Source organism: Podarcis raffonei, chromosome 1 (genome assembly GCF_027172205.1).
Source record: "Podarcis raffonei isolate rPodRaf1 chromosome 1, rPodRaf1.pri, whole genome shotgun sequence".
Taxonomy (NCBI): domain Eukaryota; kingdom Metazoa; phylum Chordata; class Lepidosauria; order Squamata; family Lacertidae; genus Podarcis; species Podarcis raffonei.
In genome coordinates this window covers 46,713,748-46,774,832 of record NC_070602.1, presented here as the reverse complement: position 1 = coordinate 46,774,832, position 61,085 = coordinate 46,713,748, and the positions used below count along the sequence as shown (strand labels likewise).

General features: G+C 43.7%; 7 protein-coding genes and 1 pseudogene across 8 annotated transcripts in view; all 8 read right to left on the bottom strand.

Moving 5' to 3' along the window:
• Positions 1-3,984: 3,984 nt before the first annotated feature.
• Positions 3,985-13,134, bottom strand: SYNJ2BP (synaptojanin 2 binding protein). Its single transcript, XM_053384792.1, has 4 exons — positions 12,929-13,134; positions 9,544-9,680; positions 7,761-7,856; positions 3,985-6,514 (listed from the first exon to the last, which is right to left on the bottom strand). Exons 1-4 carry the CDS (start codon positions 12,990-12,992, stop codon positions 6,374-6,376), a joined length of 438 nt encoding a protein of 145 aa, XP_053240767.1. The 5' UTR covers positions 12,993-13,134; the 3' UTR covers positions 3,985-6,373.
• Positions 13,135-16,992: 3,858 nt separating this feature from the next.
• Positions 16,993-21,448, bottom strand: LOC128412015 (disintegrin and metalloproteinase domain-containing protein 21-like). 2 transcript variants are annotated; one of them, XR_008330015.1, is made up of 3 exons: positions 18,576-21,448; positions 17,917-18,000; positions 16,993-17,081 (listed from the first exon to the last, which is right to left on the bottom strand). XR_008330015.1 is itself a non-coding variant. In XM_053384747.1 (2 exons), the coding sequence occupies exons 1-2, from the start codon at positions 19,169-19,171 to the stop codon at positions 18,156-18,158; spliced, it is 603 nt and encodes a 200-aa protein (XP_053240722.1). In that variant the 5' UTR covers positions 19,172-21,448; the 3' UTR covers positions 18,071-18,155. The 2 variants fall into 2 exon arrangements, 1 of the variants encoding a protein (XP_053240722.1); XM_053384747.1 differs by lacking the exons at positions 16,993-17,081; positions 17,917-18,000 and adding an exon at positions 18,071-18,162.
• On the bottom strand, positions 17,000-17,959 carry LOC128402992 (disintegrin and metalloproteinase domain-containing protein 21-like; the record flags this gene model as incomplete). Its single annotated transcript, XM_053367528.1, has 1 exon — positions 17,000-17,959. A coding segment is annotated over one exon (960 nt), but the record flags the coding sequence as incomplete, so codon positions are not given.
• Positions 21,449-22,231: 783 nt separating the features above from the next.
• LOC128412000 (disintegrin and metalloproteinase domain-containing protein 20-like) lies at positions 22,232-26,488 on the bottom strand. The gene has a single exon (XM_053384705.1). It carries the CDS (start codon positions 25,546-25,548, stop codon positions 23,209-23,211), a length of 2,340 nt encoding a protein of 779 aa, XP_053240680.1. The 5' UTR covers positions 25,549-26,488; the 3' UTR covers positions 22,232-23,208.
• A 551-nt stretch (positions 26,489-27,039) lies between these two features.
• LOC128412010 (disintegrin and metalloproteinase domain-containing protein 20-like) lies at positions 27,040-33,196 on the bottom strand. The gene has a single exon (XM_053384727.1). The coding sequence runs from the start codon at positions 32,083-32,085 to the stop codon at positions 30,001-30,003; it is 2,085 nt and encodes a 694-aa protein (XP_053240702.1). The 5' UTR covers positions 32,086-33,196; the 3' UTR covers positions 27,040-30,000.
• Positions 33,197-39,692: 6,496 nt separating this feature from the next.
• LOC128402984 (disintegrin and metalloproteinase domain-containing protein 20-like) lies at positions 39,693-40,833 on the bottom strand (annotated as a pseudogene).
• A 2,495-nt stretch (positions 40,834-43,328) lies between these two features.
• Positions 43,329-47,410, bottom strand: LOC128412005 (disintegrin and metalloproteinase domain-containing protein 20-like). The gene has a single exon (XM_053384715.1). The coding sequence runs from the start codon at positions 47,201-47,203 to the stop codon at positions 45,086-45,088; it is 2,118 nt and encodes a 705-aa protein (XP_053240690.1). The 5' UTR covers positions 47,204-47,410; the 3' UTR covers positions 43,329-45,085.
• Positions 47,411-59,059: 11,649 nt separating this feature from the next.
• Positions 59,060-61,085, bottom strand: part of LOC128411996 (disintegrin and metalloproteinase domain-containing protein 20-like) — a 3,446-nt gene continuing 1,420 nt past the window's right edge. The window contains exon 1 of the mRNA XM_053384694.1: positions 59,060-61,085. This exon is cut by the window's right edge and continues 1,420 nt beyond it. Within this exon, the coding sequence (XP_053240669.1) occupies positions 59,230-61,085 (1,856 nt within the window). The 3' untranslated portion in view covers positions 59,060-59,229.

Sequence of the window (61,085 nt, the reverse complement as noted above, 5' to 3'; positions counted from 1 at the left end):
GCTGAATACATGGCATATGAGGGAAAGATGGTCCTTATGTAGCCCTGTGGTAATAGTTGGGGGGGTGGAGAAGAGACCCCCTCAACTGGAATATGAGATGCTGGACAGCGAGGGCAGCTCTCCAGGCTGTCCTATTTCTTCCTGTCTGGGAAAAAATGGTCATTTGGTAGCCTTGTTGCGGAAGAGCCATGTTCATGGTAGAGCTGGGATGAGGAACCTTTTCCAGAGCACTCTGAAGAAAACATTCCATAACTGGGGTACCACCACTGAGAAGGTCCTGTCCTCTCACCTTCACCTTGTCAGGGCACCTGCAGGAGGTCTTCAAAAGAAGCTCTTTTGAGTACAAGTAGGCACATACAGAAAGGGACGCGGGTGGTGCTGTGGGTTAAACCACAGAGCCTAGTACTTGCCGATCAGAAGGTCGGCGGTTCAAATCCCAGCGACGGGGTGAGCTCCCATTGTTCGGTCCCTGCTCCTGCCAACCTAGCAGTTCGAAAGCACATCAAAGTGCAAGTAGATAAATAGGTACCACTCCGGCGGGAAGGTAAATGGTGTTTCTGTGCACTGCTCTGGTTCGCCAGAAGCGGCTTAGTCATGCTGGCTACATGACCTGGAAGCTGGCTCCCTCGGCCAATAAAGCGAGATGAGTGTCGCAACCCCAGAGTCGGTCACGACTGGACCTAATGGTCAGGGGTCCCTTTACCTTTACTTTTAGGCACATACAGAAGCAGCCAATTCTTCAAGGATTCAGGTCCTAAACTATATTGGGCTTTAAAGGTGAAAACCAGGACTTTCAGTTTGACAGAAATAAGAGCTGAAGAAAGCACAACTGGCATAACATCATCATACCTGCCCAGTCCCTGCAAGTCTAGCCCCCCACCCATATTCTCAACTAAATGCAGTTTCCAAGCCTTTTTCAAAGGCAGCCCCATATAGAGCGCATTACAGTAGTCTAACCCCCAAGTTACCAGAATGACCTGGTTACTGGGGCCAGGTCATAGCTAGAACAGCAGTGATCCACTGGGTGTATAAGGGATAATAAATCAGTCTCTTCTCAACCAACCTGGTCCTGAGCTGTATAGGTCTTTAGATGTGAATAAGTAAAGTTCATTTTAAGTGTGAGCCTGCTGGGAGTGTGACTTGGTTGAAAAGCTTTGGGTGGAACTTGTTGCACTAAGATTGTCAGCACAAGCATGTGTTTTCCAGATGGAACAATCTCCCTCTGCTTCTCCCTAGGCCCTGTTCTGGAGATCTGCCCAACCCTCCAGAGATTTGGAGAAAGGGGGAAAGCCCTATTGAGCTAGCAGGAGACCTTCTGCTGGCTTCCGCTAGTGCGCCAGGTTAGTTGAACCTGGTCCTTTTAAACCAAAATCAATTATTTATTTGCACAACTGAGATCTTTCTTGTGTGTGAATGCAGTTTTCCAACTGGCTTTCCTCTGCAATGTGGTTTATAAAGCCCCACGTAACTTCCTAAATGCAATCTGGAGGGAAGGACAGAGTGTCTCTAGATGCCAAGTGAGGAAACTGAACCTCACAAGGCATTCAAGGTAATCTTTCCACAGCTTTTCTCTTTGCAAGATGCTTGTGAATTTCCATTAGAAAAACAGCACGGCTGTCACTTGGTGTTGCCATAGTGCTGCTGAATACAGAACATAATAAACTAAGCTGCGGTGCCTCTGCCCCACTCCAGCTACTGTGACCTGCAGTTTGTGTGGCAATTCAGAAAGGTTTCTCTTTAAAAGCTGTTGCTTGATGTATACTACCACTTAACAGATGCTGATTGCTGCCTTTCTCCTGCTGTGTTAAGGGTACACCAAGCAGATTTTGGGGGTGGGGAGGGGGACACAGTTGCACAATAGGAGCACTTAGCAACAGTGGCATTTGTAATTGCTGCCACTTTGAAGTGGAGCAGGCGAGCCCATTTCTTTTGCCTGAATCGATAAGCAAAATAGCCCATTCAGTCATGTCCTGGGTGTGCCAGTCTCCAGTGTCTCAAGCACAAAACAGTTTTAACTCCAATAGCTGATTGATTTTTATTTTTTTGTATGAAAAGTCATCCTTTCAGGGTCATCTTCGACAAACCAATTTGTTCTTCTGAGCTTCCCTTTCAGGCTTTCCAGCAAGGACCCTCCTGACATTCCCTCAATATGCCACACTAGCAAAGAAAAGCAAACAATGGTGTGTTGGCAAATGGTAAGAAAGGGATTGAACGCTGCTGTAATGTGCTTCTCGCTTAGAACATGCTGGGTGTATTTGGTTGGCCACTTCCAAAGGGATCAGGCAAAAATACAGAAAAGAACAGGAAATGTTCCCTTCCAAATGAGGAAAGGGCAAAACACTTGGGAGCGTCTCTTCACACCTGGGACCCAAAGCGGGCACTTTACAGTTTGCCTTGGACTAAGGGTGCAGTCTAAATTAAAGAGAGAGAGGTTATAAATTTCAATTTTAGGGTGTTGTCTGCTTGCCCCTCCAAAACATTACCAATCTAAAAACCTAATATAAAAATAAATTCCATTTCTTTATTATGAATCACCCATGAATTGTCACTATTAGCAGAGAAGAAGAGTTTGGATTCGATATCCCATCTTTCACTCCCCTTAAGGAGTCTCAAAGCGGCTAACTTCCTTCTTGAGGCTGAGAGACTTCAGAGAAGTGCGACTAGCCCAAGGTCACCCAGCAGCTGCATGTGGAGGAGCGGGGAAGCGAACCCGGTTCACCAGATTACGAGTCCCCTGCTCTTAACCACTACACCACGCTGGTGTAGAGGGAGGGGCCAAGCTACCAACAAGTCTCCATTTGCCCTGCTGCTTGCAGAGGTCAGTGGCTGTTGCAGCAGAGAATGTGGCCAAGGACTCCCCTTTCCATCCTGCCGTTCCTTCCATGGGAATCACTTGACGCCACCTATTGCTAGTGGAGGTGCCAGCTGTCCACTTTCTATTTTGCACTGATTTTTAGCCAACCATTTATGTGACTTTGATTTCTGACAGTCATCTTGAGCTGGATGGTGAGATTCGAATTTAATTAGTGTTTGATTATTAAACAGTGCCCTGCTGGATCAGACCAAAGGCCCATCCAGCCCACCAATATTGTTATCTCAGCAGCCAAGAAGATGCCTCTGGGGAAGCCCACAAACAGGACACCACTCTCTTCCCATGCGATTCCCTTGCTGAATCACATTTCCCTGTGGTTCACTATATATTTTGTTGTGTTCACATGATGTTTGCTGGTTTGGAGACCTTTGGACTGAAAAGTGGTATGTAAATACATAATAGTAAAGGTAAAGGGACCCCTGACCATTAGGTCCAGTCGTGGCCGACTCTGGGGTTGCGGCGCTCATCTCGCTTTATTGGCCGAGGGAGCCGGCGTACAGCTTCCGGGTCATGTAGCCAGCATGACTAAGCTGCTTCTGGCGAACCAGAGCAGCGCACGGAAATGCTGTTTACATTCCCGCCGGAGTGGTACCTATTTATCTACTTGCACTTTCGACGTGCTTTCGAACTGCTAGGTTGGCAGGAGCTGGGACTGAACAACGGGAGCTCACCCCGTTGCGGGGATTTGAACCGCCGACCTTCTGATCAGCAAGTACTAGGCTCTGTGGTTTAACCCACAGCGCCACCCGCATCCCCGTTAAATACATAATAATAATGGCACTAAGTTCTGGTTGCTGGAACCAGTTTCCCTAGGAAGTCAGACCACTGGTTCATAAGGCTCAGCATTGTCAACACTGACTGGCAGCAGCTCTCCAGGATTTTCAGAAGAGTCTCTTCCAGCTCTACCTGGAGATGCCAGGGGAACATGGGACCTTCTCCATGCAAAGTAGATTGTCTACCACCAAACTACAGCCCTTCTTTCAAGTTCAGAAAAGGGGTGGGGGGCTCTACAGTAGCCAAGCACCAGTCATGACAAATACCTCAAGAATTTCCTCAAAATCCTGTAAAGAAAAGCTAAGAGATTAGGAAAGCAAGGCACTGTTAGACTACAATTTATAGTCTCAATATATATATTGCATATGTGATTTTTTTTTTGGCATCATACAGATCTCTCACATCAACGTTCTTTTGCAAAGTACAGGAAACACATTCGCTCAAAGAAACGTGAAACGGATGCTGCTCAAGCCATCGAACAGTAAAATACAATCCACGTGGGAAGGTGAATTGTCTTGAAAGTGAAGTTGTCGCTGCCTTTCCTTTGTGTCCCATCTCAACATCATTTAACACCTCTATTAAAAAAAATGGTTCGTCGCAGCAAGGCCCACAGATTATGGCTCAAAAACTGTACTGGGCATTTATAGGAATCTATTCAGGCTCTTCAATTAGATGATGTATGGCATGAACATGCAATGTTCATTACTTGAAAGAGACACTCAGTACTCCAAGACCGGGGGAAGTAATTTGATCTCTCAACCCAAAACATGATTTCTTAGAAGGAATCTCCAGAGTTCCATTGGATTGACTTCCTAGTAACTGTGCTTAGGATTACAGCTTTTGTCCTTCTGAAATGAACACTGAATTTACCCCAGATCATTGCAAGGTTAGCTGTCAGTTGACTATAACACTCATACTATCACTGCTTAAGCAAAGGCAAGGGAATGCAATGGGGCCATGCGTAATATTTTCCTACTTCCTAAAGGTGTCAAGAACCATGATAGATGAACTGGGTTAATAAGGATGCAGTATGACACACACTGTCCTCTGGGGTTTGCAGTCGCTGATCTTCAGCTCAAGCATTGATCTTCCTGCCCAAACTGTTCAAGGCAGCAAGGTGAGTTTAGTTCAACACACCTAGTTGTACCATGACAGCCCAGTGACAGTTAGCTGAACTTTCTCCTCCCCTGCCCCAAGGCTGACTTGGCCGGAAGCATGAAATTGGTAGCACAGGCATCTCCTGGGCAGATGTACAATCAGAGTGGGCAAGGCTAGCTTTGTTTCTCCAAAGTAAACGTGTCACCAAATTAATTTTCCCAAGTAAATATTAGCTATCGCTACGCTTCCTAGAAGCCACATCACTCAGTTCTTCTCCATAAAGAGTAGTGTTGGGTAGACAAACACCCCTCATGAAGATGCATCCACTTTGGCAGAGAAGTATCACAGGGAAAATGAATATTCTACCCCAATATAGCTTTCCATAAACGGAAAGCTGCACTCTTTGATTAGACCCCCCCCCCCAAGTTTTGCTTTGCCTTAATGCACTTCCCCAACTTGATGCCCTCCAGATGTTGCTGGACTCCAACTCCCATTACCCTGAGACGGCATGGTCAAGGATGATGGGAGTTGTAGTCCTACTAGCATCTGGAGTGCCCCAGTTTGGGGAAGGCTTACTTAATATTTCATGCTTTTTTTCACCCCAATGGATTCATGCTTCTTCTCAAGAAGCTGAGCACGATCCCTCATTGTAACTAGGGCTTCCTGTTACATCTCATTTGAACCTTTTCCTTGTATTCTAATCCTATGCATGTACTTACTTGGGAATCAACCCCACCAATTTCAATGGAACGTATTTCCAAGTCCATGAACAAAACCTAAGCAGCCTCTGTGGCTGGCACCTCATTCCCTTCCCCACATGGCCCTGTTAAGCAAGGCCACCTCCTGCCCTTTCAGGGCAATCCCAACACTTATGGCTTATTTTGTACCAGCAATCCACCTGAAGTGGGAACTTTAGTCTAAAAAGCCTTAGACTAAACTCAGTATCCTTCTCTAAGGCATACCTTTAAAAGAATAGTCTGCCCACCACAACCATTATATACATTCCTCTCCCAGTACAAGGGGCATGTGTATGGGTTGTGAGAAAACTTGAAAGAAAAAAGGGGAAATTCTAAAAATAAAATTTCATTTACCAAAAAAACAAAAGCAACCCACTTAGATGCTGCATCTGTAATCCAGAGAGGCTCTTTGAACAGGCAAGCAGAAGCTGCTGCCTGCTCCCAGGCATTTTGACTCCCCACAGCACCACCAAACCACAGCTGGGCTCGCAACTTCTCCAGAAGTTTTGCCCAAGTTACAGAAGCAGCTTGTCAAGAGGCAGTAGAAGGATGACAAAAGCCCTCTCTGGTCATGAGACGCTCACTGTATAGATCTTGTGCATCCCAGCCCACATTTCAAAAACATTCAGGGGACAAAAAAAAAGAAAAAGAAATATCAGAAGGCGATTATGCCATCTTCAGCAGAACCTGTGAAGTGGGACATCCCAAGTCCAGAAACAATCACTGTACCTCCATATACATGAAATACGCAACATCACAAGCAGCAGCAACTTTACATCAGGCAATGATTCTCTCCTTCCCTCCCCCATGCCAGTCCAGAATAAGATTGTTGATTTGCTCTCTTTAAATTATTTTGTAGATCTGTGGGTCTTCCAGAAGAAGTGGTGTCAAGTCACACCCGTTGCCGATATCTCACGAAGGCCCACACGGCAGCCGCCACTATGGCCAGCCCCGGCACTAAGATAACCGCCAAAGGAAGGCCTCCCGGGTCTCCGTCCCCTCGGTGGCTTGAGGGACCGTTCTGGGGCAGCAGCTGAAACAGGAAGGAGAGCAGCATTGAGGACAGCCAAGCCAGAGCAAGAAACCTCATGCAATTTCTAAGGATCACGTACTTCTCAAGCCAAGCAGAAGCAAGACCCTCAAGTCGGGAAACCAGAGGGTGATTCTGCTCCAAGTTAGTATTCAACAAAGCTGAACATTCATTAACCCTAGACGGCTTGTGCTCTTTGCACAATAATGAGACTACCCGAACTTTCTTTTTTTATTTTCAATTTCCTACCTTCGCCAAATCTAGCCTCCACATTATGCTTGAGATAAGTCATAAAGTCTCCCACCTCTAGAGAATGGCTTCTTGTCATTGTTGAAGGCAGACTGCAGACGCCTTCCTCAACAGCCACTTTTCCCACAAAGCCCACCAACAACCTTCAACCTCAAACTTTGGATCATAACCTGCTTGGGACAAGAGAGACTCTTTTTTTATATAATTATGATGCTGATGTTGGAAAATCTTTTTCCATGCTACAGTAATCAAGAAGAGGATTTTACCTCGGCATACCACATGTTGAGTGAGATTTATTCTGAAGGTGACCACATGTGTGTGGCAACAGCAATCATTTACAGTGTTAGGAAACAAGGGAACTGAGAGACACTCTTGAAGACACATCACACTGCAGCACAGGGCTTTGTAGGTGCTGCCTAACAGGTGCCTGCAAACCCTTTTTAGACCCAGCTATATCTTTACCTTCCCCTCATGTTATATATGAAGTCAGGTGTGGGGCAGGAGGATGTGGCTTGGCCAATATGGCTTGGCAGGTCAAATGAGGCCACCTGGTGGGACGGATTAGCCCTGCAGGCTCCCCAACACTGCCATGGGGGCATACCAACAACAAATATTTGTTTAGCTTATTACATTTATAGACAGACTTCCTTCCATCATTAAACTCAGGGTGGCAGCCACTGGCTTCTCAGGTTCCCATCCAGATACTGACTAAACCCAGACCTGCTTAGCTTCAGCAAAGTAGTGACCTCATTTGCCTTGAGACTACACAATCCAAAATCTTTCCAGTGGGTGGAAGAACACCAGAAAAAAGGGCACCCCGAGTAACACAGGGATTGAAAAGTTTCATGTTTAAAATATATGTACAGCCAGATAGAAACTCTTTCTGCCCCCCATCTTCTTAAGGCTCCTCACCTTCATGGATTACCTCAGAAGCAGCAGTTGGCAGGGCATAACCTTTCAAGCTATAGCGGTAAGTTCCAAGAAACAAAATAATACACACCCTATGTTGAACCTTTAGTGTTACTTTATCACCCGCAGTCCTGAACAGATCCACAACGTGCTGGTGCAGCATGTTCTTCAGCTCCTTGCCATTAACCTGAGAAAAAACCATTTTAAAACAACAAATCATGCATACACGGGCAAGCCAGGCTAGATGCTGGATTGTACATAGCATTGACACAGTATGTAAGTGTTCAAAGGGCTTCACAGCCTTTTACATTTTGGGAACAGGTAGTGAAATGGCCAGGATTCCCCATATATTCTTGAAACAGAAAATCCATAACTTCTTAACTATCGGCAAGCACCCAAGCTTGTGAAATCACGCTGGTTTTGGAAAGCTTTACGTGTTCAGCAGTAAATGCATGTTACTTGGGATAAATCTCATTGAGAACAATTAAGAATTCCTATCTGTTTTAAGTACTGCACTGTAAAATAAGCAGCACAATGTGATAGTATTCCGACAAGGACCTCTAAACAAATCCAATTTGAATCAATTACTATCCCAGCCTAAGTGTACCTTCTTTTTGTTAGATGCTGTGGATTTGTCATAGGTCACCTATTTTCCAGGTGAGAACAGAAGGGTTGGATGGGGCAGACACAAACACATAAACTGAGGAGCAGGAAAGCCTTAGTATTCAACCACATGGGCTCAGACAAAAACAAATCAAAGCAGTAGGGATGTCCACATAGCCACATCACTGCCTCCAGAAGAAAGTTGCTTATAAATGAGTATTTCTACTTAAAATCAAGAGTAATGTTTAGAAAGAGGGCTCAATAAAAATACTACCAATGTAAATATTAATAGTTAGCACGTTTCCAGAGTTATGAGAAACGTGGTTACATATCTCCCCACCCTCACAACTGCATGCACAGTGTGATGCCATGAAGACAATTTGCATGTGAAGCAAAAATAATAGTAAGTTGACAAACAGAACTAGAGATTTGGGGCAGCGAAATTCCACCCTCAACCAGTGAAGCTTGGTTCTCACACTGCATTTTTGCATCCCTGGTCACCTTGCCTCTCCTTCTGTTTCCCAGCATGCACCAATGTGAAGAATTAGATTTGTGAGCTTCTTAGAGCAGGGACTCTTGTCTTATTTGCTTGTCTTACTCTTGAAAACACCACATACATGAGTGGAGATGCGTAAGTTAAACAGTGGCTTCAAACCAAGAGCAATGCATACTCTAGAAACACACTAGGGAAATCTGTGGCTCTTTACAGCGCATTTTTATATGGCTCACATAATGAAAAATGATGTGTGATGACCTAAGGGCATCAGTGAGTACATATTACATTTTCAGTGTGCAACAGAGCCTTTACTGTGAGGCAATATTTGCTACTTTAAATTTCAGCTGGGCAGGTGGGAGAAAACTTGGAAGATATCAGTAAGGTTTCTTTTCCCGCAGAGGCAAACAGTCCAAGCTTCTAGAAAGGTGGAGGAACAGCCTCAGTATCTTACCTAGAAGCTCCCTTCCTTTCACTGCAGATACAAACAGCTCTCAGGCAGGAGGAATTAGCTCCCAGCTTTGGATCACCTGCCTCTGGAAAGGCGGAGAAATGCCTCCATGCATTTGTTGTAAAATAAAGTCACACTGAGGAGGAGAACCAAGCCAGAGCGGATGCTCAGAAGGAGAGCAAACCCGTAAAGAAACCAAAAACTCAGCTGGGCTTGAGTTCCACTCACAAAAAACCCTTACAAAGGTCAGTTTCCTTAAGCCAGTTTTGAGGAAACTGTTATTATTGAACCTGAAACCATTTCTGTGGAGGGGTCTAAACTACTTACTGCTAAAATTTTGTCCCCCTCCTGCAGGCGTCCATCGAGGGCGGCGGCTCCATCTTCTTTGATTCGACTAACGTAGATGCCCGTGTCATTGGAGATGTACTGCTGGTCTGTTCCACCGACTATATTAAACCCCAAACCTAAGAACAAGAACAAGGTAAACAGAAATGAGAACCAAGACTAGCAAAAGGCCAGGCACCCAAAATACCCAACTGAGGCCATCCTTCTATGCCAGTAGAAATCTACGCCAAAAGCTGGGATCGAGGCCAATGCTATCTTTTTTAAAAAAACCAATTCTAGTAAAAGCATATTTTTCACTTTAATGTTAAGTAACACGGTTTGGAAAGAAGCCTGAAATTACAATAGTTTTAGGGCCTTCTTTCTGGATACACGATCTTCACGTAAGAGTGAGGTCAGGCAAATGTCTCCTTGTGTAAAATTGAATTCGTGCATTCCACATACCTTAATTAGACAAAGCCAGTGTTAGAAACTCAAATATACAGTGGTACCTCGGGTTACATATGCTTCAGGTTACAGACCCCGCTAACCCAGAAATATTACCTTGGGTTAAGAACTTTGCTTCAGGATGAGAACAGAAATCGTGCAGTGGCAGCGCAGCGGCAGCAGGAGGCACCATTAGCTAAAGTGGTGCTTCAGGTTAAGAATAATTTCAGGTTAAGAACAGACCTCCAGAACGAATTAAGTTCTTAACCTGAGGTACCACTGTATTAGCTATTCACCTAATGCCCCCTTAAAGCTAGGTTATGGGCGTAATGACAGAATATCTAGTTGCAATTTTTTTTGCAAGCCAAAAAATTGAATTGTGCATTTATCAACATATATACACAAAATCAAGAGTAATGTTTAAATTACTTTTCTGCCCCTCGTTTACTGTTTTTATATCCTGAGGCTCATCCAAGAAGAAAAGCACACTACATGGTCCCAGAACTTCATGGTCTGTATTCTCAAGTGGTAGATTCCATGTGTGACTGCTCCCTCGGCTCAAACGTCTTCTGAGCATGGGATTAAATCTTCTCTGCTCATGTGCAGATAATGATGATGATGATGACACAAGGTGGTCAAACATGTGATCCTTCATCTGTACTAGAAAATGGCATAATCCTATGAGGATTGTGCAAGATCAAATAGTTCTGATGCAGGTTGCCTTGTCAGTTGCTAAGAATTTTAGCAGGCTAGGCCAGCCTTCCCCAAGCAGATGCCTTGGACTACAACTTCCATCATCCCCAACTATCAGAGATGCTGGCTGTGGCTAACAGCACTTGTAGCCAAAAAATATTGGAGGGCACCCAGTTGGGGAAGGTTTGGCTAGACCAAATTTGGACTGTTAGTGAGAAATTGCTTGTGAGCAACAAGCAGCATTTCAGAGACAGAGAGTAAAGTGAGTGGATTGGGGCCCAGTCTATGGTCGGTCACATCAGTGGCTCCACTTTGTTAATTTTAAAGGGGAATGATGGTGGTGGTGAGAAATAGTGACCAGATACAGGTGACAGATTTCCTTCACCTATTATATATGTGTCAAAGAAAATATTTTGGTATCTTCACTCTTGCATGTCAAGCTGTGCCCACACACAAAAAATCCCCTCTTTTATACAGCTGTCAAAAATACAGCAGCCCTGCTGCCTTTGCTTCTGGTCACTCTAAAGAGCGAAGGATATATATGGAAGGAAGGAGGAAAAGCCCCATGTTGAGGCATAGTCCTGGCCCTGAAACAGTTGAATCCTACTAGCCTAGAGTTCGTTATTCATGCCATCTCACTTTTCCAGGCAGCAAAGGACAGGCAATCAAGAAGGCCAAATTTCTACAGAAAAGTATTCAGGAGATTCTACAAAGAAGAGTTGACAATGAGAGGGGTAAGTGGGGTGCAGATCCAGTCTGCAACCACTAGTACAGTGGTACCTTGGGTTAAGAACTTAATTCGTTCTGGAGGTCCGCTCATAACCTGAAACTGTTCTCAAATCCCAGATTCCATTCCAGATGCTGCCAATCTTTTAAACACAAAAGTCAGCAGCAGGCTCAAATGCTCCCTCCCTTCCCAGTCAGCCATAACGTGCTTCACCTTTTCTATCCGCACCCAATGTCTAAACCAAGATTCCAACTTTAATCAAAATTTGAAAGCAGGATTTGCAAATCCTGGTTAAAAAGAGGCAATGGCAGGGTAAGATATTTATGATGTTAATAGGAATCATTTTGAACCAGAGAGTGATGAGTACACCCTGATTCTACTCTTCTACTGGAGAATGCCATTAGCACAGGTCGCAATTCTTATTAGCATTGGGATTAGTCCATCAGGCAATGTTAAAAGGAAATAATCAAGGCCACATGATATGAAATTGTCAAATATGCTAAATTAGAAAGCAAGCAAAATGAACCAAAGTTGCAAAAAGGTAGCCTGTACTGTATGAATCTTAGTATTCAAGGGAGGAATTATGAGCTTTAATTTGGGGCAAATTCTGAACTGTAGCAAACATGATAGGATATGGGAAGTTCCTTTCTTTCTGCAACAGCTCTATCTCACTCTTCTATCGTGCAGCAAGTGGAAGCCTATACATCTGTGTATATAGGAGGGGTGAGTGCTCTGCTCTTGTGACTGAATCCTACTTGCTGGTTTTCCACAGGTATCTGGTTAGCCACTATGAGAACAGGCTGCTGGACTAGATGGGCCCTTGGCCTGATCCAGCAGGCTCTTCTTATGTTCTAATTCAGAAGCTCCCTTGCATTCAAGGGAACTTAGTACAAGGGAAGTGTGCACAGGACTGCAATCTCAGTCTTGCATTCTGCTGCTGGTGTGTGTGGGTAGATCATACAGCGTTCCACTGCACCTGCAAATACATGCAGTTTGCCTCAAATATATTCTCAGAAAAACAAAAATGTGCTTGCCCTATTAAGAAATCAATGCAATTCTGAGTGAGACCGAAGGTTAAGTTTAAAGCCTTCGATCCAGTAACTATATAATAACTCAAAATGGTAAGCATGTGATGTAGCGACTTAAAATGGTAGGCAATGTGATGTGAGCCAGATTGCAATGCCGTGGGAACCGTTCTCTCTCGTGCTGCAAGGGGTGCGGGTGGAGAGAGAGGCCGAAAAAGCTGCACCGAGTCGGCACAGTCTATTATTAACATTTCCAAACAGAGGCGTCCTCTCGCCCACGCAGTGAAGTTCTGTAGAAGCGGCTTCGCAAGGACAAAAAGTATACAGGCCTCAGCCGGGCGCTTTCCTACTAACTCAAGAGTCAGGACCCAGATCCGAAAGTTGGTGGTTGCTCGGCGCTCGGGGAAGTTGGCAGGGTCAGATCTCGGAAGCGAAAGGCTGCGATCCAAGCCCACGCGGCCGCCCTCTCCCCACCCCACCCCCCACTCTGGAGTTGTACCTGAAGGTCCTCTGGTGAGATCGATCACTTCCTCGGAGAGGAGGTAATCCACTCCCCCGTTCATGCTTTGCTCCTCAGCGGCGCTGCCTCCCGCCCGGCCGCCCCTTCTCCGCGCGTTTGAAGGTGAAACAACCGGACCAAAGCGGCGGCTGCCGCAGCAGCAGCAACAGCGGCGGCAGCACTTTCAGTTTTATCAGCCTCACGACAGGAGGAAAGGAAGGCGGCCGCTGAGGATTCTGGGACTCGTAGTCCTCAACGGGCTTTGGCAACTCGCGCGCGGGCCCTTCCCCGCCAGGCAGTCGCTTCCTCAGGTGCAGGGAGAGATGTTTCGTTTCCGTAATCCTGAGGGTCCCGTTCGTTCGTTTATTATTTATGGAAGTATTTATATTATGCTGTAAGCCGCCCTCTCACGAAATATAAGGGCGGTGGTATGAATAATAATCAATAATAACCATTAATAATAATTAACAATAATTAATGATTTAGACCGCCCTCTCACAAAATATAAAGGCAATCAGTAGCGACAACATTTTAGGCAGTACTGTTTGCAAGTAGTAAGGAGAGGGCTTCAGGTTCATCGTCTATGAGGAATTGCGCCTATTTTTCAAAAACGGGACGCCACTTCCATCATCTAAATCCCAAATGTTATACATAAAACCCAAAGCGGTCCCACAAAGACCTGCCTGCGCGCCAGGAGGGGTGGGCAAAGCAGAAGCAGCACAGGCCAGGGAGGTCGCCTTATCCATCAGCTCCTCGTCAATTTTATTCTTTTATTTTACGCATGAAACGCAGCATGCAAACTTTGGACGTCTCGGCTCCCTGGCTACTAAACCACCGCTTGGGGGAGGACTTGGACCAGCTGAGGCTTGGAGGGAGCAGGCTGGCACTCTTGAGGCAGGGGAGAAATCCTGTCCTGTGGATCACAGCAAGCGAGGGAGAGAAGTCTAGATCTCTCAGCTCTGAGGGAAACGGCTTGAAGAGCTTCGTGGTTCCAGGAGCCGTGACAAAAACGGCTGGAGCGACCCGAGGTCGTGACGGAGATTGTTAGAGGAACCCCTACGAGGAAAACTGATATCCTGAGCCCTCTGCCAATGGTAAAATGCAAGGATTTTGTTTTGGTTTTTTGCTGTATTCTGGAGGAATGGGAAGCTATGGTAGCTGTATGAAGATGTCACTGGTAGACTACAATCCTAGATCTATTTACGTAGGAGTAAGTCCCATTAAATCCAGTGTGAATTTCTTTTGAGTAGGCATATGTTATACCACTGTTAATGGTATGGTTACCTTATCACTTCTAGTTTGTTTGATTCACATTGTGAAAGAGGAAGGTAAAAGGTTTGTGTGTGCTGATTTTAGGTTGAAAAATCAATTGTAAACATAGTCATTAAAAATCCTTTCTTTTCTGTTACAAAGAGCTTAGCCTTCGTTTTCGCTTTTCTGTTTTGCTGAAAAAGCAAAGCCTTCTGGCACCATAAAGATGAATATATTTATTATGGCATAAACTTTTGTGGATTACTGTCCACTTCATCCAATACATGAAGTGTTACACAGTGTTATGGAGGTTACTTTTGGAAGGATTGTGAAGAGTGAGGTCAGAGTAGTCATTAGGGGATTTGGAACATGGGTCTTCAGGATGCTGATGACACTCAAATCTATGGGCAGTATTCAATTACTATGTCCAATCAGTGTAAGGATAGCTGCCTGTGTAGCATGACTTCCCCCATCCTCCCCCTGTATGGCCTCCCAAAATCTGCTCCAGAGAGTTGAGGGAACTCTAGAACAGATTGGGGCACACTGGGGGAGCGGGAGCGGGGAGAGACAACATTCTGTTGCTCAAGAACATGTTGGGATTCGCAGGATACTGAGTAAGTCTGCAGGCTTCAACAGGATGATGCAATACTCTGTGAAGTGCTGGGTCAGAGTGACTCAGCAAGAGTGTGATTAATGTGATTGGCTATCACCTGTTTTAAAAAGGAAAGCCTGTTCAACAGTAACTGTGGTGGTTGTGCTGTGGTGTGGTGATGCTGTGGTGGAGAGTATTCGTTTGCCTTAAGGAGCAGGTACTCTGTATGGCCTGTTTTTGTAAATACCTGTATATAGCTCACATTAAAAAGACTGCACTGGAAAACCCTGGGACTCTGAGTGTTTCTGCTAAAAGCGCCACGAGGAATTCGCGACAGAACATTCACTAAATGCTATTCTGCATTCCACTGTTTCTCCATGGCATCTTAAATCTTGTGTTGTCATGCAGGAACTGGGCACAGTGGTACCTGGGAGCAGTGGTGGACTGGAAAAAGGTCTAGAAACAAAGCTGAACAAATTGCTTGCTTGTTAAGGATGGGTTTGTAGTCCCTTCGTAGCAATGGGTATGTAACTTGGGGGTGCACCATCTTTGTTACTGGACATCCAAGTTGCTTCAGTGACTAGGAGTGTCTTCTGCCAGCTTCAGCTGGTGTGTCTGCTATAGCTGTTCCTGGATAGCAAAACCATACTAGTCTAGTTAATGGTTACCTCCAGATAGGGTTACTGCAATATGCTCCCTCTGGGGTTGCCCTTAAAGCTGATATAGAAGCTGCAGCTTAGTGCAGAATGTAGCAGCAAGGCTGTTGAAAGGGGTGCTCTACTAATAACATATGTATAACCAGGGGTGGTGCATCCCATTTTGCCACTTGAGGTGAAATGGTGCCGCGTTGCCCGCATTGCTGCCAACACTGCCTCTGCTCCACCCACCTCCGCCAGCTGTGGTGCCAATATCTTAGCTCAATGAGATCTCATGAGATTTTGTCCATCGGAGTGGATGGGGTGCCTGCGGGGACAGCACCTTGGGGGCTTCAGCTGCCTGAAGCTGCTGCTTCACCCCCACCTCATGGATGGGCCAGCCATGCATATAACACCTAACTGAAAGAGCTGCACTGACTTCCAGTATGCTACTGAGTCAAGTTTAATGTCTTGCTGTTAGTATATAAAGCCTTGAACAGCTTGGCATCACGCTACTTCTAAGAATGCCTTACCACTTGTATGCTGCTGGTGGTCACTTCATTTTCAGGAGAGACACTCCTGGTAGTACCGTTTGCTCCCAAGGTTTGTCTTAGGTTCATTAATAGCAGGGCTTTTAGTGATGTGGCACCTGCCCATTGCAATATGCTTCCAGTGAACATCAAGAAGATTCCTGTACTAGTGGCATTTAGGTGCCTGCTTAAAGCTTATCTTTCCACTCAGGCTTTCCCTGAAGGTTGAACCAGCAATGTTGATGTACTAATCTGATCTATTCATTTATGATGTATTTGTTTTCTCAATGTAATTTTATTGTTGACCAAATCTCGTAGAATTGTAGACCACGAGGGTCATTTAGTTCAACCCCTTGTAATGCAGGAGTATTTTGCCCAACATAGGGCTCAAACCCACAGCCCTGAGATTAAGATTCCAATGCTCTACTGACTGAGCTATCTCTTTGCCCGATAATGGTGAAGAACCCTAGGTCAGTGGTAGAACATCTGCTTTGTATGCATAATGTCTCAGGTTCAATCCCTAACATTTCCAGGTAAGGCTAGGAGAGACCTCAGTCTGAAATCCTGGAGACTATCAGTCAGTGTAGACCAGGCATAGGCAAACTTGGCCTTCCAGATGTTTTGGAACTACAACTCACATCATCCCTAGCTATCAGGACCAGTGGTCAGGGATGATGGGAGTTGTAGTCCCAAAACATCTGGAGGGCCAAGTTTGCCTGTGCCTGGTGTAGACAATACTGACCAAAGGTCTGACTCAAGACAAGGCAACTTCCTTTGTTCTTATTTTATGTCATTCATTATCATGGTGTTTTTTTAAAAAAAAACATTGGTGTTACAGAGAGCTTTGAAAGTGTTTATGTGTATATGTATATGCACACATATATACATATTGTGGGGTTTTTTCAGTGAGTGCAATATTTTATCTGGAGATAAATTACATCAAAGATCAGTTTAAAAATGCTAATGAAAACCTTACAGACACAAATATATGTTTTGCATATTACTCTACTTAATTTCCTTTCTCAGTTTTTGATATAGCGAGTGCATTGTTCACTTCTCTGATCTACTGTGTGCTTACTTCCTGCATTGATTCTATTGGATGGACTCTTGAAATCAGTCTTCTTAAGTGATATAGCAGTATAGTCCTGTAAAACAAAGTCAGGCCAATAGCAGCAAAAATGAAAAATGCAGTTCCTACAATAATTGCTATCACGGTACCACTCATGCCTTGTGGAGCTGGTCCACTGTCAATGCTGCCACCGTAGCCTTTATTGAGACAGTCAGGAGGAGCCCAGCCATAATCACAATGACAATGTTTGTGGTTGTTGCATTTCCCCCGATTATGGCACTTTGACACATTACAATCATACTTCAAGAGGGACATGCTCTTGCATTCCCTACTAATGCACAACATGCCAGTCCCACAAGGGGTGCCATCTCTCACTGCTGCAGTATCGATTATATCCATTCCAAAGTGGTAATCTGCACCCCAGCATTGGGTACTGCCAATTAAGGTTTGAATTATGGTGCGGTGTTCCACCAAAGAAGGAAGTGTCTGCACGTTAGCGCACTGGATTTGCCCACACAGGACATTCTCAGCATTACATTTCTTGTAAGTTCCAAGTCCCAGGCCACAGTTGCCAAAGCGATCACCACGAGCATTCATTACTTTGAAGCAATTGTCTGAAGCAGCTGATGCTTTCTTGCCAAAGATCATTTTGCACTGCTCACTGTGAGTAGCGCAATTCCCATGATAACAGTGTACAGCACTATTGCATGGGGCACCATCTTGCATATAAACATCTTCAGGACACAATTGTGATGACCCGTTGCAGTACTCAGGAAGATCACAGTTGCTAGTTTTCGCTCTGCAAATAGTTCCAGCTGGAAGATACTGACACTTAGTGCAGCACTGTCCAAAAGCACAAGTGGCACCTGGACTCAACCTACAATTAGATTGGCAACATGGATCTGACTTACACTTAGCTGGTGAGCCACAGTCGCATTGCTCTTCATCTTCCACTATTTCGTTGCCACAATAATTGAGATTATTTTTTTGACCAGCTGTTGGTGGAGTGAGCAAACAGTTAGAGTTCCTTAGTTTATAATAATCGTTATAACTGCAATTGCTAAACTGATCGACTTCATCTGGAAAAGCAGCCATAATGCAGGATTTTCGTTCACAAGTACAGTATGTTCCATCATGTTGCATGCCAAGATTATGTCCTAATTCATGGGCAAAAAGCACAGCAAAAAAGGACACACTGTAACCCACATAAGATTCAACACCAGATGCCCAGTGAGAGCTACAAATTGTTGCTGTGAATGCTAATCCAGCTGTCTGTCCATACAGCTTATGTACAAATAAGTGACCGGCATCATTAGGTAAATGTTTATTTAGTGTGTTTTTTCTCCAAGTATTGAAAGTTTCAAGTAATTGTGACATTTTATCAGCAATTGCTATGAGGTTCTTTTCTGACCATATCTCCAAGCCAGCTACAGACAAAACAACACCAAGAGGCTTAAAGAATGCATTGGCAGTATGGACTATCTCTAGAACACGTGCACTGGTCAAAGTTTGATTTCTCCCAAGCTGTATATATAGTTTTTGTTCCACCACAATTGCAACTTCTACATACCTGGAGTCTGTCCACCAGTCATTTTCAGAACGTTTGGCTGGTAAATGCTCTCTCTCCGGGATCATGGCCTCTTGACGACGTTGTTCTTCCTCTGTTAGCCCACACCTCATACGGATAGTATCCTCCGTTTCTTCCAACCTATATACCATGTGCTGAGAAGTAGTAGATCCCTGAATAGGCTCAATTTCATAGGTGTCATTTTCTAAGTGCAGCAGACCCCTGAGGCCCCCTGAACAAGTGCTGAGGGTAACCCAAGAGGAAGGCTTGCCTTGGACAAAGCCACGGTAGAAGCAGTCATCTCTTATGAAAGGATAGTCCGTCTGGAGGTCCCCTTCCTTACTGTAAGTGAAGACAGGGAAATGTTTAGGGACAAAGCCCCTCTTTTGCTTGAGATGAATCACATGCTCTTTTCCCTCAATTTGCAATAGGTAGGTGACATCATGGGGATTTTGTTCTCCATATCTAGGGGTCAATTTCTTTGGAATGGTCACCTCATAAGAGGCATATCTAAAACCCTGTGGTGGTTTCTGATCTGCATTCCCACTCACAACATTGAATGAAATCAGCACTAGCAGCCACACATGGTGGCTAATCATTTTCCCTGACAGTGGAAAGCAACCTCCAGAATACCCTGCTCTAGCTTTCTATCCCAGCCCCAAAAGCCTCCCACAACTCAGCTGAGAGCAGACCAGAAAGAAGATGAGGTGGTTGTATGTGAGCTAGACAAGGAAAGGGAGGATTCTGACCCTGGCAACAGTCATTGCAGTTACCTTTAGAATGTAGGCGGAGCCTGGAGAATCAGAGAAATAATAGAATGGAGAATAGGGAAGCACATGGTGGAAGGGGAAAGGTGTAATAGAGATAGCTGGGTTAAAGGGTTATGGGAAGAAGAGGCAAATGCAATGGGAAGTTGAGAAGCAGAGGACCAAGAAATGGGAGATAGTTCAATATATTGACAGTGTAATAATAGACAAGTATGACATGAAGGATTTGGGGTAGGTGCAAAACATCCATTTGATGAAGGGACCTTCTTTGGAATTTTACTAATATTCTGAGAGTAGACTGGAGGATGTGGGATATGCGGATATAACCCATGGGTTAGTACCTAGGTTCCCCCCCTTTTTGTATTTAGATCTTGGTCAAGTTCTCACCCAGGAAAACCTGGGACCTTAGGAGTTAAAAGACCCCTTTTTAGTGTAAGTGAAGACTGGTACATTTTTAGGGACAAGGCCCCTCTTTTGCCTGAGCTTCAGCACATGGCTCTTTCCCTCAAACTGAGCAGCTAGGTAATGTCTCGGGGTTCTTGTTTTCCACATCTGGAGGTCAGTTTCATTGGGATGATCACATTGTAAGAGCTATGCCTAAAGTCCTGAGGCAATGTCTGACCATTGGACTCACTGAGTCTCCTCCATAGGATCATTATCAACACTTTGTCTGGCAGGAAAAAGTCCTCTAGACTAGAGCACCCCACTCTGGTGCAGAATGGGCAGCGGATGAGGAAATATATTCTGTTCCTTGCAAGGAGTTAGTAGCTTTACAATTGGAATGTAGGTGGAGCTTGGTAAAGGACAGAGCAGAATGGTGAGAGAGTAGGTTATAGTTTCAATGTGCATGGAGCTTGGCCAGTGATGGATAGAACAAAATGGAGGAAAATGGCAAAAGAAAGGGAAAGGTGCCTGAAGATGATTGGCTGAAAACATTTCAGGAAGAAGAATTAGGTGTGATAGGAACATGAGATGCAACAGATAAAAAAAACCAGAGAAACTGACAATGGAGTAACAGAGATGTGTGGTATGCATTTACAGAAAGACACTGTAGCCACATTACTAAACATTCTGGGAGTACACATTGTTTTCTTGGTACATGATTTGAAGGAATCATGTAGCACATAAACAGGAGCAACCTCTACCAGCAGAATATGGGATGTGAGGAGCAGCAGGTTGTAATGAGTATACAGCAGAAGTGATACTGGGTGCAAGTTGCTGCAGCTCAGCCTCCCCCAGACTTTAAAATGTATATGTATTTATTTATGACTAGAAAAACCTATCAAAAAATAATTCCTTTTTTTAAAAAAGACAGTCTTCAGATAGGATCAAACATTTGGGCCAGTAGGCAAAATCTTTGTATTAATAAACCATTCATCTTATTGCTTTGTCGAATACAACCCTTGTTGAACGTACAGGCTGGTCTGGTCAATTGGTTGTGGTCAGAGTTGAGTTGGCAGGGAGCCAGTCAACTGAGCTTCCCATCTCTTGTGGTTGGAGAGGGGCATTGGGCATGATTCATAGTCAAATAAGAGGACCTCTGGGGGCTTAGGCAGGCCACTGTGCATCCAAGTTTCATGTGAGATAGCCTACCAGTACAGCCCACGCTAGTGTGGGTAGTGTGCTAAATGAGCACAAAGATTCTGCATGCCAGTGAAAGCTGGGTTTGTGTTAGGAGGGAATAAGTTAATAACAATTATATGTGATGCATTCTGAAGTGTGGGGGATTTTAAGTGGAAATCCTAACCAACCTCAGACCCTCCTCTAAACTGCTTGTCAAACGCTAAATGACTTAAATTGCCCTCTCAGACCTCCTCCTAGACCAAATTAAGTACCCAGTTGCCTTTCAAAGAAATCAAACATACGTTGTACATGACCCAGATTAAATCACTGACTACTGTATTTTATGCTCTCACCCACCCTCAACTACAAGCAATCAGATGACATACACATACATCAGCAATCAGTTGAAATGTTTTGTTGTGGAACTCCACTTGTTATCTCTTATTGATAAACACAAGATTTCCATATACTGATGTGACAGGAATACAAATTACCGTACATCCAAATGCAGTTCTTAAGAACTGATGAAAGACTTGCAAAGTCAAATATATCTGCATATTTCCCTTTCACACTTTTTATATATTCTGTCATTGTTCAGTTCAGTAATCTGCTGTGCACTTGCTTCCTGATTGTGTTCAGTTGGATGGGTTCTTGCACTGTCTTCTCCAGCATTGCATCAGTCCATATCTCAAATAAACACACAGGCAAACATAGTGATGTTAAATTCTAGAGAATAATCTTTTGAAGAATATTCTCAATTAATGAGAATATTAGAGAATATTCATTTAAAATAGGAGAATATTCATTTTAATGCATTGGAAATGATATTAGTTAATATACATGTTTATTTATGGGTAAACCTGTTCAGATGGCAAACAAAAACTGTACAGATACTTTTATTTAATGGGGCAATGCGGTGAATTCATATTCTTTGATAAATAAAAATATAGAAATGTCAACTGTTTAAATCAAGGCCACTTCACATGCTGTTACACATAATTGTATAGGTACTGTCAGGGAACTGCCATCGGAACTAGAGGAGTGGCGGCAACTTACGCACGAGCAACCCCATAACCATTACAGGTACTTTAAGTGTATAAAGCATTAAAGCTACTTTATGTAAAAAACAAAACACTGTATGACCAAGGGTATAGAATTGCTAAGAATAAGGTCACACCAAAATATAAAAAAGGCTATTACATATACAGTGGTACCTCGGGTTGAGTACTTAATTCATTCTGGAGGTCCGTACTTAACCTGAAACTGTTCTTAACCTGAAGCACCACTTTAGCTAATGGGGCCTCCTGCTGCCGCTGCGCCGCCAGAGTACAATTTCTGTTCTCATCCTGAAGCAAAGTTCTTAACCTGAAGCACTATTTCTGGGTTAGCGGAGTCTGTAACCTGAAGCATATGTAACCTGAGGTACCACTGTAGTTGAAATACATACGAATTCAAATGTTCATGAAATTAAATGAATAGCATTTTTAAAACTAAAAAAAAAATAAAAAATTCTGTAGCTCACATTTCAGAACTGCCAATGATGAGTGACACAATGCCCAGTAATGTAACTCATTTTTCATTACTTACACTGGCAATATCACAGCTTGACTTATTATTTACTAGATTTTTTTAATGTGGGTTGTAAAACTGGTTCTTACATTTGAATTTACAGTTTGTGGAGAATATTCTCTGGATAATTTTCTAGCAGAGAATATTCTCAAGAATATTCTCATTCTCAATAATATTCTCACCTCACATCACTAGGCACACACCAGCTATAGCGCTAATAACAAATTCAATTCCTTCAGCAGTTCCTGCAATGACAGTGTCCTGGTTTGGTGGAGGAGGGCCACTGTCAATGCTCCCACAATAGCCTTCATCTACACATGAATGGCACATTCTAGCATTCCCCTTAATATACATCATGCTCTTGCCACAAGGAGTCCTATATCTCACTGCTCCAATATCAGGTTTAGACAGTCAGGAGGGGCCCAGCCAGAAACACAATGACAATATTGGTAGTTGTTGCATATTCCCCTATAATGGCACTTCGTGACATTACAATCATATTTCAAGAGGGACCACCCTCTTGTACTCGACATTAATACACATCATGTTCTTGCCACAAGGAGTCCCATCTCTCACTGCTCCGATATCAGGTGTACCCTTCCACTGTGGTAGTCTGTTCCCCAGCAGTTCTCATTGCCAATAAGTGTATTAACTATGGTGCCACATTCTGCATGATATGGTCCATTATTTCATGCACATCTGTTTGGCACATTCAATGCATTGTTCAATTCTGTGATTTAGTCTGGACTTTCTTCTTTTTTAATATCTTGCTCATGCTTTCTTTCTCTCAATCTGACAAACATTTCTCTCAAGTGCTTCCTGAAATAAATACCCAGAACAACAAGAACACAAAAAACAAATATAATTACTCCTATAATTGCTGCTGTGCTGGAATTAGGGCTAAAAATATTCTGTGGTGGAGGGGGTCCACTATCAATGCTGCCACCATAGCCTTCACTGAGACAATCTGGAGGAGCCCAGCCATAATCACAATGACAATGTTTGTAAGTGTTGCATATACCCCTATAGTGGCACTTTTTGAAATGACAATCATAGTTCAAGAGGGATACACTCTTGCACTGCCTATTAATGCAAATCATATCAGTGCCACAAGGAGTCCCATCTCTCACTGCTCCAATATCAAGTATTTGTATCCCACTGTGGTAGTCAGTACCCCAGCATTGTCTATCTCCAGATTGTGTTTGAATTATAGTGTTATGCTCCTCTAAAGAAGGTAATTCGTCAATATTATCACATTGGATTCGACCACACAGGAGATTCGTAGCATTACATTTCTTATAAATTCCATGTCTAAGGCCGCAGTTGCCAAAGCGATCCCCTCGACCATTCAGTTCATTGAAGCAAGCCTTTGAAGCAGCTGTTGCTTTCTTGCCAAAGATCATTTTGCACTGCTCACTGTGAGTTGTGCAATTTCCATGATAGCAGTATACACCATCACTACACGGGGTGCCATCTTGTAGATAAACATCTTCAGGACACCACTCTGAAGTCCCATTGCAGTACTCAGGAAGATCACAGCTGCTAACCTCTTGTCTGCAGACATAATGAGCTGGAAGATACTGACACTCAGCACAACACCGTCCGAAAGCACAAGTGGCACCTGGGCGCAGCATGCAGTTAGACTGGCAACATGGATCCAACTTGCATTGATCTGGTGAACCACAGTCACATTGCTCTCCATCTTCCACTACTTTGTTACCACAGTGTTTGAGTTTATACATTTTATCAGGCTCTGGTGGGATTAACAAACATGGAGTGTTCCTTAGCTCAAAATAATTCTGATAACTGCAGTTGCTAAACTTATCAGTGTTTGCCTGAGCTGCAGCCATAATGCAGGCATGTCGTCCACAAGTACAGTATTTTGAATCATGTTGCATGCCAAGATTATGTCCTAATTCATGAGTAAATGTATTAGAAAAATCAGACAAACTATAACCAACATATGATTCAACACCACATGCCCGATCAGTCCAACAGATTGTTCCTAAATATGATAATCCTCGCGTACGTCCAAAGCCCTTATATACAAATAAATGAGCAGCATCATTCTCTAGATGTTTATTTAGGGTGTTTGTTCTCCAGTCATTGAAATTGGAAAGCAGGGTGTAAATGTTGTTATCAATCACAATGAGGTTCTTTTCTGACCAAATCTCCAATCCAACAAGAGTCACAACGACACCAAGTGGCTCATATAATGAATTAGCAACATGAATGACATCTAGAACTCGCATAGCAGCAACAGTTTCATTTCTATCAATTCTCACATATCTTTCATAATCCACAACAATTGCAACCTCTGCGTAACGGGTGTGTGTCCACCAACCTCCTTCTGGAGCACCCCTAGCCACTGCATTCTCTGTTTTTTGGATCATGGTCTCTTGATGCCTTTGCTCTTCTTCTGTTAACCCACATGTCATACGTGCAGCACCCTCTATTTCTTCCAACCTATACATCACATGTTGAGAAGTAGATCTCTGCACAGGCTGAATTTCATAGGTGTCATTTTCTAAATGCAGCAGACCCCTGAGGCCTCCTGAACAAGTGCTGAGGGTGACCCATGAGGAAGGCTTGCCTTGTACAAAGCCACGGTAGAAGCAGTCATCTCTGATGAAAGGATAGTCCACCTGGAGGTCTCCCTCCTCACTGTAAGTGAAGACAGGGAGGTGTTTAGGGACAAAGCCCCTGTTCTGCTTGAGATGCACTACATGGCCTTTCCCCTCAATCTGCAGTAGGTAGGTGACATCATGATGTTCTTGTCCATACCTAGGGACTAGTTTTCTTGGGATGGTCACCTCGTAAGAGGCATACATAAAGCCTTGTGGTGGTTTCTGACCTGCAGTCTCACACAAAACATTCAACAAGATCAGCACCAGTTGCCATGTGTGGTGGTTAGTCATTTTCTCTGACTGGGAAAGCAACCTCCAGAGCATCCTGCTTTGGCTTCTTATCCCAGCCCCAAAAGCTTCCCACAGTTGAGAGCAGACCAGAAAGATGAGAAGGTGGTTGTTTATGAGACCATCAAAGAAAGGGATGGTTCTGTCCATAGCAACAGTCATTGCAGTTACCTTTAGAATGTAGGTGGAGCTTGGAGAATCAGAGAAGGAATAGAATGGAGAATGGGGAAGCACATGGTGGAAAGGGAAAGACGTTGCAGAGATGGCTGGGTGAAAGGGACACAGGAAGAAATGGGTGCTCACTCTTTTCAGGTGGGCAGCAGTTGCAGCCCCTTGCTCTCTGCTGCCATCCTGGCTGTCAACTCATGCATGTTTGTCAACTGTTTTGGGAATTCCCCCAGCCAGCATGTTCTCAGGGTGGAACTTCTCTTCTTAACCCCAGCTTCAAAGGGGCCAATCAGAGGCCCCACCAGTTGGGCAGTGCCTTGCGTGCTAGCCAAACATTGGCTTCTGCCATGCCTGCACCAGGCAGCAACACCTTAAAAGAGCTCTCTGCACTTGCCTTCTGCAGCATTGTCGGCCAAAGAGCAATCTTACCCTTCCTCCCTTATATTTAATTGTTTTTTACATATGTAGGTCAATGTCCTATAATGTTTAACCATATTTCACTTTTCAGGTTGCTGCTTTAACCTTGCTTTATTCCTTAGGTTGTATTCCGTCTAACTGATTTTGATTCCTTATGCCTTCCTTGCTATGGTTGCTAGGCGGGAAGGAATTTGCCTGCAGATGAACTGGACCGTCTTGAGGTTTTGCTTTCCCCACAGCAAAACATCACAACTTTTAGTGATTAAAGCACTGGGTGGAATCCAAGTCTTCAGGTTTTGGGTAAAGTGGTGTATCATCCTGTCCTGACCCAGGAACATATTCCGGGTTACCCATTAGACAGATCTCAGTGGATGTATCTGTCCAGAAGCCAAGAATGAGACTGATGGGCCATAGAGCTTTCAGTGGTGACCCTAGATCAGCAACTTGGTGAGGCCATAATCTTTGGCACTACCCTGAAAATGTTCCAGCACCTCTGGCAGAAGGCTTCCCAGAGTAGCTGGGGCAACCTAGTCCAAACGGGCAGGGTACAAATAATAAATTATTATTATTATTATTATTTATTATAAGGCTGGAATGGATATACACCCAATGCCTGAGCCAAAATTCCACCTATACCTGTGATCAATAAAGTTGTGGACATTTTTAATCCAAACCACTGTCTGTGCACGTTTGGTCTATTACATCTCAATTTGGTCACATGCTGGGCATTGCGACTGGGACTGTAAATTAAGTGCAATAGGAAGATGAGAAGCAAAGGACCAAGAAATGGAAGAGAGTCCAATAAACTGACAGTAGAAACATAGGCATGTAGGGCATGTAGGGCATGCAGGATTTGGGGTATGCACATAGCATGTATTTGATGGGGACCTCCATTTTCACTATTTACTAACATTCTGAAAGTAGATGGGAATATGCAGATATAACCCTTATGTCAGTAACTAGGAATTATTTTCCTATTGTATTTAGAACTAGGTCAAACCCTCATTCCGTAAAACCTAGAATCCCACAAAAGATGTTTGGATAGCAGTTCTTCCATCTCCACTTACCTGAAGTAAGGCCCAAATGACCATATTTATTCAGCTTAGCAAACCACATTAACAAGAGACTGGTAAAATAGACAAAACCATAAAGTTATCCCAAAGTTCAAAACTGCCCACCTCCTCCCAAGGTTTCAGTGTAATCCCTTGACTTTGTTTGTTCATGGTTGATTGAAGGATGCAGTCATGATGTGGGGTCCATTGTAATTTGCAAGAAGATGCATAAACTTGATAGTGTTGTAATATAATATCTCCAGTATGTTAATCTGGGTGCATTGCAAATACTTTAGGCAATCAGTGACGGGTTCAGATTTGTATTCCAACCAGCAAGCAGCAGCAAATCATTCCTGTAGCAACTTCTGGTCTTTGCACCATCAGTCAATTGTAAATGCAGGTGAGATCCCAGATGTCGATGTGACTCAAACACGTTCCTTCTTGGTAGAGATTTCAGCCAGGAAGAAAGTGCCCACTTATAGTGATCTTGGCTGATAGTACTTACAGCACAGGTCTTTACTGCAGGAGTTAGCAGATCTCCAAGCTCTCGGCACATCAATAGTACATCTAACAGCAAGCAACAAATCTTCATTTCACAAAGGAAGACCATTTTAATCTTCAGCAGAATTTAACCCTTGCACTGCCAGGGGCACTTGTGCTTAGGGTGAAATGAACTCTTTTAAAACTTATTGAGGGTTACTGGAGAGGAGGCAAAAGTGTCCCAAGCACTCATTTGTTGCTGAACATATATCAACAGTTAAAGTTAAGCATATGTTACAGCTCCACCAAACATGCAAATCAGCCTCCTTCACAGGGATGCATCTTGGGTTTCTTACAATAAGAGTGCGGTACCAGACTTAACCATTTGGCAGCATCTGTTTCTCTGTACACACAGGCATAGGCTCTATCAGGAAGATGTGGGTTGCAAGGCACAGTAGTGGAAGTAATAACTATTGAAGTAATAACAAATTTAGGTTGCTATAGCTAATATTTGACAACTGGATTTATCAGTTTAGTGCTTTCAAATGTTTATTTGTCTATTATTTATATAAACATGTCTCTGAACAACAAACACTACAGATAAAATCACAGAATTTTTTTTAAATGTGCAGTCACCAGATCAAACAGGATAAACAATAAAAGACAGTGAGGAGGAGATACCATTGCCCAGAAATAGCCACAGCAGTGTGTGATCCAAGTAATATCTCACAATCAAAAAAACACCCTTAAAAAATTCACTAAACAGATCTTTGCAAACTGCCTGGAGTGTATAACAATTATACATTGTGAAGTTTCTCATACCGCCACCTTTGCCATATGCCTTGCCTATACTGCAGTGCTCCAACATTATTCCTCCTCGACAGTGGGAAGCAACAGCATCCACACAGAGGAGACACTCTCATCCCCATAGGCAGGTAAGCTTTGTGTTGGTTGAAGCCAGGCACTCCACTCTATAAATATTGCCATTGCTAGCCTTACAGGAGCAACCCTCAAGGTTCAGGAGGGAGTAGCAGGGAGATGTGAGGGGGGGAGAAATGGGGGTGGGTGGGTAAATTAAGCCTGTTAGGATGCCAGCCATGAGGGTTGCCTGTTGGACAAAATAGCAGGGGAAGGTTGGTCATATGGGTTGCTGAGAGAAGGTGGGTCAACAGGACTCTTTGGTACATGCATGACTATTGGTTCATGCAGTACTTCTCCTGGTTTGCTTAAGTGTACCTGAATTCAGGGCGAGCCTCCACCCTTTGCTACCCACCTGTCAAAATGGCCCACATGGGGGAGCTCAACATCTGACCCACTGATTATCATCACCTGTTCCCAACACAAGCAGTTCTACAAATAAGGCCTCCTCTTCCTCCAGCCCCTGAGTTTCCTGGCATCTATGATTGGGGCGCAGGAGTGAGAGAGGCAAATGGTCGATGATGTGTCAGATCGTTAAGTACTTATGGAATTCCCTGTTGTATTTGCAGTCTGCGTTTGAGATCTTGGAACTCTCTTTTCCTCCTGACTCAATCTTTTCTCTTCTTTTTTTGCAATGAAAAAGATGAGGTCATTTTCTTCCTGGTGCAGCTCAAAATTCCATATTCTGCTTCCCAACCCCATGCTCTATGGCAAGAATGGGGAACCTCCAGTTGTTGCTGGACTACAAATCCCAAAATCTTTAACAGGGGGTTGATCATCCAACACTATCTGGAGGGTGTCTCATTCCCCATCACTGCCATATGGAGTGAGCCACTGGAGCAGGAATGCTGTCAGTTTGTGTTTGTGGCTGCCTTTATTGCATGGTCTGTCTCCTCCCTTTCACTGCTCATCTTTCCCTTCAATGTGTGTGGCTGAAGGTTTAGCACCTCCTGTCAGAACCACATCTTGATCCCTTATTCCATTGTCCCAGAGGGCTGTGTGAGCGACTAAAATACCTGCCTGTAAGACTTACAGTAGTTGGGTCATTGCTGGCTCCAGCGTTGATAGATCGGGGGATGCTATAGCATCATCTTATGTGTGTTATGATGCACAACGTGTATTGGGAAGAGGCATTCGCATAGCAGCAGTGCTTATGAAGGTTTCTGCGGGGAAATAATGATATTGGGAAATGTGGCTTTTGCTCAGTGTGCAGTTATCCATTCCAGAAAACAGATGTTTCCCTCGGTATTTAGTGGAACAACATTTCAGAGGATTAGAGGATAGATAGCCTTGATAAAAAGCAGGTTTCTTACCTGTTGATGAGACCAAGATTTTCATAAACTGATTTGCTAAGGAGAGTAACTCCACAAAAGGTAGTGAAATAATAATACTCAAAAGCTTTCAGACTCAAAGTTACATTTTTGTAAAATACAGTATTGCCTATTATTTTCTTTGTATATTTTTTGTACAATGTGCATTGTTGACTTCCATGATTTATTGTGGGTTTTACTCCTGTTTAGATTCAGTTTGAAGGAATCTTGAACTCAGTCTTTTAAATTAGTTTCTCAGTCCATTTCCCTTAAACCAACACCAACAGAAGGAAAAGGATAGATACAATTCCTATAAAAATTCCTACTTTGTAGCCAATCCTGCGTGGTGGAGGGGGGCCACTGTCAATACTGCCACCATAGCCTTCATTGAGACAATCTGGAGGAGCCCAGCCATAATCACAATGACAATGTTTGTAAGTGTTGCATCTTCCCCGATTATGGCATTTTGTCACATTACAATCATATTTCAAGAGGGACACACTCTTGCACTCCCCATTAATACACATCATCCTCTTGCCACAAGGAGTCCCATCTCTCACTGCTCCAATATCAGGTATCTCCATTCCAATGTGGTAGTCCGTACCCCAGCATTTCCTATTGCCAATGGGTATTTGAAATATTGTGCTGTGTTGTTTCAAAGAAGGTAACTTAGTAATGTTATCACACTGAATTCGACCACACAAGCTATTGGTAGCATTACATTTCTTATAAGTGCCATGTCTAAGGCCACAGTTGCCAAAGCGATCACCTCGGGCATTCATCTCTTTGAAGCAAACCTCTGAAGCAGCTGTTGCTTTCTTGCCAAATATCATTCTGCACTGTCTGTTATGGGTTGTGCAATTCCCATGGTAACAGTATGCACCATCCCCGCATGGGGCACCATCTTGTACATACACATCTTCAGGACACCATTCTGAAGTCCCATTGCAGTATTCAGGAAGATCACAGCGGCCAACCTTCTGTCTGCAAACAGAATGAACTGGACGATACTGACACTTAGCACAGCAAAGTCCAAAAGCACAAGTAGCAGCAGAACGCAGCATACAATTAGATCGGCAACATGGATCTGACTTACATTCACGTTTTGAACCACAGTCACATTGTTCTCCATTTTCCACTACTTTGTTGCCACAAGATGTGGTTTTCTGCATTCTATAAGGGTCTGGTGGAATTAACAAGCAATGAGAGTTCCTTATTTTGTAATAATCTTTATAACTGCAATTACTAAATTTATCAGTGTTAGCTTGATCTGCAGCCATAATGCAGGCATGTCGATCACAAGTACAGTATCTTCCATCATGTTGCATGCCAAGATTATGTCCTAATTCATGGGCAAATGTGTTAGAAATATGGAACAAACTGGAAGTCATATAGGATTCAACACCAGATGCCCAAAGGGTACTACAAACTGTGCCTATGTATGCTAATCCAAGTGTACTTCCAAAACTCTTATATACAAATAAGTGAGCAGCATCATTCTTTATATGTTTAACTAGTGAGGCTGTTCTCCAACGTGAGAAACTCCTAAGTGTGTCATTTATACTGTTAGTAACTTGAATGAGGTTCCTTTCTGACCATATCTCCAGTGCAGATATAGACAATTCAACAGAAAATGGCTCATATAGTACATTGGCAGTGTGGAGGACATCCAGAACTTGCATAACAATACGACTTTCATTTCTGCCAAACTTGACATATCGTTCATGTTCTACCACAATTGCAACCTCCACATACCTAGTGTGTCCCCACCAGCCTTCACCAGCAGCACTGTGGGCCAATATATTCCTTGTGGTTTGCATCATGGCCAGCTGATGGCTTTGCTCTTCTTCTGTTAACCCACACCTCATGCGGATAGCCCCATCCTTTTCTTCCAACCTATACACCACGTGTTGAGAAGCAGAAGATACCTGAACAGGTTCAATTTCATAGGTGTTATTTTCAAAGTGCAGCACACCCCTGAGCCACCCTGAACAAGTGCTGAGGGTAACCCAAGAGGAAGGCTTGCCTTGTACAAAGCCATGGTAGAAGCAGTCATCTCTGATGAAAGGATAGTCCATCTGGGGGTCCCCCTCCTTACTGTAAGTGATGACAGGGAGTTGTTTAGGGACAACACCCCTCTTTTGCTTCAGCTGCACCACATGACCCTGCCCCTCAATCTGCAGCAGGTAGGTGACATCACTGGGTTCTTGTTGTCCATAACCATAGGTCAGTTTTCTAGGAGTGGTCACTTCATAAGAGGCGTACCTATAACCCTTCGGTGGTGTCTGACCTGCAGCCTCAACCAGGGCATTCCATAGTATCAGTATTAACAAGCTGGCAGAATTGCTGATCATTTCCACCAAGAGACAAAAATTTCTGCTAAATTACTCTACTCCAGCTTCTTATACAGGGCAAGGAAGCCCTCTGTAGCTGCAGGTGGGCCTGTAGCAAGACTGGAAGGAGACTGCATGTGGGATAAAGAAGGAGGATGATTCTGACCATAGCAACAGTGAGTAGAATCACTTTTTGGAATGTGGGCGGAGTTTGAAGTATCCATGATGGAACAGAATGGGAAAATAACAACAGAGGGTGTCTAGCAATGGTGGGAAATACTTTCTGGCTGGGAGACCACATTGGCCTGCCAATGGGGAGATATCAAATTTGACAGGTGAGTAGGGCTGCCCACCCATCAGTCACCTGGCATTATAGTGACATCAGGGGATGCTGCTGTGCTTTGAAGCCCTGAGTTGAAGGACTTTAAAGTGTGTGGCTGTTTGAAAGCCCTTTGCAAGCAGCCTCATGTTGCTGCATTAAACCTCTGGAATTTGGATGTTTAAAGCAGAAGTGCAAGGCTGTTTGCTAAGGGCTTTGAAACAGCCCCATGCTGCTCTTTGAACCTCTGGTTTTCCAAAGTTCAAACAGCAGTGCAGAGGTGTTTGAATGTCTGGTTGTTGTGTACATTAACCACTAAATTTACATTATCCCTGACATATACACAAAAAAGGCACGAAAAGAATGGCAAGAAAATGACAAATTTCTTATGGGCACGGGGGGAAATGCCAAATAAGTATCTTTAGGAAATACGTAGGTTTGAGTATCCTTTATTCTGCAATATTATTGTGTAAATACTTTTGTGAATTACAAGTTGGTTTACGAGAGATGATTTAAATATTTATGTTTATACTGCAATAACAAAAACAAATTGACAGATTTCTAAAATACATTGGGTGAAATTTTGGTACAGTATTGCACCCCAAAGCAACCATTCATGTTTTGTGAGATAGACACATGATGGGGCTGAGACTCACAGAGCTTTCATCCAAAATTTTCTAGAGAGAACTCTGTGAGATCCCTTCCTTTGTTTGCCTTGGCAGGAAGCTATAGCACTATATACGTCCTTGCTGCCTAGGCATCTCTCTTTCTTCATTATGCCTCCAAGCTGACCACACATGCATGTCTGAGCTCTGCAGCTGACACACCATTTTGAAAATATTATTATTATTGTTGTTGTTGTTGTTGTTGTTGTTGTTGTTATTAATACACTGCCCATCTGACTAGGTTTCCTCAGCTACTCTGGGTAGCTTTCAGCAAAATATAAAAACACCATAAAACATCAAACACTAAAAGCTTTCCTATAGAGGGCTGCCTTCAGATGTCTTTTAAAAGTCAGATAGCTGTTTATCTGTTTGATGTCTGATTGGAGGGCATGGCATAGGGTGGGCACCACTACCAATAAGACCCTCTGACTGGGTTCCTATAGCTTCACTTCTTGCAGTGAGGGAACTGCCAGAAGGTCCTCGGAACTGGACCTATGTGTCCAAGCTGAACGTTGGGGGTGGAAATGCTCCTTCAGATGTACAGGGCTAAGGCCGTTTAGGGCTTTGAAGGTCAGCACCAACACTTTGATTTGTGGTCGGAAACGTACTGGGAGCCAATGTAGACAGTTTAGGACTGGTGTTATGTGGTCCCGGCAGCTATTCCCAGTCACCAGTCTAACTGACACATTATGGATTAGTTGTAGTTTCTGAGTCGGCTTCAATGGTAGCCCCACATAGAGCACCACAGGAGCCAACTCCTAGGGGCTGATGTCCCTACACCCCCCCAAGTAAAATATTTGAGGCTGGGACCCACCAAAGTTGATGGACGTTGCCATTCAATTGGTGTGTGGGTGTGGGTGTGTGCCGTATCATGTGATAAATTATGTGGGGCGTAGCTTACCTGCCCCCCATATTTTATTCAATTTGGCACCCCTGTAGAGCATATTGCAGTAATCCAAGTGGGAGGTAATCAGAGCATGCACCACTCTTGCAAGGCAGAGTTACTTTTGTAAGTTAGATAATACAGTGGCACCTTGGTTTTTGAGCATCTCGGAAGCCGAACATTTTGGTTTTTGAATGCCAAAAATCTGGAAGTAATTGCTTCCGTTTTCGAATGCGCCTCAGAAGTAGAACAGCTTCTACTGCGCGTTTTTCCATTTTTCCAATTGAACTTGCAGCCAGCCCTTTGTGCCTCGGTTTTCAAACGTTTCGGAAGTCGAACGGTCTTCCGGAATGGATTACGTTTGAGAACCAAGGTACCACTGTAGTTATAAATCTGCCTTCATTTTGCTGCTGTAACTGCTTCAAGACCTAGATTATGTAAGTAAATATTACTTTTACTTCTTCACAAAACAGTGTGTATGTGTGTGTGATTGTTACTTTAAAGGAGGTGAAAAGAGGTAATACTAGGGAAAGTGCAGACTGCCTTAAAACATCCCAGATCATTGTTTCTAGAAGGTTAAATTGACCTTATCTTACCAAATTTAAAGCTGCAAAGGGTGGTGGTGTTCTGCTGACCTCACTCAAGGAAGGATAAATACAGTAATATCTCCTGTCATAGTGCCTAAATCCATTCCTACAGAAAATTAAAGCTTTCTTCCTGATTTTGGAAAGACTTTTGGCATTATCAGCGCTATGCTCTAACCAACTAAGCTATTCAGCATTGCACCTTCCTTGTGCCATCTGACAGAGCTTTTACTAGAAGTGTAGAGCCTTTTATAGTTCAGCCTGAAGGAGGTGGCAAGAACTGACAGCAACTCACTGTGAATTGTTTGCAAAACATTTTGATGATAAAATTGTTTGCATCTACCAAGATATCGACTCTGCTGTTACAGCATATGAACCTCAAGGGGTGTGCAGAGCACTGTCCTGTTGTGTTGGATGAGTTTCAGTTAGTAAGGCTTGAGCAAGTGGACAAGTTGCTTGGATTGGTTAAGATAACCACTTGCACTCTGAGGCCTCGCCCCTCTTGGCTGATAAAAACTAGCAGGAAGGGGACAACTGAATACCCCTTTTGGACTTTTGTGTGAATCATAGAATCATAGAATCATAGAGTTGGAAGAGACCACAAGGGCCATCGAGTCCAACCCCCTGCCAAGCAGGAAACACCATCAGAGCACTCCTGACATATGGTTGTCAAGCCTCTGCTTAAAGACCTCCAAAGAAGGAGACTCCACCACACTCCTTGGCAGCAAATTCCACTGTCGAACAGCTCTTACTGTCAGGAAGTTCTTCCTAATGTTTAGGTGGAATCTTCTTTCTTGTAGTTTGGATCCATTGCTCCGTGTCCGCTTCTCTGGAGCAGCAGAAAACAACCTTTCTCCCTCCTCTATGTGACATCCTTTTATATATTTGAACATGGCTATCATATCACCCCTTAACCTCCTCTTCTCCAGGCTAAACAAGCCCAGCTCCCTTAGCCGTTCCTCATAAGGCATCGTTTCCAGGCCTTTGACCATTTTGGTTGCCCTCCTCTGGACATGTTCCAGTTTGTCAATGTCCTTCTTGAACTGTGGTGCCCAGAACTGGACACAGTACTCCAGGTGAGGTCTGACCAGAGCAGAATACAGTGGCACTATTACTTCCCTTGATCTAGATGCTATACTCCTATTGATGCAGCCCAGAATTGCATTGGCTTTTTTAGCTGCCGCGTCACACTGTTGGCTCATGTCAAGTTTGTGGTCAACCAAGACTCCTAGATCCTTTTCACATGTAGTGCTCTCAAGCCAGGTGTCACCCATCTTGTATTTGTGCCTCTCATTTTTTTTGCCCAAGTGCAATACTTTACATTTCTCCCTGTTAAAATTCATCTTGTTTGTTTTGGCCCAGATCTCTAATCTGTCAAGGTCGTTTTGAAGTGTGATCCTGTCCTCTGGGGTGTTAGCCACCCCTCCCAGTTTGGTGTCATCTGCAAATTTGATCAGGATGCCCTTGAGTCCATCATCCAAGTCGTTGATAAAGATGTTGAATAAGACCGGGCCCAAGACAGAACCCTGTGGCACCCCACTAGTCACTTTTCTCCAGGATGAAGAGGAACCATTGATGAGCACCCTTTGGGTTCGGTCAGTCAGCCAGTTACAAATCCACTGAGTGGTAGCATAGTCAAGACCGCATTTTACCAGCTTCTTTACAAGAATATCATGGGGCACCTTGTCAAATGCCTTGCTGAAATCAAGGTAGGCTACATCCACTGCGTTCCCTTCATCTACCAGGCTTGTAATTCTGTCAAAAAACGAGATCAGGTTAGTCTGACACGACTTATTTTTCAGAAAACCATGCTGACTATTGGTGATCACAGCATTCCTTTCTAGGTGCTCACAGACTGTTTGCTTAATGATCTGCTCCAGAATTTTCCCTGGTATTGATGTCAGACTTACTGGGCGGTAATTATTTGGGTCCTCTCTTTTCCCCTTTTTGAAAATAGGGACAACATTTGCCCTCCTCCAGTCTGCCGGGACTTCGCCTGTTCTCCAGGAATTCTCAAAGATGAATGCCAGTGGTTCTGAAATCACATCTGCCAGTTCTTTTAATACTCTTGGATGCAGTTCATCTGGCCCTGGAGACTTGAATACATCTAGACTAGCCAAGTATTCTTGTACTATCTCCTTAGTTATTCTGGGCTGTGTTTCCTCTGCTGAATCATTTGCTCCAAATTCTTCAGGTCGGGCATTGTTTTCTTTATCGGAGAAGACTGAGGCAAAGAAGGCATTGAGGAGTTCAGCCCTTTCTGTGTCCCCTGTTTGCATTTCACCATCTTCTCCTCTGAGTGACCCCACTGTTTCTTTGTTCTTCCTTTTGCTACGAACATACCCATAAAAGCCTTTTTTGTTGCTTTTAACCTCTCTAGCAAGCCTGAGTTCATTCTGTGCTTTAGCTTTTCTGACTTTGTGTCTACACATGCTGGCTATTTGTTTGAATTCCTCTTTGGTGGTTTCCCCCCTTTTCCATTTTTTGTACACATCCTTTTTTAATCTTAACTCAGTTAAAAGTTCTTTAGATAGCCACCCTGGCTTCTTTAGGCACCTTCCATGTTTCCGTCTCATTGGTATTGCCTGAAGTTGTGCTTTTACTATCTCCCGCTTAACAAACTCCCAGCCATCATGAACTCCCTTTCCTTTTAGTATTACTGTCCATGGGATCTCACCAAGCACTTCCCTAAGTTTTATGAAGTCGGCTTTCTTAAAGTCGAGAAATTGAGTCCTAGTATGCTTGGCTGCTCCTTTCCGCTGTATAGTAAACTTCAGAAGAGCATGATCACTCGTGCCTAATGATCCTTCCACTTCTACCCCACTAACCAGGTCATCAACATTGGTTAGGACAAGATCTAAAATGGCTGTTCCTCTTGTTGCTTCTCCCACTTTCTGGACAATGAAGTTGTCTGCAAGGCCAGTGAGGAATCTGTTTGACCTTATGCTCTTGGCTGAGTTTGACATCCAACAAATATCCGGGTAATTGAAGTCCCCCATTACTACTATCTCCCTTCCTTTTGCATGCTTGGCCATCTGTTCCAGGAAGGCATCATCTATGTCCTCCGTTTGGCTAGGGGATCTATAGTAAACTCCCACAATGAGGTCACTGTTATTCTTCTCTCCCTTAATTTTGACCCAAATGCTCTCACTTTGGCTTTGAGGTTCTAAATCTTGGATCTCTTCACAGGTATACACATCCCTGACATATAACGTGGTATACACATCCCTGACATATCACAGGTATACACATCCCTGACATATAACGTGGAAATGATTTAGTATTGAAGATTGGGAAAACACTGTCCGGCATACTAAGGAACAGCTGAATATTATCCTGCAATACAGCTGGATACCATCCTGGAGTGAATACTCTGAATAATCTTTATATTCATAATTGACAGATGACGAATCAGAAGTCCTTTTTATTTATTTCTCTTTTATCTCTTTCTATTTTTTATGATCTTTATTTCTGTTATTTCTTTTCTGTCCACTTCACTCTTGCTTGTTTTGTATTGTGACATCTTCTCTGGGTTAATGAGGGTTTGCACAGGAAGGTGACAGATGAATGGTGAAGGACCCTGTGTGAGAGGCAGGGAAGAGAAGATCTCCCAGAGTGGGAGGCTGGGAGAAGAAAGGGAAGCCCCCAGGTGAGAGCTGGGAAGGTCCACCCTTTTTGTGTGGGACAAGGGTAAAGATCTACCTCTGGTAGAGGGCTTTTTATTCCTCCTTTCTCTTTCTCTTTTCTTTTTCATTGTTTTCTTTTTTATTTAGTTTATATTTTATTGTATTGTATGCCGAAAGGTTTCAATAAAAAAGATAGAGAAAAAAGACTGAGGCACTGTTAGTAGGTGGTTCCCTAGACCAGATGGATGGGAGATCGCCTGCTCTTGATGGGATTATACTCCCTCTGAAGGTGCAGGTACGTATCTTGGGGGTACCTCTGGATCCTTTGCTGTCACTTGAGGCTCAGGTGGCCTTGGTGGCATGAAGTGCCTTCCATCAGTTTCAGCTGGTGGCCCAGCTATGCCCTTATCTGGACAGGTATAGCCTCACTTCTGTAGTCTATGCCTTGGTAACCTCTATGTTAGTTTAATATAATGAAATGCTTAAATATTCAAATACATATCTACATAACACAGTCTGTTGCTTCCTCTGTATCTGGCAAGTTGTCCATTGCTCTTTTCTGTGATTTGCTCCAGAATCCAAACTTATTAATTGTGCTGATGGACTCTTCCACTTAAATGTGAAAACTTCTATCTCAGTCTTTTCCGGAAATAAATACCTAGGCCAATACCAACAACAGTAGCAGAAATGACTAATCCAAGTACATCTGTAGTTCCTGCTCTGCTGGCACTACGATTCCAAATGTACCCTCGTGGAGCAGGCCCACTGTCAATGCTGCTACCGAGACCTTTGTTTAGACAGTCAGGAGGGGCCCAGGCATAAACACAATGACAATGTTGGTAGTTGTTGCATATTCCCCTATAATGGCACTTTGTGACATTACATTCATTCCTCAAGAGGGATATACTCTTGCACTCCCCATTAATACACATCATGTTCTTGCCACAAGGGGTGCCACCTCTCACTGCCCCAGTATCCGCTATCTCCAGTCCACTGTGATAGTCTGTACTACAACACATCTTGTTTCTAATTTTCGTTTGAATTATGCTGCTGTGTTCCTTCAAAGAGGGTAATACACCAACTTTTTCACAATGGATTCAGCCACACAGAATACTCTTAGCATTGCATTTCTTATAATTTTCATGTCTAAGGCCACAGTTGCCAAAACGATCACCTTGACCATTCATATGACAGAAGCAAGCCCTTGAAGCACCAGTTGTTGCCAAATATCATTTTACACTGCCCACTGTGAGTTGTGCAATTTCCATGTTAGCAGTATACACCATCACTACACGGGGTGCCATCTTGTACATAAACATCTTCAGGACACCACTCTGAAGTTCCATTGCAGTACTCAGGGAGGTCACAGGGGCTACTCCTATCTCTGCAGACATAATGAGCTGGAAGATACTGACACTCACCACAACACTGTCCAAAAGCACAAGTGGCACCTGGGCGCAGCATGCAATTAGACTGGCAACATGGATCCAACTTGCATTGTTCTGGAGAACCGCAGTCACATTGCTCTCCATCTTCTACTACCTTGTTGCCACAGTATGGAGATTTAAACATTTTATCAGAGACTGGTGGAATGGATAAACATGGATTGTTCCTTGGTTGTAGTACTCATTGTAACTGCAATTGCTAAACTTATCAGTTTGTGTGAAATGCAGCCATAATGCATTCAGGCCGATCACATTTACAGTATTTTCCATCATGTTGCATGCCAAGATTATGTCCTAATTCATGAGTAAATATGACAGAAAATTCGAACAAACTAAAACCCATATATGATTCAACACCAGTTGCCATATATTGATTGCAAATCGTTCCTAGGAAAGCTTTTCCAGGTGTAAAGTCAAAATTCTTATTTATGAATAAATGAGAAGCATCATTTTGTATATGCCTAGTGAGTGATTCTCTTTTCCAGAGATTAAAATTCTCTAGTGTAATATCCGTATCATTAACAACTTTTATGGGGTTCCTTGCTGACCATATATCCAGTGCAGCTATAGACAACTCAACAGCAAGTGGCTCATATAGTGAGTTTGAAGTGTGGATGACATCCAAAACTTCCATAGTAACATGACTTTCATTTCTGTTAAACTTGACATATAGTTGATGCTCTATCACAATTGAAAGCTTCACATACCGGGTGTGTGCCCACCAGACTCCTGCAGCAGCACTTGGGGCTGCTGAATTCTTTGTATTTTGGATCAAGGCCAATTGATGACTCTGCTCTTCCTTTGTTAGCCCACACCTCATGTTAAAAGCATTCTCCTTTTCTTCCAACCTATAAACCACGTGTTGAGAAGCAGCAGCAGGCGCCTGGATAGGTTCAACTTCATAGGTGTCATTTTCTAAGTGCAACAGACCCCTGAGGCCTCCTGAGCAAGTGCTGAGGGTGACCCAGGAGGAAGGCTTGTCTTGTACAAAGCCACAGTAGAAGCAGTCGTCTCTGATGAAAGGATAGTCCGTCTGGAGGTCTCCCTCCTTACTGTGAAGACAGGGAGGTGTTTAGCAGTGAAGCCCCTCTTCTGCCTCAGATGCACAACATGGACCTTCCCCTCCGTCTACAGCAGGTATGTGACATCATGGGGTTCTTGTAGTCCATATCTGGGAGTCAGTTTCCTTGGGATGACCACTTCATAAGAAGCATATCTAAATCCACGTGGAGGTTTCTGACCTGCATTCTCACTCAAAACATTCCATGAGATCAGCAGCAGCAGCCAGGCAAGTTCATTAGTCATTTTGCCTGACGGGTGAATGAATTCACTAGAGCACTCCACTCTTGCATGTCATTCAACACAGGGAAGCTTCTTTTGAACCTCAAGCAAGTTGGGAAGCAAGAGAATTATGTCCGTAGCAACAGTCAGTATATTCACCTTTGGAATTTGGACAGAGCTTGGTTGAGCACAGAACTTAGTACAGTGGTACCTCAGGTTAAGTACTTAATTCGTTCCAGAGGTCCGTACTTAACCTGAAACTGTTCTTAACCTGAAGCACCACTTTAGCTAATGGGGCCTCCTGCTGCTGCCGCGCCGCCGGAGCACAATTTCTGTTCTCATCCTGAAGCAAAGTTCTTAACCTGAAGCACTATTTCTGGGTTAGCGAAGTCTGTAACCTGAAGCGTATGTAATCTGAAGCGTATGTAACCTGAGGTACCACTGTAGAGAAAATGGATGGAAGAGAGGTTTAGCTGAACAGGCACTTACAGAACATAATAAAAACCCTGCTGGATAAGGCCAAAGGTCCATCTGATGCAACATATTGTTTCTTCAGTGGCCAAGCAGATGCCACTAGGAAGCCCACAATCAGGAACTGTATGTTTACCCCACTTGTGATAGGAAGTGCTATTGATAAGTGCCTCTAATAATTGAGGCATGCCAGCCATTTTGGCAAGTAGCCTTTGATGCCTTATCCTTCATAGATTTTGTCTAACTCTGTTTTAAAGTCACACGAGTTGATGGCCATCATTGTACCTTGTGGGAGCAAATTATGCTTCAGGTTACAGACTCCGCTAACCCAGAAATAGTACCTCGGGTTAAGAACTTTACTTCAGACCTTTTCTTCTTTCCTTCTTTGGTAAAAGACTTTAATTTCACGATTTGGCAGTATAAGAAATTTTGCTGGAGGATAAAGAGCTAATTTTGGGAACCGAAGTGCCACCCTCCCGGACCCGGGAGTGTTCCACGAGAGAGCCTGTCGATGAGGTACTAAAGAGTTTGACAGCTGTCAAAGTAGCTGTCAAAACGGAAAAAGAGAACTTTGTTTCTGTTGCTTCTGCTGGTTATATATGTTACAATTTTTGTTATAATTTGTTGAAAACAAGGAAGAACTGATACAAACTAGTTGGATTTTTGGACCTGGATTGGAATGAACACTAAGAAACCAAAATCCCTCTAGAGGGGGATTTGGGACATTACAAGAATGGCTAGAGAAGGGAGAATTCAGGCTGAATTGGACAGAGTCTTTGTTCTCTTGGGAAAGTTGCAAGGCCAAATTGATGTTTTGGCCATAAATGTTACAACTCTGGACTCAACTGTAAACAATATCATTGAAACTGATAAGGAGTTGAATCTGGAAGTTTATTCAACTGAACAGAAAGAGAAACTTGACAACTTTGAGAATTTGGAGGAGACATATGTTGTCCCTGAAGAGCTGCAGATGATGGAGGACTTGAGGCCTGACATGATGGTAATGAAGGAAAATAAGATTTTGATGTGGAAAATCTGGCCTGAATTGGAGATTGAAGGAAAGATCCTTATGTGGAGATCCGAAGACCTAAGGATTATAAATTTGTTCAAGGTGGAGGTTGGAGCCTTGGGGACATTTGGACTTGAAAGGAGTAAGAAACAAGATTTGGGTTCCACCTTTAAGTATGGAGGACTGGTTGAAAGAAACATGGATCCTGAAGGGCCAGAGCTTCTCCGAGAGTTGGTGTTTAATTTTAAGGACTATCAAAAAAACCAGCAGAGAGGAATTGAGAGAGAATTAAGAGCCTCGGATGTGAGATCTCCAGGCTAAATATTAGATTAAGACTGATGGACATTTGTTGGGGACTGGAACCGGGAAAGGGGTGGGGTGGGGTTTGGTAATCCAAAGGGTACATAAGTATAATGTGTTTTGCTTTTATTTTTGTTTTTGTAATGTTTATGAAATTTAGGAAATTCGTGGAAGGGAATTTGGGTCGACTTTAGAAACAATGTTTTAAGAATATGTATTGATGTATAAGTATTGATGTTTAAGTTTGGATAAGGTAAAATTGGTTTTTTAAAAAAATGAACTAAATTAAAGGAAAATAAGGTTAGCAAAAATAAATTGAGGAAATGGATGAAAGAGTAAAAGTAAAATAATAACATGTTAATTTATTAGGTTAAGAATTATGGTTAAGGATTTGCTGAATCAATAACTTGAATTGGAATACAAAAAGGGGAGGTATGAGGAGGTCGGGAAAATATGTCAATGAAAGTAAATTTTGGTGAACTTAATGTGTTTTTAATTTTTATGTATTTTTTTCTGTTTTTTCGTTTTCTTTTTCTTTTTCTTTTTGACTTTTTATATTCTTACTGTATTAATTTTGAAAATTTTAATAAATATCTTTAAAAAAAAAAAAGAACTTTACTTCAGGATGAGAACAGAAATCATGCAGCGGCTGCACACCGGCAACGGGAGGCCCCATTAGCTAAAGTGGTACCTCAGGTTAAGAACAGTTTCAGGTTAAGAACAGACCTCCAGAACAAATTAAGTTCTTAACTCAAGGTACCACTGTACTGGCAGTAAAATACGCCTCAAGTAGGGGGAAAGGTATAGGGTCCACCACAGAGGAGGCTGGTAAAAAGGAAGCTGAAAAGCAAATTCAAGACGGTAAAATCACTCCAAAATGTGTCTGAACACCTTTGGAGGTAACATGAACTTGCAATAATTTAACCTGAGTCATTATAAAACAAAGTAGCAGCCTATAGATGGATGGCTATTGTGCTTTAAAAACTGCTAGGGAGGAGAAGTGTGTGTTTTGTGAGGAGGTAAGTTCTGGTTACAGAAAGCTGATTTCATAGACTTATTTTTAATGGTTTAATTTTTTTTCTAGGGAACTTCACCAGAAGCAAAGAAATGTGCTTGTTTGAATTTACAATGAAGAGACAGATAGTTGAAGCTCACAAGAGCTTAACATTCCTTTCAAAACAAGTAGCAGAAGTTGTAGAATTGATAAATTCCCACTGTCCATGTGCAAAGTTTAGACTTCAAATGTTTTTCAGGCGAAAAAGCAGGAGGTCGTTGTGTTAATCCTGCCTCCTGCACTTATGGGTTCAATTTCCTATGGTTTCACAGAAGCATCCATACTTTTGTCTGAGAAATGTTGGATGGGTAGGCGAGCAGCTTGGCCACCCACTCCAATCTTTGGACCAGAGAGAAGAAGGAAGACAATGTAAGTTGATAACACTGCTTCCTTTTCCTTGGCCTGTTCCCCCTGCAGGCTGCTCCACCCCCACTCTCCTCATCCCCTTCTAATTGGCCTGGAAGGGAAAGAAGATCTGGAATGCAGTGAAATGGTGGGCCTACTATTGGTGGAAAGGGATGGAACTCAGCCACAGGAGACACATACTTGCCTGACTGGCTCCCATCCTCCTTCCTTCTCATACAGGCAACTAGGGGAAACAGCTGACAGGCAGGCAGATGATTTCCAGAGAAAGTCACTCAGTTGCCTTGGTAAATATGGACATAGCATGATTAAAATATTTAAAGGTTTTCCTCCTTCAGTGGTGGGACCCCCTGGGTGCTTTAAAAATCCACACACTTCCTTAAGAATGGGTTCTTATTTGGGAACTAGAATTCTGCTCAGTGTTTAACACACATACACCCAATTAAAAAACCTGTGGCCCTCTAGATGTTGTTGGAAATGGTTCCCATCATCCCTGAACATTGTCAGTGCTGACTGGGGCTAATAGGGGTTGTTATCCAAAAATACTTAGACTATCACAGCTTCTAAATCCATGAGGTAGAGGCAGTGCTATTTTTTCTAGAAAAAGAGGTGCCAGAACTCACTATGAATGTCTCTCTCATTCTCTAAGAATGGCAATGGCACCCAGCTGACAGGTGCCAGAACTAAGTTTTGGTGAGTTGCAGATGGAAAAAAAAGCCCTGGGTAGAGGGAATACTTTCTGGAAGACAGAGGATGTAGTGAGGCTCAACATATAACGTAATTCTCCCCTGTTGAGAAAACCAAGATTTTCACAACCTAGAGTGCCTAGGAGGAAAATTTAATGAAAAGATTTTTTTTAATAATCAAAAACTTAGCAAATTGAATGTATATCTACATAGTACAATCTATTGTTTGTTCTGTATCTGGCACACTGCCAATTGTTCATTTCTGTGATCCATTTCAGAATTTCTTCTTTTTTGTGCTTGACAAACTCTTCTACTTAAATGTAAGAACTTCAGTCTCAGTCCGTTCCTGAAATAAATATCCAGACCAACAACAACAATAGTAGCAGAACAACAAATCCAATTACTTCTGTTAATCCTGCACTGAGATTGCTACGATCCAGAATGTTACCTCGTGGTGGAGGCCCGCTATCAATGCTGCCACCAAAGCCTTTAGAGAGGCAGTTTGGAGGGGCCCAGCCATAATCACAATGACAATGTTTATGAGTATTGCATATACCCCTATAGTGGCACTTTGTGAAATTACAATCATAGTTCAAGAGGGATACACTCTTGCACTGCCTATTAATGCATATCATGTCAGTGCCACAAGGAGTCCCATCTCTCACTGCTCCAATATCAGGTATCTCCATTCCACTGTGGTAGTCTGTACTCCAGCATTTCCTATTGCCAATGGGTGTATTAACTAGGGTGCTGTGTTCCTCCAAAGAAGGTAGTTTATAAACATTTTCACACTGGATTTTTCCACATAGGATATTCTTAGCACTGCATTTCTTATAGGTTCCATGTCTAAGGCCGCAGTTGCCAAAGCGATCCCCTCGACCATTCAGTTCATTGAAGCAAGCCTTTGAAGCAGCTGTTGCTTTCTTGCCAAAGATCATTTTGCACTGCTCACTGTGAGTTGTGCAATTTCCATGATAGCAGTATACACCATCACTACACGGGGTGCCATCTTGTAGATAAACATCTTCAGGACACCACTCTGAAGTCCCATTGCAGTACTCAGGAAGATCACAGCTGCTAACCTCTTGTCTGCAGACATAATGAGCTGGAAGATACTGACACTCAGCACAACACTGTCCGAAAGCACAAGTGGCACCTGGGCGCAGCAGGCAGTTAGACTGGCAACATGGATCCAACTTGCATTGATCTGGTGAACCACAGTCACATTGCTCTCCATCTTCCACTACTTTGTTACCACAGTGTTTGAGTTTATACATTTTATCAGGCTCTGGTGGGATTAACAAACATGGAGTGTTCCTTAGCTCAAAATAATTCTGATAACTGCAGTTGCTAAACTTATCAGTGTTTGCCTGAGCTGCAGCCATAATGCAGGCATGTCGTTCACAAGTACAGTATTTTGAATCATGTTGCATGCCAAGATTATGTCCTAATTCATGAGTAAATGTATTAGAAAAATCAGACAAACTATAACCAACATATGATTCAACACCACATGCCCGATCAGTCCAACAGATTGTTCCTAAATATGATAATCCTCGCGTACGTCCAAAGCCCTTATATACAAATAAATGAGCAGCATCATTCTCTAGATGTTTATTTAGGGTGTTTGTTCTCCAGTCATTGAAATTGGAAAGCAGGGTGTAAATGTTGTTATCAATCACAATGAGGTTCTTTTCTGACCAAATCTCCAATCCAACAAGAGTCACAACGACACCAAGTGGCTCATATAATGAATTAGCAACATGAATGACATCTAGAACTCGCATAGCAGCAACAGTTTCATTTCTATCAATTCTCACATATCTTTCATAATCCACAACAATTGCAACCTCTGCGTAACGGGTGTGTGTCCACCAACCTCCTTCTGGAGCACCCCTAGCCACTGCATTCTCTGTTTTTTGGATCATGGCCTCTTGATGCCTTTGCTCTTCTTCTGTTAACCCACATGTCATACGTGCAGCACCCTCTATTTCTTCCAACCTATACATCACATGTTGAGAAGTAGATCTCTGCACAGGCTGAATTTCATAGGTGTCATTTTCTAAATGCAGCAGACCCCTGAGGCCCCCTGAACAAGTGCTGAGGGTGACCCATGAGGAAGGCTTGTCTTGTACAAAGCCACGGTAGAAGCAGTCATCTCTGATGAAAGGATAGTCCACCTGGAGGTCTCCCTCCTTACTGTAAGTGAAGACAGGGAGGTGTTTAGGGACAAAGCCCCTGTTCTGCTTGAGATGCACTACATGGCCTTTCCCCTCAATCTGCAGTAGGTAGGTGACATCATGATGTTCTTGTCCATACCTAGGGACTAGTTTTCTTGGGATGGTCACCTCGTAAGAGGCATACATAAAGCCTTGTGGTGGTTTCTGACCTGTAGTCTCACACAAAACATTCCATGAGATCAGCACCAGTTGCCATGTGTGGCGGTTAGTCATTTTCCCTGAGAGGTGAAAGAATTCACTAGAGAGCTGTACTAATGCCTGTCATTCATGACAATCCCTTTTGGTCTGGAATGGTGGTGGAAATAAAGCTGCATGCTAACTAGAGCAGGAGGATGATTCTGACCATAGCAACACTCCGTAGATTTACCTTTAGAATGTGGGTGGAGCTTAGTTGATTGATGGAACAGAATGGAGAAGGAAGATGGACTTAAAAAGCCCTGCTATGTCAGGTGAAAGGCCAGTCTAGTTCAGCATCTTCTTCCCAAAGTGGCCAAACTGGGAAGCCTACTGTTAAGACATAGGTGCTTTCCCTTTTTCTGATTCCTATCAACTGGTATTCAGAAACATCCACTGGATTTTACAAAATCATAGAATTGGTAGGGACCCTTAGGATCATGTAGCCCAGACATGTCCAATGTGTCAATCGCGGGATGGATTTTGGTCGAGCATGACCAAGGCCTCGTCACCTCTGCCCACCGCCCTCTCCCAGCAGCTGCCCTGTACTTAGCTAGGCTTGCTCACCACCGCCGCAGCAAGAGCTCTGGCTGGCGCAGGTGCTGCCTCCACCTCCTTGCGGCCGCCTCAAGCGCCCTGCTCTGGCTGCTGGCTTTTCCGACGCCCAGTCAGCTAGCCGGCCCCAGAAACATGTGAGGTGCCTGCCTCTGCCCCCTGCAAGCCACAGTCCCGGGGCAAGGAGGTGGGGTCGACAATGAGGCACACATGCTCCGCAAGGGCTGCAGTGCTGCAGAGTGAGCCAAGGGAAGTGCGGCGCACAAGAGAGACAATGACACCCCTCCTACTGGTTCCTGTGGAAAGAAAATGCCAGGTCCCACGCCCCTCCACTCTCCATCTTAGTTCTGCGTGGGTGCTGAACTTTCCCCACCTTTCCAGCTCCAGCCTAGCTGTGTTTACATGAATGTAAGCCACCACCCCCTCTTCCCATGGAGCTCTTCGTCTGGAAAAGGGGAAGTTGAACATTTTGGGGCGTGTTGGCTTCCCACGTGCACCAAGGGCCCTGGGAGGGGCCTGGTGTGGGGGTAATAATTTGTTATTATTTTTATCACCATCATAATTTATTATTTATACCCCGCCCATCTGGCTGGGTTTCCCCAGTCAAATATAATGTTTAAGTTGAAGAATGACAATGGGAGAGTGTGGTAGATCATTTCCAGTTTTTGATACTGGATAGTAGATCACAGTTGGACATGTGTGATCTAGCTGAACCCCAGGAATATGCAGTTGTCCCATATGGGGATCGAACTTGCAGCCTTGGCGTTATCAGCACCACGCTTTAACCAATTGAGCTATTCATGCTGGATTAATGTATTATATGTTTCACCTGCATATAGAGTTAAAGTGAACAAGATTATGTCTGCTCTCTTTCCACTGGCCTGAGGAAACAGAAAAGGATGTCCACTTTCACCTTTACTTTTTAATATATTGTGACAAAAGCCATGGCAAGAGCGCATGGGATCTCAGGTGCCCACACAGGGTCTGTGTCCCTTTGGAGAATAGAAGACATGGTGGAGGCTGTTGTGCTTTAAGAAATAGGGTCTCTTCACCTATTTACACCCTCAGTTTGCATGCAGGGGGTCCAGATCTTACAGCATGGCCCAAAGCATTGCAGGCAGTCCTTCCTTCTCCCTTCCCAAAATGGATCTCCCCCCTTCTTCTTCCCAGAAACCCTTTGCCCTTCCCCAGAGCAGTTACCCTGGCAACCGTCCAAATCTACAGTCTCCAATCACGCTTGGGGCTAGAAGTGCCATTCTCTTTTTAACAACTCACAATGGCTTTCTTAAGGGACCTAGTTTGCCCAGGCTACCCAGGAATTCCTTTGCAGCTTATATTCTCCCCTCATATCACAAATAACCCCACATCCTAGCATTTATTAATTTCAGTGTTTAGGGGGACACCCCCCCCCGTTCTGTAACAATATGTTTAAAACCCCTGGCTTGCGCTATCAGACAACATTGTGAGATTCATGGAGCAATTCACAATTCAGTCGAATATAAATTGTTTTTATTTGCAGATCCCCTTCTGTTTATTTTGAAGCCAATAATAATAATAATAATAATAATAATAATAATAATAATAATAATTTATTATTTATACCCCACCCATCTGGCTAGGTTTCCCCAGCCACTCTGGGTGGCTTCCAACAAAATATTAAAATACAATAGTCTATTAAACATTAAAAGCCTCCCTAAACAGGGCTGCCTTCAGATGTCCTCTAAAAGTCTGGTAGTTTTCTCTTTGACATCTGGTGAGAGGGCGTTTCACAGGGCGGGTGCTACTACCGAGAAGGCACTCTGTCTGGTTCCCTGTAACTTGGCTTTTTGCAGCGAGGGAACCACCAGAAGGCCCTCGGCACTGGACCTCAGTGTCCGGGCAGAACGATGGGGGGTGGAAACACTCCTTCAGGTATACTGGACTGAGGCCGTTTAGGGCTTTAAAGGTCAGCACCAACACTTTGAATTGTGCTCGGAAACATACTGGGAGCCAATGTAGGTCTTTCAAGACCGGTGTTATGTGGTCTCGGCGGCCACTCCCAGTCACCAGTCTAGCTGCCTCATTCTGGATTAGTTGTAGTTTCCAGGTCAGCTTCAAAGGTAGCCCCACGTAGAGCGTATTGCAGTAGTCCAAGCGGGAGATAACCAGAGCATGCACCACTCTGGTGAGCCAGTCCGCAGGCAGATAGGGTCTCAGCCTGCATACCAGATGGAGCTGGTAAACAGCTGCCCTGGACAGAGATTTGACCTGTGCCTCCATGGACAGCTGTGAGTCCAAAATGACTCCCAGGCTGTGCACCTAGTCCTTCAGGGGCACAGTTACCCCATTCAGGACGAGGGAGTCCTCCACACCTGCCCGCCTCCTGTCCCCCCAAAACAGTACTTCTGTCTTGTCAGGATTCAACCTCAATCTGTTAGCCGCCATCCATCCTCCAACCGCCTCCAGACACTCACACAGGACCTTCACCGCCTTCACTGGTTCTGATTGGAGAGATAGAGCTGGGTATCATCCGCATACTGATGAACACCCAGCCCAAACCCCCTGATGATCTCTCCCAGCGGCTGCATGTAGATGATGAAAAGCATGGGGGAGAGGACAGAACCCTGAGGCACCCCACAAGTGAGAGCCCAGGGGTCTGAACACGCATCCCCCCCCACTTTCTGAACACGGCCCAGGGGGAAGGAGCGGAACCACTGTATGACAGTGCCCCCAGCTCCCAGCCCCTCTAGACGGTCCAGAAGGATTTTATGGTCGATGGTGTCAAAAGCCACTGAGAGATCCAGCAGAACTAGGAAACAACTCTCACCTTTGTCCCTAGCCCGCCGGAGATCATCAACCAGTGCAAACAAGGCAATTTCAGTCCCATGATGAGGCCTGAATCCTGACTGGAAGGGATCCAAATGGTCCGCTTCTTCTGTCGTGCCTGGAGTTGTTCAGCAACCACTCGCTCAATCACCTTGCCCAAGAATGGAAGATTTGAGACTGGGTGATAGTTGGCCATTTTGGCCACATCTAAAGATGGTTTTTTAAGGAGCAGTTTGATAACCGCCTCTTTTAGCAGGTCTGGGAAGGCTCCCTCACAGAGAGAAGCATTCACCACCCCGCAAAGCCCATTACCTAGCCCTTCCCGGCTAGCTTTTATAAGCCAGGATGGACAAGGATCAAAGAGACAGGTGGTTGGTTTCACTCGTCCAAGCAGCCTGTCCACATCCTGAGGTAACAGGTTGGAATTGATCACACACAACATGTCTAGACAGAACTCTAGCACTCTCCCGCCCCAGTCCTGCTCCCACGGTGGACCTCTTCCCAAATCTGAGCGAATTTATCTGCAAAAACTTTGCAAAATCATTGCAGGAGATCATGTGGCCTGTACTGGGCCCTGATGGAGCAGGTGGTTCCGCTAAATTGTGAACCACCTGAAAGAGTCTCCTGCTGCTGTTTTCTGCAGATGCAATAGAGGCAGTGAAGAAAGTCTTCTTTGCTGTCGCTACCGCCACTTGGTAGGCTTGACATTGAGCTCTAACCCGTGTCAGGTCAGCTTCAGAATGAGTTATCTGCCACTGGCACTCTAGCCATCTCAGCGATTGTTTCATTGCCCCCAGATGTGTGGAAAACCACGGGGCTGTCTGGGGTCCATGCAATCAGAGAGGGCGCTTCAGAGCCAAACAGTCAATAGCCCTGGTTAACTCCACATTCCAGTGGGCCACCAGGGAATCAGCTGAAAGGCCATCAACATGGGATAAAGCATCCCCTACCACTCTCTGGAAACCATTTGGATCCATTAAGTGGTGGGGGCGGACCATCCGAATCGGTCCCACCTCCCTGCAGAGGGGAAGGGTCACAGAGAAGTCCAGTTGCACCAGGAAGTGATCTGACCATGGCACTTCTTTAGTTTCGGTTTTACTTGGTGTCAGATCACCAACATCCATAGAGGTGAACACTAGGTCTAAGGCATGTCTGCGGCTATGAGTTGGACCAGACTTATTCAGGGATAGCCCCATCAAGGCCATGCTTTCCACAAAGTCCCGAACGGCCCCTTGTAAGGTTGTGTTAGCATGGATGTTAAAATCCCCTAGGTGTCTCCAGGAGAACATCTGCCATGACCTGAAGCAGCTTGGGCAGGGAATCCCTGGTGCAGCAGGGAGGTCAGTACACCAAAAGGAATCCTGTACTGCCCCTATTGCCCAACTTTCAGAACATGCACTCAGAGAACTGGGTCTTCCCAACAGGATGCCTGGTGCAAACTAATGAGTTCCTAAAAATCACTGCAACCCCCCCCCTCACCGCCCACAAGGCCTGGGTTGCTGTGCTTAAGAGAAACCTGGTGGACAAGCAGTGGCAAGGACAGGCCCATCTGCTTCATCCAACGAAGTCTCTGTTACACATGCCAGGTCAAGACCTCCATCCACAATCAAGTCATGGATAGCAGTGGTCTTATGAATCATTGACCTGGCATTGCACAGCAGTACGTTCAGGTTATGGGGGTATCCCTTGCTGATTCCAGTGTCCATCTGGTCAAGACCAGACCCGGAAGCAGGGATAGTTCTCAAACAGCGACTAAATCTGCCTCCTTAGTAATGACATGGTCTGGTCTTAGCGTAACTCCTCCTCCTACCTGTGATCACTGAGATCTGTTGTCCCAGTGCATCCCCCTCTGTGGAACCTGCCCCAGCCATTTTGTTGGCTGGGACACACTCTCAGGCATCCCTGACCCCTCCCCTTAAGAACAAAAAACAAAACACAATAAAACCCAAAACAGTAAAAACTATAAACATACCAAAATTGCAAACATACCAAAACAGATTCCCAAACCCAACTAAACATCCATCGCACCCCCCACACCAAAAAGAAATTAAAAAAGGTAAAAAAGAAATTTTAAAAAACATTTAAAAACTAGTATTCCTAATTTGATGTAAACAATTGAAGCTTGGGGTAAAATATCAGGATACTTGATTAATTGGTTCAAATTGGAATTGATGCCAATAGGTGAAAATTCAATTCCCCATTCACTTAAAAGGTAAAGGTAAATGACCCCGACAGTTGAGTGTAGTCGCAGACGACTCTGGGGTTGCGGCGCTCATCTCGCTTTACAGGTCAAGGGAGCTGCAGACAGTTTTTCCGGGTCATGTGGCCAGCATGACTAAGCCACTTCTGGCACAACAGAACACCGAAACCAGAGCAGCGCACGGAAATGCCGTTTACCTTCCCGCCGGAGCGGTACCTAGTTATCTACTTGCACTTTGACGTGCTTTCGAACTGCTAGGTTGGCAGGAGCTGGGACCGAGCAATGAGAGCTCACCCCGTCGCAGGGATTCAAACCGCTGACCTTCTGATCAGGAAGCCCAAGAGGCTCTGTGGTTTAACCCACAGCGCCACCAGCATCCTACCCATTCACTTAAGCAAATTCACTGAAGCAATATCAATTCTAGATTTGTATGTTAACACCAAGACATATAACTCAGCTAGTAACAGTAAACATAAATGAAATACATAAAATAACAAAGATAAATTTTAAAAAAGAGGCTTCCCTAGATATTGATAGATGGGAGCCATTAAACCTTACCACTTGCAGAAAGTTGAATGCTCTCGAAATGAACATTATTCCTAGATGGGCTCCCACTATGTTTCCAAGCACAAATCAGTGTTGGTGCTGACCTTTAAAGCCCCAAATGGCCTCATCCCTATATACCTAAAGGAGTGTCTCCACCCCCAGTGTTCAGCTTTGACGCTGAGGTCCAGTGCCAAGAGCCTTCTAGAAGTTCCTTCACCGAAGAAAGTGAAGTTATAGGGAACCAGGCAGAGGGCCTTTTTGGTAGTGGCGCCTGCCCTGTGGAATGCCCTCCCATCAGTTGTCAAGAAGATAAATAACTATACAACTTTTAGAAGAAATATAAAGGCAGCCCTATATAGAGAAGGTTTTTTTAATGTTTAATGTTTTACAGTGGTACTTCGGGTTACAGACGCCTCAGGTTACAGACTCCGCTAACCCAGAAATAGTACCTCAGGTTAAGAACTTTGCTTCAGGATGAGAACAGAAATCGTGTGGCGGTGGCGCGGCAGCAGCGGGAGTCCCCATTAGCTAAAGTGGTACTACAAGTTAAGAACAGTATCAGGTTAAGAATGGATTTCCAGAACAAATTAAGTTCTTAACCTGAGGTACCACTGTATATATATTCTCTTAATGTAATTCTTGCTTTATTCCACTTTAGAAAACAAAACTTAAAGGTCATTTGCAAATGTTCAAAACTAATATTTAATTGAAATAAGTCACCAGTAATGAAATATAAGCGCACATTGCCCCCAGATTGGTGCACGGTGATTTAAATGCCAATTGAAGGTAAAATGGATTTGCAATCATTCAACCAAAGAATCACAGTAAAAAAGCCCTATACCATATAATATTTTTCTGCTTTTTTAAAAAAAATGATGACTTCTGAAAGTAGGGTGTATTTTGTGAAGAGGTAGGCTAATTACCGAGAGCTGATTTCATAGGTTGTATTTAATAGAGCCGTGCACACCCCACAGCCCAGCTGTCCAAATCAGGTTGACCTGCCTGGCTCAACCCAGGGACCACCAGCCTGGCTCCCCTGCATCCTCACACAAGCAACATCAAAAGGGAACAACTGGCAGGCACGCAGCTCATTTCCAGAGAAATGCACTCAATTGCCTTCGTCAACAAGGAAAAGGTATAGGACAAAATATTTAAATTCCTTCTTCCTTCAGTGTCACTATCTATGACTAATCTGGTGTGCCATATTTCTGCTTTTTAACAATGAATAATCTCATAAGATCCAGTCACCTTCATGTGTCACATTGAGTTTGATCCAACTTTGAAGGTTCACAATAACTATATACTATTAATGTATGCAAATCACATTCAATACCAGGCAATTCAACACTGCTTTTCAAAATTCAATTGTATTGTAATTGATTTCAAAAAGGATATTTCTTGTTCTTCTATTTCCATAGGTGCCAACCATGTAGGGCCCTGTCAGGATCTCCGCTCGGCTAAGCTTATAAAGCTCATTTTCCTCCGGCCAAGTCCTTCGGAAATGCCTCCGACGATAACAACCTGAGCCTTTGATGAGGCCTCAGGCACATTCCTGTTCAGCAGAGTTTCCAGCACAGGAAAGTGATGAGATTTATGGCTACATCGCTATGCTTTATTTCTTACTACGCAGACAGCAAAGAAATATACATCCTCTCTCTGTGAAAGCAGAGAGCAACTGCAAACAAACAAAGGAATAGGAAACCAGTAACGTCACATCCGTCTCCCGTGAGACTTCCAACAGTATGGAATGTGTGGAATGTAAACAGTCTTGTGACTCCAAAGCACTGCTCAGTGGCAAACAGAAACTAACAGGCCCTGGGTGCCCAGGCACCCACAATTTTTAAATGAAGGGGCCACTGCCCCCAGATTCCACTCTGCAGCGGATACAAACCATGGGGCGTGCCAACACCACATGCATAAGTCACAGTGATGTCAGCATGCCCATGGCACCCACCTTTGCAGGGTCAAGGCAGCAGGCCTGTCTATTTCCATGACTAAACGTAATTGAAATGAATTTGTGCATCCTTCTTCTTGGCATACCAGAAGTCAGTAGTTATATAAGGAAATGGTGTTTCCATGCACTCCGGCACTCATCATGGTGCCCCATTGCGCCAGAAGTGGTTTAGTCATGCTGGCCACATGGCTCAGAAAACTTACTGTGGACAAATGCAGGCTCCCTTGGCCTGAAGCAAAATGAGCACTGCACCCCATAGTAGCCTTTGACTGGACTTAACCATCCAGGCTCCTTCATGGATCACTGCCTTGTTGTGGCAAAGGGAATTGAATAACTCAGAGAAGCTATGAGCTATGTTGTGCAGGGCCACCCAAGATGGACAGGTCATAGTGGAGAGTTTTGACTAAACATGATCCACCTAGAACAGCAAGCCACTGCAGTACTGGAGTATTGGAGAAGATCAGTCTACATCCCAATCCCAAAGAAGGACAGTGACAAAGAATGCTCCAACTACCGCACAATTGCGCTCATTTCACACGCTAGCAAGGTTATGCTTAAAATTCTACAAGGCAGGCTTAAGCAGTATGTGGACCATGAACTCCCAGAAGTGCAAGCTGGATTTCAAAGGAGCAGAGGAACCAGAGATCAAATTGCAAACATGCACTGGATTATGGAGAAAGCTAGAGAGTTCCAGAAAAACATCTACATCTGCTTCATTGACTACACAAAAGCATTTGACTGTGTCAACCACAGCAAACTATGGCAAGTTCTTAAAGAAATGGGAGTGCCTGATCACCTCATCTGTCTCCTGAGAAATCTCTATGTGGGACAAGAAGCTACAGTTAGAACTGGATATGGAACAACTGATTGGTTCAAAATTGGGAAAGGAGTACGGCAAGGCTGTACATTGTCTCCCTGATTATTTAACGTATACAGTGGTACCTCGGGTTACATGTGCTTCAGGATACATACGCTTCAGGTTACAGACCCCGCTAACCCAGAAATATTACCTCGGGTTAAGAACTTTGCTTCAGGATGGGAACAGAAATCGTGCTCCAGCAGTGCGGCGGCAGCAGGAGGCCCCCATTAGCTAAAGTGGTGCTTCAGGTTAAGAACAGTTTCAGGTTAAGAACGGACCTCCGGAACGAATTAAGTACTTAACCCGAGGTACCACTGTATGCAGAATGCATCATGCAAAAGGCTGGGCTGAATGAATCCCTAGCCGGAATTAAGATTGCCGGAAGAAATATCAACAACCTCAGATATGCAGATGACACAACCTTGATGGCAGAAAGTGAGGAGGAATTAAAGAAGCTTTTAATGAGGGTGAAAGAGGAGAGGGCAAAATATGGTCTGAAGCTCAACATCAAAAAAACTAAGATCATGGCCACTGGTCCCATCACCTCCTGGCAAATAGAAGGGGAAGAAAGGGAGGCAGTGAGAGATTTTACTTTCTTGGGTTCCATGATCACTGCAGATGGTGACAGCAGTCACAAAACTAAAAGACGCCTGCTTCTTGGGAGAAAAGCAATGACAAATCTAGACAGCATCTTAAAAAGCAGAGACATCACCTTGCCAAAAAAGGGCCATATAGTTAAAGCTTTGGTTTTCCCAGTAGTGATGTATGGAAGTGAGAGCTGGACCATAAAGAAGGCTGACCACCGAAGAATGGATGCTTTTGAATTACGGTGCTGGAGGAGACTCTTGAGAGTCCCATGGAATGAAAGAAGATCATACCTACCCATTCTTAAGGAAATCAGCCCTGAGTGCTCACTGGAAGGACAGATCCTGAAGCAGAGTCTCCAATACTTTGTCCACCTCATGAGAAGAGAAGACTCCCTGCAAAAGACCCTGATGTTGGGAAAGAGTGAGGGCACAAGGAGAAGGGGACGACAGAGGACGAGATGGTTGGACAGTGTTCTCGAAGCTACGAACATGAGTTTGACCAAACTGCGGGAGACAGTGGAAGACAGGAGTGCCTGGTGTGCTCTGGTCCATGGGGGCACGAAGAGTTGGACATGACTAAACGACGACGACAACAACAAACCATCCAGGTTTACCTTTACCTTATAGGGGAGTTTTTAATGTTTGATGTTTTATTATGCTTTATGTTTGCTGTAAGCTGCCCAGAGTGGGCAGGGTATAAATAATAAAAATATCATCATCATCATCCTTGAGGATTTACTCAAGGAATTATCCGTATAACTAATATATCTCATTTGTTTGACTTCAGAGCAATTTTATACTTATATTGGATTGAAAACATTGCCATTTGTACTTTCAGTGTTTATGCACTATCTTCTGCATATAAATAAAGATTAAGGAAAAGCTACTTATAAGTAAGGTTGTTGTATATTTTAGCATTATAACATTCATTTTTTTTGCTTCCACAGTACCTTTTTCAACGCCCATCCTACACTGGTGGAAATAACTAAGACTGCATACGTTTCTGCTGTTCAGTAGCTAAGCCAATCAGCTGCAATATTATTGCTAGACAGCCAGCATATCTTAGGTTAGCATCTCAGTTATTTCAACAGAATCACTATGTAAATTTCTGTGTGAATGGGATTTTCTTTCACAGAGGTTTAGCCCCTCCTGCCCAAGGCTTTTCCTGCTGTGGGCTTGAGGAAGATACATATGAGAGTTAGAAAATATAGACCACATTGCAAAATTTTCCTGTTTGTAGTGCCTAGCTGAAAAAATAATAATTAAAAAATACCCCTAACTTTTAAGAGTACTATGTCTTGGAGGGGGTCTACTATCAACACTGCCACCGTAGCCTTCATAGAGACAGTCAGGAGGAGCCCAGCCATAATCACAATGACAATGTTTCTGAGTATTGCATATTTCTCAGTCATGGCACTTTGTGATATTACAATCATACTGCAAGAAGGACATGCTCATGCAGTTCCCATCAATGTACATCAGGTCACTACCACAAGAAGTCCCATCTCTCACTGCTCCAATATCGGGTATCTCTATTCCAGCGTGGTAGTCTGTACTCCAGCATTGCCTATTGCCAGGGGCAGTATGAAGTATGGTGCTGTGTTCCTCCAAAGAAGGTAACTGATCAACATTTTCACAATGGATTCAGCCACACAAGATATGCTGAGTATCACATTTCTTATAAGTGTCATGTCTAAGCCCACAGTTGCCAAAGCGATCCCCTCAAGCATTTATTTCACTGAAGCAATCCTTTGATGCACCAGTTGCTTTGTTGCCAAATAACATTTTGCATTGTCCATTGTGAGTTGTGCAATTTCCATTATAGCAATGTGCACCATCACTGCACGGGGCAGCATCTTGTACGTAAACATCTTCAGGACACAACTCTGAAGTCCCATTGCAGTAATCAGGAAGGTCACAGGCATGAACTATCTCTTTGCAAACAGACTGAGCTGGAAGAAATTGACAATTAACACAGCACTGTCCAAAAGCACAAGTGGCATCTGGACTCAACATGCACTTAGACTGGCAACATGGATCCAATTTGCATTGCTCTGGTGAGCCAGTCACATTCCTCTTTATCTTCTACTATTATGTTTCCACAGGATACAAATTTATACATTAGATCAGGGACTGGTGGAACTAACAAACATTGAAAGTTCCTTACTGAGAAGTAATCCTTACAACTACAATTGCTAAACTTATCTGTGCTTGCTTGGTATGCAACAATAACGCAAGCATGTCGATCACAAGTGCAGTATTTTTCAACATATTGCAGAGTTCCGCCCTGTTGTGCCTAGTAGACAAATATAATGAAGAAGGGCTTAAAAAACTTTAGAAACTTAAATGTATCTCTGCATAATACTGTCCATTATATCCTGTGCATTTTGTTTCCACGGTACTCTGCACTCTTCAGTTGCTTTGATATGAAGACATGGAATCACTAAGATTACGTAACGTTGTGATGCTCAGCTGTTAAAGTGTTTTGTTGCCTTTTTATCTCTGCATAATACTGTCCATTATTTCCTGCACATCTATTTGACACATTCAGTGTATTGTTCAATTCTCTGATTCAGTTGGGACAGGATTTTCTTCCTTTTTTATATCTTCTTCATATGTTCTTTCTGGTTTTTTTCCAAAACGCTCTCTTGGGTGCTTCCTGAAATAATTACCCAGCCTAAGTATAGCAACAACAGTAAAAACAAGAAATACAATTGCTGCTATAATTCCTATAATGATGCCAATATGCTGTGAAGCCTTCCCTGGTGGTGGAGGTCCACTGTCAATGCTGCCGCCATAGCCTTCATTGAGACAATCTGGAGGAGCCCAGCCATAATCACAATGACAATGTTTGTAAGTGTTGCATATTCCTCGATTATGACACTTTGTGACATTGCAATCATATTTCAAGAGAGACACTTTCTTGCACTCCCCATTAATACACATCATTTCTGTGCCACAAGGAGTCCCATCTCTCACTGCTCCAATATCAGGTATCTCCATTCCAGCATGGTAATCTATACTCCAGCATTTCCTATTGCCTAGGGGTGTATTAATTATGGTGCTGTGTTCCTCCAAAGAAGGTACTGTATCAACATTTTCACACTGGATTCGGCCACACAAGATGTTCGGAGTATCACATTTCTTATAAGTGTCATGTCTAAGCCCACAGTTGCCAAAGCGATCACCTCGAGCATTCATTTCACTGAAGCAATCCTTTGATGCACCGGTTGCTTTGTTGCCAAAGATCATTCTGCACTGCCCATTGTGAGTTGTGCAATTCCCATGATAGCAATATGCCCCATCACTACACGGGGCACCATCTTGTACATAAACATCTTCAGGACACCATTCTGAAGTCCCGTTGCAGTACTCGGGGAGATCACAGCTGCTGACCTGTTCTCTGCAAACCTTATGAATTGGAAGATACTGGCACTCAACACAGCACTGTCCAAAAGCACAAGTGGCATCTGGACTCAACATGCAATTAGACTGGCAACATGGATCCAACTTGCATTGCTCTGTTGAGCCACAATCACATTCCTCTTTATCTTCCACTACTTTGTTTCCACAGTATGCTAATTTATACATTAGATCAGGGTCTAGTGGAACTAACAAACACTGTCTGTTCCTTACTGAGAAGTAATCCTTGTAACTGCAATTGCTAAACTTATCTGTGCTTACTCCATATGCAGCCATAACGCAAGCATGTCGATCACATGTGCAGTATTTTTCATCATGTTTCATTCCAAGATTATGTCCTAATTCATGGGCAAATATAACTGTAAAATCAAACAAACTGTAAGTCATATATGACTCAACACCAGTTGCCCAGTGGGCAAGACAAATTGTCCTTACGTACGCTAATCCAAGTGTATTTCCAAAACTTTTATATACAAATAAGTGAGCAGCATCAAGATCTATATGTTTACTTAGTGACTCTCTTACAAACGTGGCAAAATTGAGCAGTGTTTGTTCTATTGTGTCTTCGATTTTCATGAGGTTCTTTTCTGACCAAATCTCCAGGCCAGCTATAGACAACTCAACAGCAAGTGGCTCATATATTGAGTTTGCAGCATGGATAATATCTAGAACTTGCAAAGCAATACGACTTTCATTTCTGTCAAACCTGACATATCGTTCATGTTCTATCACAATGGCAAGCTCCAAGTATCTGGTATGTGTCCACCAGGCTCCTCTCGCATCAATTTGAACTGTTACATTATTTGTGCTTTGGATCATGGCCTCTTGGCGTCTTTGCTCTTCCTCTGTTAGCCCGCACCTCATTCGTACAGCACCCACCATTTCCTCCAATCTATACAACACATGTTGAGAAGTAGCAGATGCCTGAACAGGTTCGATTTCATAGGTGCGGTTTTCTAAGTGCAACAGACCCCTGAGTCCCCCTGAGCAAG

What these genes read in the sequence shown, in the direction of transcription:
- LOC128412010 (XM_053384727.1), bottom strand. Translation starts at nt 32,085, where the DNA reads ATGATCAGCAATTCTGCCAGCTTGTTAATACTGATACTATGGAATGCC.
- LOC128412015 (XM_053384747.1), bottom strand. Translation starts at nt 19,171, where the DNA reads ATGATTAGCCACCATGTGTGGCTGCTAGTGCTGATTTCATTCAATGTT.
- LOC128412000 (XM_053384705.1), bottom strand. Translation starts at nt 25,548, where the DNA reads ATGACTGTTGCTATGGACAGAACCATCCCTTTCTTTGATGGTCTCATA.
- SYNJ2BP (XM_053384792.1), bottom strand. Translation starts at nt 12,992, where the DNA reads ATGAACGGGGGAGTGGATTACCTCCTCTCCGAGGAAGTGATCGATCTC. An exon ending in AGGGGGACAAAATTTTAGCA is followed by an intron (nt 7,857 to 9,543) that starts GTAAGTAGTTTA and finishes GTTTTTTCTCAG; the next exon opens with GTTAATGGCAAGGAGCTGAA. An exon ending in CACTAAAGGTTCAACATAGG is followed by an intron (nt 6,515 to 7,760) that starts GTGTGTATTATT and finishes TTCCTGTTTCAG; the next exon opens with CTGCTGCCCCAGAACGGTCC.
- LOC128412005 (XM_053384715.1), bottom strand. Translation starts at nt 47,203, where the DNA reads ATGACTAACCGCCACACATGGCAACTGGTGCTGATCTCATGGAATGTT.